At 36.4% G+C, this 72,089-nt stretch overlaps 3 protein-coding genes, 1 non-coding gene and 2 pseudogenes across 4 annotated transcripts; 3 read left to right on the top strand and 3 right to left on the bottom strand.

The window, feature by feature from the left end:
- Nucleotides 1–12,267: 12,267 nt before the first annotated feature.
- LOC120255640 lies at nucleotides 12,268–12,374 on the bottom strand. The gene has a single exon (XR_005535064.1). It is a non-coding gene; the product is annotated as a small nucleolar RNA R71 (small nucleolar RNA).
- Nucleotides 12,375–35,546: 23,172 nt separating this feature from the next.
- Nucleotides 35,547–37,670, top strand: LOC120255639 (DNA-directed RNA polymerase subunit beta-like). Its single transcript, XM_039263421.1, is given in 2 exon segments — nucleotides 35,547–35,555; nucleotides 35,706–37,670. Coding segments are annotated over 2 exon segments (1,974 nt in total).
- Nucleotides 37,671–44,527: 6,857 nt separating this feature from the next.
- On the top strand, nucleotides 44,528–46,558 carry LOC120255638 (annotated as a pseudogene).
- An 8-nt stretch (nucleotides 46,559–46,566) lies between these two features.
- LOC120255637 lies at nucleotides 46,567–50,595 on the bottom strand (annotated as a pseudogene).
- Nucleotides 50,596–53,179: 2,584 nt separating this feature from the next.
- LOC120255635 (ATP synthase subunit a, chloroplastic) lies at nucleotides 53,180–54,368 on the bottom strand. The gene has a single exon (XM_039263418.1). It carries the CDS (start codon nucleotides 54,308–54,310, stop codon nucleotides 53,567–53,569), a length of 744 nt encoding a protein of 247 aa, XP_039119352.1. The 5' UTR covers nucleotides 54,311–54,368; the 3' UTR covers nucleotides 53,180–53,566.
- Nucleotides 54,369–55,484: 1,116 nt separating this feature from the next.
- Nucleotides 55,485–56,923, top strand: LOC120255636. Its single transcript, XM_039263419.1, has 2 exons — nucleotides 55,485–56,257; nucleotides 56,347–56,923. The coding sequence occupies exons 1-2, from the start codon at nucleotides 55,485–55,487 to the stop codon at nucleotides 56,921–56,923; spliced, it is 1,350 nt and encodes a 449-aa protein (XP_039119353.1).
- Nucleotides 56,924–72,089: the final 15,166 nt, after the last annotated feature.

The raw sequence follows: 72,089 nt of genomic DNA, 5'->3' as shown, positions 1-72,089 counted from the left end.
ACAATAACTATAACATACCTTGAACACCAACCAATTCAGTTAACAACCATTCCACCAGAACCAGTCTTTCCAAGAACATCAGAGCCAATGTTCCACTCACCAAAGACACCAAAGCCATTCCACCTTAACCTCAGCCAGTAGCTCATCCCGGCAAACTGTGCAAGTGTTCCACAAAGCGAGCTAGGGCAAAATGCAATCCCTATGATATAAGTGCCCACAAGGAAACTATGTCGCATTCCCACCAGCCACGAACTCATCCATGCACACCATGTACAAAGCCTTATCACCAGCGCCAAATCCCTTTGGGATCACGATTACTGGTAGGAAAGCAACGGCGGAAGTCATCGCCATCGGCATGACAATGAACTCATGTGTACAGAAGTAAATACCAATGAAGTCAATCAACTCACCTCGAATTTCTCTATATCTGTCATGACCCAAACCCCGCTCGCTGGACCTGGTGCGAAGACAAACTGCCGCAGACCCACAGGGCGTAAACCCCATAAGCCTGCAAGGCCTCAAAACCTGATTCAGAGCAGATAACTTATAACAAACCAACTAAGTGACTAGGTTACAGACTCTACAGAGTACAAATTACGGGGATGCAAAAAGTCTAAAATACAAAATACAAGGACATAGGGACAGATAATGACAAGAATTCAAATTTTACAATAGGACAAGCAATATCTACAGACAGTTTTTCAAGATCCACACCGGTCTACCACTCGTGATCTGAAAAGGATTTAAAATAAATCCATGATCTTACTAGCCCATTAAGTAATCTATAAATTGGTTTAGAACAATAAAGTTTATAAATCTTTATATCAAATATTAAGAATAAATTCAAAGCTTAAACATAGTTTAAACAATACAAAATAAATACTTCAATGTTTTCAACCATTTTTATAGATAAGTAGAAACAATAATTTTTTTTATCTTGAACCACATGACATTCATTAACATGAAGTGTACCCAAAGTTATGTTGTGAAACATAGTTTACTATAGCATCACATAATGCTATCAAAAATTGCTAGTGATTCAAACTCCTACGTTACTATAGCCTTATTATTCGAAACACTTTTCAATTAAGACATCACTCTCATGGATGCAATAACAAGACTTCTTAGAATATTAGAATTATTAGTAAATAGGTAGCATCTTGAATGATCAAGTAATCAGTCATAACCTCATTCCAAAAAGATATATAAAAGATGAGCAATATGGCATTGCCTACTAATTAAGGAAAAGTCATGGTAATCTATGAAAATGAAATGATGGTACAAAGTTTGAATATGAAATAGAAGAGAATACCGTAAAAATATTGAATACTGATCATTAAATATAATTCCAAAAAAATTATAATGAGTTATCTGGTTTCTAGGATAGTATTTTTATAAGCTACTTTTCTCCTTCAAAACCATAGAGATATTTCATGGAGAAATTAACATTTGTGATTTATTATTAAATTATAACTGGAGAGTCTAATACTTAGAAATATGGTTACTCTTGTATTAATGTTTTATTTTATTTATGTTATATAGATTAAAAATTATATTTAGTTTAGATACTTAATTTATCGATTATTTATTTTGATAATTACTCTTAATAAAGTCATAGTAAAGTAAACAAATAGCTAAGTAAAAATATTTAATATTTTGTTAAAATTATTTTGGATTAGTTATTTAATAATCTTAGCATGGCATCTATTTCTAAATATTTCATGTAATGAAAAGTTTCATCTTCTGGTGTTAAAGAAGATTTGTGACTAGAAAATAATTTGCATAATTACACATATGCTATATTTCTGATGTGGAAAATAATGACTGGACACATGGTGTGATCTAAGTTACAAACAGGTGGCCTAATCTAGACTCTAAGTGATTAATCATCCGATATATGAGAATAAACCTTTATAGGCAATAAAGCTTGACCAATCATCTAAAAAAGGAAAATGAGCATCCAGAGGAAGTAAAGCTTGGTCAGCCATCTAATAGCGGAGGATGGATCTCAAAGGTAGCAAAGCTCAACTAGTTAAGCTAGAAAGAAATTGAAAAGGGTCATCATCATCAAGGTAAGGGAAAGTTGAATTCAAATTCTAATTGTATAGAACTTCAAACCTGATTTCTTTATTAATTTCCTCTTCCTTCTTCTTTAAGAGTGATATGCATAAGAGCATCCTTGGAAATGGTTAATAGGACATCAATTATGAGTGGTCAAAGGAAATTAGATCTTTCATGAAGAAAAGATGCATCATCATCATCATCATCATCATCATCATCATCATCATTGTCATCGTCATCATCATCATTGTCTCACTTCTATTTTATCTAACTCATTAACTAAGATCTATGCTAATAGAAAAATATGAACAGATTTTTGCATCAATAATTTTGGTGTCATTTATGAGAAAGCACAAATAAGAAGCTATAAGAATCATGGCAATGAGAAAATAGACAACCAACACTCCTCAGCCTAAGAAACACCCTTGAGTATAATAGAGATTTGAAAGTTGAAATATACCATCAAGGTCAACCCTTTTTACACTTATGAAGATTAAGCATAATGTATCTGGTTTTAGAAGAAAAAAATTGAGATCCTTACCTGAGCACTCATAATACAAAGTAATATGTATTCTAACCTTTATAAAGGATGAAGTCTTGTCAGGCCAAAAAAATATGTCAAACACTTAAATCAAAAAATAAAGAATGAGTAAAATAAGCCAAGTATAACTGAATTAAAAACTCTAGCACACAATATCATCTAGGTCTTGAATTGAAAACTTATTTATAAATCATCTCAAGAGAATCTCACTAAACATGAATAAATGTTTTGAACCATTCCTCCAGGCTGTTCCATTATTAATTATAGAATTCTTAGTGCTCAACTGTTAAGAGGATTTCAATCGCCATCAATTAAGTTGTACTACAGGGTTTCATACCTTGTCAACCATTGGGAGTCCACTAAGGTGTTATGCTTCTCTAAGGAGTATCATACTTGATAATATACCAAGTGTTCCTAATGAAGCTAAGAGGAAAGGTCCAATTATAGTTTTTAAGGTCTTCTTTTGTGATCTATATTTTCCTTTGAAGGGCGGAGTGAAATCTTCATCAACCATTTTATTAGTAGTAAAGAAGTAGAAAAAACCTTTACCATTTTGATTAATGTAAAGTAACAAGAAGACTAGAGCCTTTAAAGTTTCATATACTGCTTTAATCCTTAAAAACTTAAAGTCTCATATGTTAAGCAGGCCTTTGCTATAACTACATTAATTGGAGGACTTCTATGGTATTCTTTTAAATTGATCTTTCCCAGGAGATTGCCAAAGGATCTAGCTAGGCTTTTAACTTGAGCATAGTAATAAATAAAATGCCACAAGGATCTAAGGAGTAAGACTAGATAAACTGAAGCGACAGAAATTGAGAAAAGGAGGAAATATGATAAAAAAATCACAAGATAAGTTAAGAAAGTGAGAATTCATATTAATAAATGGGAAAAGAGAAAAATGCTAGTCTGATTTCAAAATTATGCTTCTTGGAAAATTAGCCGAGCAGAAATCTTCAAGTAGACTTAGGATCAGTGAATCTTGAAAAGACCTTCTCAGATGAGGATCATTGTAGCTTGGGTAAAATTTTGAAATAGTACCAATATCCCTATAAGAATAGGTATAACAAAGAGGATTTGATTCAAAGAGGATAACTATGTCAGTACTGTTAGATATTTTATGCCTAAAAACAAATCACTTACATGTTATGATTGATATCTTATGCTATTATAATTTTCTTTAACATCCATATATTTCTATTTTTGTATATGGTTACGAATAATTAAAGAAAAGGACTAACATGAATTTCTTTAATGATTGAGGGTTATAATGACGTCATGCCAATGAAGCTCAATTCATTGTAATTCAAATCTAAACCATTCCTCATAAATAAATTATAAAGTGTAGTTAATGATATCATTAATATTTACACATTCCATTCATGCTCATATAAGGAGATGAGTAGTCTCATAATTATGTCACTAATGTAAGACCATTGTACTAATTGAGAAGACTTAGTTTATGGATTGATCTATAGTTAGAATGGGCAATGAAATATTATATGCTTATCAATAATTCATTCTTATATCAAAAGATAGAAATGGATCTTAAACATGAGATCATCATGGATATCTTATAGGTACAAAATTATGTTTTAGTATATATGCAACCAAAATATGTAAAAGATCATGGAAATGTACTGCAGCTTAGCAAAGCATATACGGAAACAATGAGTGGCTAATAAGGATCTAACACCTATAGTTAGAGAGAACATCCCAATATATTTCCTTTCCTAAGACCAAGTTACCATAGTATTTAATACAGACTATAAATTAAATAATATTACCATTAGATTTGTTCTAGTTATAGGTTAGTAATTTTCAATAATCAAGCAATGACATATACCACAATGAAGAAAGGAAGAGGCACAATTACTTGGTAGTGTCGTTCAACACCATAAGCCTACATTTAAGGGACCAAGCCAAGAGAAGAAATCGACTAGAAGAGGCAAAAACTAGATTTAATTGTCATACGATGTATAAAAATACACCCTCTCACTCACTGATGATTAACACACAATCTCATCCTTGAATATCCTTAATCAACCTCCTGCTGGAATTGACTTCCTGTCAACATGACATCCCTCGACCAAGATCATAATCCTCACAAACAAAAAGCTCTCCCTATAGATTGACTGATATATACACATTTTCTTTTAGTTCTCTCTCTCTCTCTCTCTCTCTCTCTCTCTCTCTCTCACACATGCATCCTAAATCCTAAAGTCGAGTCTTATAAAGTCTTTCAAGGATACAAGCTTTTGAAACCTTCCTCTTCTGTCATGATTCTTGATACCTTCAAAATCTAACACCTTCTAAATATGCTGCCGCAACCAAGCTGTAACTTGCTCACCTATTGACGCTAACTAAGTTATAGATGTTAGGAAATATCACAAATTGTAGAAAAAAATCAGAAGCATGGAAGCAAAAATTAAAATTGTAGTATCAATTAATTGATTTGATGAACACCTTAATTTAATTAAAAAGGTATGGAAAGTTATCCCTTGGCATTCCAAACTCTCTCCTTTGATGTGCCAAATTTGTTTCTAGGATTGTCGTATATCTTTTAGGCTTGAACAAAGGTCTCGTAACTCTAGATTTGACGTTGGAATTTAGAAACATTCTCCTATTATTCTCCAAATAGTGGCTAGGGTTAGAGAGGAACTAATTGAAAGATCAAGGATTTTTCTCAAAAGAGGATGTAGTTAATACTTCTTTTTCTCTAGGGTTAGAGTGGAGTCATATTTATAAAATCTTCATAAAACATGATAAATATTATCCTATTATGAAGTCCATCAGAAATATGAAACTTCATAAATATGACAAACATTATTCGACTCCAACAAACGTCAATAAAAATTTAAACATAAGACAAAAACCCTAAGCCAATTTACAATTTCACTAATCCTATTATGTAAAATTATAAATTGATAATTTTACCCTTACAGTCAAAATGAGACTGATTTTTAATTCCTTTAAACGTGGCTCTCTAGGTTCGGTTTCATTGGCAATGGGAGGATACCAAAGGATGTGGATAACACCTAACAGGCCCCATGGCCCCACGTCATAGCCCAAATGAATACGAATGAATAGATCATAATGAACCTTTCCGATTATGATTACCATATGTGTGTATAAATCCTTCAATCTTGTATCTCAACTGAGTGAGAGCCATGGTAATCATCAAACTCACTAAATGATCATATGTAAATGACCATAGTTGAGTAAGATTATCAAACTACCCTTCGAGTCCCACTTGATTAGTTTGCCTGCCTTGGTCAAGGTCTTCTAATCTTACATACTCATTATTGCGTAGGATACTAACTCATTAACTTCCGATAGAATGAATTCCTTCTTGGTGATCACTGATAACTTCTACTTGCTCGAGATTCGTACACTTCGAGGTTGTCTCTACAAAAAGGGTAAACTGAGTCTAACGACTCTAGAAATAGACTAGACGTCACAAGCACATTATTATCATAATACCTTAGGTCTAAAGTTCACTTATATGATCATAACCCCTAATCCCCATCATTAATGATTAATGTGTAAAACCCATGTAATTAAATTATTGCCAGTCGTTTTCGAATACATCAATCCTATTAATGTATTTATAATATATACTTCCACTATCCCATAGTGTTCATCTAGCACTCTTTGTCAAAATATATGTCATACAAATCCTTATAAATCTTTAATGCCCAATTAAAGATTCTCCCACCTGTGAACTATTTAAGTGTATAAGTACTAAACCCTTTTAATGCTCTCCTCCTTGTTTCAAACTTGTTTGCAACATGCCAATTTTAGTTCTTCCCAATAATAACATTTTGAGAACATCTGATTCATGAAATCTAACATTACCATCAGGAACAGGATTATGAGCAATGTGATTCCCAAGTAAAATTGACAAGAATTCGTGTAAATTCTATTTGGTTAATAATGCAATAATGTAGTTGGAATGTGACATTATCATATTTGGTTAGTTGTGAATCTTATATTGTCAATTTGATTTTTACTAAGATAACCTTAATAGTTGCGAAATATATCAAAATCTATAAGATTTTGATATAAATATCTAAATTGTTTAATAATAAATATGTGTCATTATTAAGAAAAAGTAAATTTTACTTTAAAATAAATAATTTTTATTAATATTAATTAAATAAAACACAATTATTTTAAATAAATATATATTTTTTCTCCAACTTAATACTTGAAAAAATTTCAATATCAAATTTTTTTCTTATCTCCAAATAAATATTTTAATAAATATAATTTCATATAAAGATTTGTGAGGAAAGGACAAACAGTAAAATTTCTTATTTATTAATTTTTAAAAATTTGATATTTTTTGGATTATATGAGTTTTAATGAGTATAATGTGAAAAAATTTCTCATTCCACCAACCTGGAATATTAAATAACCATCCATTGAGTTGCCAATCATATTCCAAATAATATCACCCAAATCATCAAATTCCGAGAATGTAATATTCCAACTCTAAAAGCAACCAAACTAGGTAATCTTTCATTACCTTGCCCAGATTTTGTTGGTTGACAACGCAGTAATGTGGTTGGAAGATAACATTATCATCTTTGGTTAGCTGGAAATCATATATTATCAATTAACTTTTTACTAAGATGCCCTTAAATAATAGATGTCAAATAGATCAAAATTTTATAAGCTTTAATGTAAATATCAAAATTATTTAATAATCAATATGTGTTATTATTAAAAAAAGTAAATTTTAAAAACTTAAAATTTAAAATTTTTATTAATATTAATTAAGACAATCACAATTATTTTAAATAAGCATAATTATTTTCTCTAACTTAACAATTGAAAAGAATTTTTAACATCAAATGTTTTTCTTATCTCCAACAAAATATTTTTATAAATATATTTTCGTACAAAAGATATATGGGGAAAGAGAAAACATGGCATTTTTTTATTTTTAAATTTGAAAGAAATTGAAGTTTTCATGATTCTATGGGATTTAAAATTAATGATTGTGGAAAACTTCTACAATATCACTTACTGAGTTAATAATCACATTCCCGGTAATATCGCCAAAGTTATCATATTTAAGGAATGTAATATTTCCACTATAAGTAACTAAATTAGGTAATCTTATTAACTTATTCTTATTCTGGGAGTAATCTAATATTACCCTCAACAAAACACTACGGAAGCTTATATTATAACCATTCTCCACAAGCATCTCCACGGTTGCAATAGCTTTTGATTTGATTCCACATTAGTGTTAATCTTCTAGCTGGAAAAATTTACCACATGTCACAAATAATGCCAACTCAGCATAACATGTGTAAGCAACACTAATAATTACCAAATATATATAGAAAAACCAAATCATCATGAAAGGGAGAAGAGGAATGAACACAAAGGACAAGTGTGAAAGGAAACAAAGGAAAAGAGCATTATATATAAAGGAAGAAGAGAAAAATAAGGAAGATTCATTATCAACGTCTTGACAAATCAAAGAAAAAGAGAGAAAAAAAAATCGATGAAATAAGAAAAGAAAAAATGAAAAGGAAAGAAAGTGGATTGAAAGATAAGAAATAATAAAATGTAGAATCAAGAAAGGAAACAAAAATAAAAAGTGCTAAATTAGATAACAGAGAGGTTGGTAACATTGGAAGCTCATAAAGAGATTTGACGTTCAAGCAGAAGTTAATAGTTTTCTTGGGATAAGGATCTATTTTGGGAAAGAGGATAAAAACATATAAAATATGTTATAGATACACTTCTGATGTCTTGATACTCTAGATAATATCAAATCCCCAAATTTTTCATCACTTCAAACCTTGAACCCTTTGATGTCCCCTTTATCCTTAACTTTTGCCATGTTTCTTCATCCAAATTTCCAATCGCATATGGCATGTCTAGTCCATATGTGTCTTACCTCTAAAACTCTATTCAAACACCAAACAATCTATGTTAGTCCGTTGAAATTTGATTTAATTATCCAGTACCTCAATAAATTCCCAACAAAATAGTGGCATTAAACCGATCCATTAATTTTGAAAGTAACATGATATACCTATAAATAATATATTAATTTGAATCAAGTTATGAAATGGGCTTAATGCCTATATGATAATGAAATGGGATATAGGTCTAGTCTTTGGCGCTAAGAGGTGATACAACTCGAAAACAAGATTTATAATTCTTCAAAAATTCCGTAATGTTCTCTCTTTAATAATTAATTTTGGTTGCTCTCTCTTACCCCTCAACTGTATATGCACTACATCATCTTCTTCTTTCTTATATTTCTCTGATTAAATACCCATTTTTTTTCCTTTTATTCTTAGATGAAATCTTTTGACTATCATCATTAACACATCCAATCTTCAAGTACAGACTTTCTTCATATCTATTTCATGTCTTATGTGTTTGTAGTTAAGCTTTTATCAATAATTAAAATATTATCTTATCTTATTTTGTATGTTGATTTGATTTGTTATTTGGTCATTATTTTTATCTTACATCTAAATTTATCTATAGTAAATATTTACAAAATGGATTAAATAATATTAAGATTATATATATATATATATATAACATAGATGATCTCATTTATATTGTTGCTATAATTTAATAATTACAAAGCCATTGGTTCATGAATCTCCATTTAATATCTTTGTAAAAGGAACGTGTTATATAGTAAGTTTATAATCAATATTTAGTCTACAAGATCTATTTATTAAATTAATATATTAAAAATGTGCATACATATAGTTAGTAATAATTTTTTATTGATTGGAAAATAAGTTGTTAGGATTTTTTTTTTATCATCTAATTCACTTTGAAACATGTTATTTTGCGAGTTTTGTTTTTGTTATTGTTTCATTTTTTAGTTAACTTTTGAAGAATGCTACTGCTATTATAATTCGTATTTTGACTAACTTGACCAATTTCTGTCCAACATGATAATGCAAGTAGCATTTTGAAATGTTAATGGTATATATACTGGAAAAGAATAAGTAACATTTGTATTTGGTACTAAGGGTATGATTAGTAAATCATATTATTATAAATCTCCTTTCTTCCCCCTCCATAGACAAACAACCCTCTCATTTTCCATGCTAAAAATTGACCAAACAATAAAGATTAAACTCTTTCTTTCTTTTTTATTTCCTTTGTTCCACTCTTTCTCATGTATTACTATTTCTATTTTTGAATTGGTTAAATTCTAAATCAGATCCTAGTGATGCACCAAATTTTAAATTTGACCTTTGTGGTATAAAAATTTTAAATTAGGTCTTCTTGTTCTTCGAAATCAAATATAGACATTTGTGAAAAATCATATGATAAGTGCTTGTGTATAAGTAATACGAAGTATTATTTTCTTACATTGGGCATCAATTTTAATCATATTTTATAGCTTATTCTTGTGTATTTGTGTTCTTTTGTGCATGTAGGGTTGTGGAGACAAAGTTGGAAAAAAGGAAGCAAGAGTAGATCGTGAATGCATTTGTTGATGAAGTTTTTGGATTGAATAAACGTGAAAACACAAGTTGTGCTCAAAGATATGTGGGTGTGTGCGAACCTCCATGGTAGCCAAGTGAATACACAAGGTAGAGGGCCACAAAGGCAGTCACACTCATCTATCCTGACTTGTGCAAAACTAGCAGGAGCTTCGTTAATGTGGTTCTATTGAAGACGCGACGCGATCTACCGCATGGATGTGTACCCATTTATGTGGCCTTGATGAAAAGAGTAGATTCGGGGGCATTTTAATGAAATACTATAGCTGTTCACTGTAATAAATTACGGGCATAAATCACTGTAGTAGTTACTGTTCATAGTTCACAGAAAACTAATTCCTTGAAATCCATACGGCCGTGTGGATGCCCAATTCCAACCCCTATAAATACAGCGCTTTGAGGATTATAAAAAGATCTTTTTCACATCTTTTGCCCATCTTAGGAGGTGCTCACCGCTTGGGTTTGGAGAGGCCTTTGCTAGGTTTTTGGAGCAAATCTACGGCCTTTGACATCGAGTTCCTTTGGAAGAGGGCTATTGGGGGAGCTTTCGCCGGCATTGATTCGGCGAGATGTGCTCTAGTCTTGACAAGCGAACCTTTGGAGAAGATGAGGTGGCTCGACAAAACCATCGATACGGACTACAAGGGGTTTTATCTATGGATTGCATGCATTTACTTTCGATTTCATTGTTGATTGTGTATTGCTCCATGGAGAGCTAAATTCCTAATGGGTGCTTGGACTTGTAAACCAAATGATGGTTTTGTTTCATTGACTCTTATTATGCTTCTTTAATTGATGTTTTAATTGAGTTTCAACCTTCAATGCTTATTGATTTGATTTTCCCTTAGATTAACACTAGGGTTGAGAATCTATATTGGTAATCCTTGTGGATGGGTGACACTCCATTAGGATTAGACAAAGCAAGGTTGGAGAGCGTCGAGAGGGTAAGTCGAGAGGTAGTAGAACATCCCCTTTCGCTTCCGATGTGATTTATCTTACCTCCACATTCCAAGAGTTCTTTGCAGTCACAATAGAGTGAAGTGCTAAGAGACAAACTCCACTGTGCTTAGTTGCGAGAGCAACAGAGTGAAGTGTTAAAGTAATCCTTAGTGCTCGGCTTAATCGTTACTAGGGGTCTTTCCCATGGACCAAAGGGTTAGATCTATACTAGGCAGTAAGGTTTATCACTTGGAATCTCTAGAGCTTCAAGCAACCTTACAGAGTGTGAGGCGTCGAGAGTATCCCTTTCCGCCGGGGCATAGTATAGGGTTAGTCATGGTTGACCTTAGGTTTGGCACTATGTGTCTTTGGATTTCTACAACTCATTTAATATCAGTTAGGAGGCATAATAATTAGTCTTGAGCAAAGTCCGAGTACCCCATCTTTCCATTGATTACTTCTCCTTACTCCTATTGCTTTCTTTTCACTTTTCTTTATTTTTATTTGTAATGATATTGTTCAATCGAATCATAACTTGGCTTTCACTATAGTTAAATAGCAATACTTGTGTTTCTAAGCACTATTCCCTATGGATATGACTACCCACTCACTGGGGTACTTTAGTACTTCGACAACCCGTGCACTTGCGGTACACACATGCAAGGGGTGTGTCAAGATTTTATCACCGTTGCTGGGGAGTAGGCATTTTTGAAGCATTTGCACTTTACTATTTTAGCCATTCATCACTTTGTCTATTTCACACTTTCTTATTCTTCCATTGTTCTGATTTGTTTTTCTTTCTTTGATTGTAGCTCCAGGTTATGACCTGAGGCAACCCTTCGACATTGGTTTAAGGTAATCTAGACATTGGAAGGATAAGTCATAGACGGGGAAAAGAACCTGTACAAGAACAGATAAATCAAGCTGAGATAGAAGTTGAAGGGTTTGATAACATGGCAGAACAACATGAGCAACAGAGGACACTCTCAGATTATACAAGACCCACAGTTCTTGGCATGTAGTCTAGTATTGTGCGGCCACCAGTTACAGCTCAAGAGTAATGGAGTCACGGAGGATGCCATCAAGTTGAAAGCCTTCCCATTTTCCTTGAAAGGCAAAGTGAAGCCACGGCTACATTCATTACCTAGAGCATCGATCACTACTTGCGAGGAGATGGTAGAAGCTTTTCTTGCCTGATATTTCCCTCCTCGAAAATCTGCGAAGCTCAGGAATGAAATATCCTCTTTTGTGCAAATGGAATTGGAGTCCCTTTTTAAGACATGGGATAGGTTCAATGATCTCCTGTGGAAATGTCCTCAACATGTGTTCCCCGAATGTACAAGCATGAAGACTTTGAAGAAATCCTAAGTATGGAAAACCTCATGGGAAATTTCACAGCCGTGAAGTCAATCACAAGGAATTTTGATTGCCGCAGTACTGTATCAGTTTCACTGCAGTAACTTATTGATTTTTTAGCCCATTTGCTTATCAGCTATAGTGCCTGTATGCTAACCGTGAGCCATCTCGAGATCACCTTTTTAAGGGGGTTAAGGCATCATTTGAGGGGACGTTTTGGCCACCATTCTTCACCATCATCATCTAGGGCTTCAAGGTGGCCGGAGAGGTGATGAGTGCTTGTGTGTTAAGAATGCGAAGTATTCTTTCCTTATAATAAGCATTACTTTTATCATGTTTGAGCGTTAATATATGTGTATGTGTCCTTTTGTGCATGTAGGATTATGAAGCTATGTTTTGAGAAAATAAGCCAAAAGTAGATCGTGAATGCACTATTTGGTGAAATCTTGGAAGGAACAAACGAGAAGACACAAGTGAGGCTCTAAGATACGAGAATGTGTGCCAACCTCCATGTATTCAAGCCATTACATTGAGTTGGAGGGCACGAAGGCAGTCACATTTGTGTATCCTGACTTGTTCATTGATAGCAAGATCTTCACCAACGATGCTTTTAATTGAAGAAGAGTTGCGATCTACGGTATAAACATGTTGCCGTTTATATTGTCTCGATGAAAAGTGTGGAATTGGGAGTGTTTCAGCGGAGTACTGTAGCAAATCAATGAAGCAAGACACTGTAGCAGTTACTGTTCACAGCTGGCCGAAAATCAGATTTCCAGAGAATCTACACTGCCATGTGGAAATTATCCACGGCCATATGAAAATTTCACAAGCCGATGTCAAAAATCTACAAGGGTGTGTGGATGCCCAATTCCAGCCCTATTTATGCCGCGATTCAGCCTGATTTTGGGAATCTTCTTTCCCCCTTCTCTCTAACTTTTCTCCATCTTTTGAGAGGCCTTCGGCTAGGGTTTTTAGAGGCTTTTGGCATGTCTTTGGAGTAGTTCTCCGGATTCGACATCGCGTGTCACTTGGAAGAAGGTTATTGGGGGAGCTTTCGTCTGCACCAATCCGGCGAGGTGTGCCCTAGGCCGGACAAGGGGACCTTTGGAGAAGATGAGGCTACTTCATAAGACCATCGACACGAAGGGGTTTTCCTATGGATTGCTTATTTTACTTTTGATTTTATTGTCGATTGTATTGTACTCCCCTAGTGGGTACTTGGATTTTGTAAACCCTAGAATGTTATTGTTTCTTTGACTTTCCATTATGTTTTCCTTAATTGATGCTTTTATTTGAGTTCCAATCTTGAATGCTTGTTGAATGATTTCACCCTTAGAGTGAAACTAGGGTTGAGAGTCAATATTGGTAATATTTGTGGATGGGTGACATGCCATGAGAGTTAGACAAAGCTATCTTGGAGAGGGTTGAGAGTGTAAGTCGAGAGGTAGCAGAGCGTCCCATTTCCCTCCGATGTGATTTATCCTACCTCCATTTCCTAGAGTTCTTTGCGGTTACAATAGAGTGAAGTGCTAAGGGATAAACTCCGTTGGGGCTTAGCTACACGAGCAACAGGGTGAAGCGTTGAAGTAACCTTAGTATATGGGGCTTAATTGTAATTAGGGGTCTTTCGCCTGGACCAAAGGATTAGATCTACACATAGGAATAGGGTTTATCACTTGGAATCCCTAGAACTCCATGCAACTTTGTGCAGTGTGAGGTGTTAATACTGACCGATTTCTCCACCGGGACACAGTACAGGGTTAGTCACGGTTGACCTTAGGTTTGGGACCGTGTGCTTTAGCATTTCCATGACTCATTGAGCATTAATTAGCAAGTATAATCATAGGTCTTGCACTTGAAGCATAATTCTTAGCGGGTAGCATTGTCCAAGTACCCCATTTCTATCGATTGCCTCACCTCTCACTTACTTGTGCCTCTCATTCTTGTTCCTTTTTTCTGTTTACATCACATCTTATGAACAGAATCATTATTCAACTTCACTTGGTTAAGTAGCAATTTAGGTATTTTTATTCCCTACTCTCTGTGGATATGATACCCCACTCACTTGGGATTTATTACTTTGACAAACACGTGCACTTGCGGGTCACAAGCAAGGGGCGTTGTCAAGTTCTTATTTCTTGGTAGTTCTTATGCAACCTCAAGCAGGGATGAACACACCATTTTCAAGCCTCCTTAGGTAAGAAAGAAGTACGTCAAGCTAATGACGTTAAACAAGCGCTTCTTGGGAGGCAACCCAAGCTGTTGAACTCTTTACATTCATGTTTTTGTATTCTTTTAATGCTTAGAGTTCTCATTTACAAGTTCTTTGAGTGTTTGTAGTTTATGTTCTGTAGTTGATGTCCATGTTTTAGTCACTTTGTTCTTCATTTCTACTTAACTTTGCATTCATGTTGTTGTGAATGCCTTGAGTTGTTTGATGCTAAGATGCCATGAAGATTAAATCTTGAGTGTTTATGTGTTTAACTTGGCCTTGTTTTCACTATTTTCAAGGTCTTGAGGAGGCTATATTGAAGGAAAATCGGTTGGAGAATGTTTCTGAGCCATCAAAATACCACACAAGTGAAGAAAATGTGGCTCACGGGCTAGCTCACGCCCACAAGCAAGCCCGTGAGCCATATCGAGACTCTTGCCTTGTTGGCTTGCGTGCGCAAGCCTTGCCCACAAGGCAAACTAAGACTCTTACCGGGCATGCTTGCGGGTGCAAGCATGCAAGCAAGGGCATGCGATGGGGACTTTAAATCAGCCCCTCACCCTCTTCTTTACTTATTTTGTGAAGGAATTTCGAGATTTAAACACTCGTTTGACCGATTTAAGCTTTTGAATCACCCCATATACTCTAAGATTAAGGTATGTCTCTCATCACTCAGACCTTGGGCTTTTAAGGGATTTTTGGTGTTGATTCTTTGGGATTTTTGCTCTCTTTGGATTCCAAAACATTTGTGGAATGAAATAAAGTGGTTGTAAATTTGGTTTGCTCCATTTACAAGCGAGGTTCTTGCAAAATTGTTTCGGATTTACTGTAGCACTGAGCAATTTTCATTTGTTTTCATTCCATTGAGTTCTAATTTTTGTGAAACTTGGTTAATTGATCTTCCCTTGATCTTGTATGTATGAGAGTGAAGAAAATGGCTTATGAAAGAGCTAGGAGGGATGGTTCTCTTCCTCCCAACAAGTCAAAGTTTATGAACGAGACCGATAAGACAAGGTTCGCCAAAAGAGTTCGGCACCATTCGGAGAATACATTGGGATGTACTGAAGAGCTTGAAATTGGATGGCACTATCTTGGAGCTCATCTCCCATGACGGGTGGGACAAGTTACTCCCCATTGAAGAACCCACCTATAAGGAATTAACACGAAACATTTTGAGCACCATCGAGGTTGCGAAGCATCGTCCATTCACTCACCAGCCAAGTTCCATCTCTTCGTGCATTTGGGAAGAAGCACCGGGTTACGCGAGATCACTTGGGTGTATTTTTGGGACTCTTCAAGGAAGCTTACACGCTCACACCTGGATTCAAAGACCTAACATAAGACTCTCCTTACCCGGTAACAAATGACAAGTATTGGTTCTCCATTGCTACCAACTCAAGGACAAGGACTTTTGGCTCACATCACATGGACATTGCTCTGTTTTCTGTTTTTTCTATTTATATTTCTATATTTTGATTTGCTTTTTGTGTTGTTAGTTGTTTGTTGTGTTTGTATTGTTGGGTGTGTGAATAAATGCCTCGAGATGATGTTCTTTTCTACCTTGCATGGTGGAATTAGGACATCAAGCACACTTTCTTTCTCCATCATCTACTGGAATCATTGGTGGCCACCCCGATCTCATGGACTTCAAGACTTATGCATTGAGACTCGGGGAAGTTCACGAAACCCTTCTTGCTATATCTTTATTGTCTATATTTCTGTTGCATTCTATTGACCTAGGCACATTGAGGGCAATGTGCATCTTTAAGTGGGGAGTAAATTTTTGTGAACTTTGGAAAATTTTACAATTGCATGCATGAATCACCTATGATATCTATGTTTTCATTGTTAAGGACTTCCTAGATTGGTAGAATGATAGTTGTGAGTGGTAATTTTTTGTGCTTAAATGTAGTTCTATTTCATTTCTAGTGCTCCTATATACATGTTCATGAGCACTTCTACTTTGTACACTCCAACCAACCCATCATTATGATTTTGGCATTAATTTGTTAAATTCTATCTTCAATGCACTTTTAAGAGCTTTCGGGTTCCTTTATTGTTTTTAATAGCTTACAGTGAACTATTGTAGCAAGTCTATACCAGGGACATGAGATACAGTATATATGTGAAAAAAAGAAGAAAAAAATGATGGAAAAGGAAAAAAAATGAGTCTATGACAGTATTCCTCTGCTAGTACAGCATGAATGCGTCCTTGTAGAATGTATTCGAATACGTTGGGTGGCTCTTGTGCCTAATCAGCATGTGCATCCTTCAGAAAGATTGTAAAAAAATTTTGTGTAGTCTATGTTAGTCAGACTCACAGAAAAAAAAGAAAAAAAAAGTGTTTATGTTTGTATATATGTGTGAAAGAAATAAAATATCTCTCTTGTTCCCTTGAAGCTTGCTGCGTAGTTACCTAAAAGTTAGAGTTTTATCTAGGAACCAAAGGACTTTTAGTTGATCATTGAGGGTGTCTTTAGCGTTTTAATGCCATTTTCATTGTGTATGGGGTGAATGGCATCCTGGGGTAATCCCGGGTGTGGAGGTCAAGGTGGGAGTTAGCACACACTCATAGGGAATATGACCCTTGTGTCATACACAAGGTATTACTTGACGACCCGTGCGCTTGCGGGACCCTCATCAGTAGCCAGACTTCATGAGATTGATGTAGTTACATCATTAGTGGCAGAGGTTGAGTCATTGAGCAAGAAGTTAGATACTCTACTTCTCCTATATGGGCGGCAGTGATGAGTTGCATTGGGTGTGGGGAAGGACATGCTCCATCTGATTACCTGATTGCTACTAGTGTACAACTTCAGTGGAATAAGTGGATTTTGTAGGCAATGCAACGAGAGGTCAAGGAAATCCATATAGAAACACCTACAATCTGGGATGGAGGAGCCATCCAAAACTTCTTTGAGTAATCAAGGGTAATAGCAGAAGACTATGACACCACCATGTTTCCAACAACAACAACAAGCCCCGAACATGGAGAATACAGTTTCATGGCTGGAGAACCGGATGACTGGTTTAGACAAGGCTTTGACCAAGTTCATTCAATCATCGCATATGAGATTTCAATCTGTTGAAGCCACACTTCGTAACCACACCACATCGTTGCATAACTTGGAGAACCAAATGGGACAAATTGTGAAGTCACTTTTGGAGAAACCTCAAGGCAGTTTGCCTAGCAACACGAAGACAAATCCAAGAGAGCATGTGAAGGTGATCACTTTGAGAAATGGTCATGAAGTTGAGAGTAGGCTCCCTAATGAGAAGGTAATGGTTGAGTCACCTGAGGTCATGGAGGTTGAGGAGAGAACTAAAGAGAATGAGGTGGCACCCCCACCTTACACGCCACGAATCCCGTATCCTTCAAGGTTGAAGAATGACCAAAATGATGAGCAATACAAGAAGTTCTTTGGTCTATTCAAGTAGTTGCACATCAACATCCCATTTGTGGAGGTGTTGTCCTAAATGCCTCGCTATGCAAAGTTTCTCAAAGACCTCTTGACTAAAAAGAGGAATTTAGAGGAGTGTGCATCTGTGATATTAGATGTTTCATGCTCTGCGGTGTTACAAAAGAATAAGATAGAAAGTGCATGGGTTTGTCGAAGTAATAAATTCCAGGTGAGTGGCTTATCGTATCCAGAGGGAATAGTGAATAGAAACACAAAGATTGCTACTTAATTAAGTGAAGATGAAACAGTAATGGTGTGGATAAAATCACTGTGAATGAGACTGAAGAAAATAAGAAAGGGAGGCACGATAAAATGAGAGAAAAGGCAGTCGATAGAAAGTGGGGCACTCAGACATTGCTCCCCCAGGGTTATTGCTTCAAGTGAAAGACCAACTATTACATCTCCTAACTGATGCTTAATGTGTCCTGAAAATCATAAAATACACGGTTCCAAACCTAAGGTTAACCGTTACAAACTCTACACTATGTCTCGGGGGAGAAATCGCTCAGTCTCAACACCTCACACTGTGCAAAGTTACAAGAAGTTCTAGGGATTCCAAGTGATAAATCCTATTCATATATGTAGATCTAACCCTTTGGTCCTGGTAAAAGACCCCTAGTCACGATTAAGCCCCAGATACTAAGGATTGCTTCAACGCTTCACTCTGTTTCTCACGCAACTAAGCCCCAGCGGAGTTCCTCTCTTAGCACTTCACTATATTGTGACCACCAAGAACTCTAGGAAATGGAGGTAGGATAAATCACACCAGAGGGGAAAGGGGACACTCCACTACCTCTCGACTCACCCTCTCCACCCTCTCCAATCTTGCTTTGTCTAACTCTCATGGTGTGTCACTCACTCACAAGGATTACCAATGTAGACTCTCAACCCTAGTGTCACTCTAAGGGGGAAATCAATCAACAAGCATTCAAGATTTTAACTCAATTAAAGACATCAATTAAGAAAAACATAATAAAATGTCAATGAAACAATAGCATCCTAGGGTTTACAAGTTCAAGTACCAAGTATGAGGTTTAACTCTCCATAGAGCAAGATACAATCAATAATGAAATCGAAAGTTAAAACATGTAATCCATAAGAAAAACACCCTCGGTATTTGTGTCGATGGTCTTGTGGAGTAGTCTCATCCTCTCCAAAGGTCTCCTTGTCAAGTCTAGGACCTTGCCGGATCGGTGCTGAAGAAAGCTCCCCCAATAACTATCTTCCAAGAGAAAAGCGGTGTGGAAGCCGTTAAACCACTCCAAAAGCCTTCGCAATGCCCCTCTAAACCTTAGCTGCAAGCCTCTCAAAAAATGGAGAAAAGATGGAAAGAAAGATTATGAAATCGGGCTGAATCGCGGCTTTATATAGGGTTGAAATCAGGAATCGACACGGGTGTGTGGAATTTCCACACGTCGGTGTGAATCAGCTGAACATGGTTTTTCAGCGGCTTGTGAATAGTAACTGCTACAATAAATTTTCGTTGAATTACTGCAGTCTCCTGCTACAGTACCCCCGCCAAAATACTCCCAAATCCACACTTTTAATCGAAGCAACACAAACAGGCGCATGTCTTTGTTGTAGATCGTGTTGCATCTTTAAGTAAAAGCACATTTGACGGGACTCTTGCTAGTCTTGCACAAGTCGGAACACCTGAGTGTGACTGCCTTTGTACCCCTTCAATTTACATATTACATCAAACATAGTGGAGGTTAGCATACACTCATATGTCTTTGAGCACAACTTTCATCTTTTCATGTGTCCACTTGACAAGATCCCCTTGCGTATATCCCGCAAGTGCACGGGTTTGTCGAAGTAATAATCCCGGATGAGCGGGTATCGAATCCACAGGGAGTAGGGATTAAAAACACTTAATCCGCTTCTTAGCTATGTGAAAGATCAGTAGTGATAAGTGTGACAATGATTCAATTCTCAAAGTAAAAAACAATAAGTAAGAGAGCACGAGTGAAAGAGGAGGTAAGGCAATCGATAAAGATGGGGTACTCGGATAATGCTCCGCCTAGGACAATTGTTCCAAGTGCAAGAACCCTCTATTATGCTTCCTAATCAATGCAATGGTGAGTCGTGGAAATCCTTGAATACATAGTCCCAAATCTAAGGTCAACTATGCCTAACTCTATACATGTCCCGGAGGAGAGATTAGATAACCTCTCAACCTCGCACTTTCGAATAGAGTTGCAATGAGCTCTAGGGATTCCAAGTGATAAATCTCTTCCTAATTATAGACCTAACCCTTTGGTCCGGTGGAAGGTCCCTAACCACGATTAAGCCCTAGATACTAAGATCACCTCAACGCTTCACTCCGTTGCACGCGCAACTAAGCCCCCAGCGGAGGGTCATCCCTTAGACCATTCACTCTATTATGGCCGCAAAGGACTCGAGGAACGGAGGTAGAATCTATCACGCCGAGGGGAAAGGGGACGCTCCCTGCACCTCTCGACTCATCCCTCTCAACCCTCTCCAACCTAGCTTTTGTCTAACGCTCGTGGTGTGTCACTCACTCACAAGGTTACCAACAAGAACTCTCAACCCTAGTGTCACTCTAGGGTAAATGTTTATACAAACAAGCATTCAAGGTTGGAACTCACAACAAACATCAATTAATTGAAAGCATAATAAAGAGATTCAATGAAACAAATACATCCTAGGGTTCACAAATACCCACGTACCCACTAGGGGTTTAGCTCTCCATGGAGCTAAGTACAATCAAAGAAATAGAATGTAATAGCAATGAATCCATAGAGAAACCCCCTCGATAGTCGTGTCGATGGTCTTGTGGAAAGTCCTCTACTCGTCGTCCAAGGATTCCCTTGTCCGGTATAGGATACGCCTCGACGGAAGCTCCCCTACCAACCTTCTTTCCTAAGGAATGATGATGTCGGAGCCGTAGAACCTCTCCAAAACCTTAGCCAATACCTCTCAAAACCCTAGCCGAAACCTTCTCTCAGGTTGGGGAAAAGATGGAGAAAAGAATGCTGAAATCGGGGCTGAATCGGCTTTAAATAGGGCTGGAATCGAGCATCCACACGGTCCTGTGGATTTTTCACACGCCCCTGTGGAATTTCCACACGAGCGTGGGTAATTTCTACACGCTCGTGTGGATTCTCTGGAATTGTGATTTTTCGGCCGGCTGTGAACAGTGTTGCTACAGTACTTTTCCTACATTGCTCTGCTATAGTACCTAGCCTAAAATACTTCCCAAATCCATACTTTCATCGAGGTGACGCAAACGGGCACACATTCACGTCATGGATCGCTTTGCTTCTTTAATGACGGACAAGTTGGTGGAGATCTTGTTCTATGTGCATAAGTCGGAATGCTTGAGTGTGACTGCCCTTGTGCCCCTCCAAATGGTTGTGCTAACTCAAATATGAGGAGGTTGGCACACACTCTAGCATCTCACACCCGACCTATATCTTCGCTTTTGAACCTTAGCAAGATTTCCTCCAAAATCGGTGCATTATGATCCACATTGGTTTCTTTCCTTCATACTCGGCCTCACAACCCTACCTGCACGAAAGTAACATAAAAACACACATATTAGTGTAAAAACCCGAGAAAAGTAATGCTCAACATAAGGAAAGAATGCTTCGCATTCATATCACACAAACACTTATCACCACTTCAAGATTCTATCAACATAATGCATTTGCAATCTACTTTGGCTAATTTTTCTCTAATTAGCTCCACAACCCTATATGCACAAAAGAACACAAAAATTTAAGTATTAGTGATAAAACCTGATTAAAGTAATTCTCATGGTAAGAAAAGAATACTTCGTATTCTTAGTACACAAGCACTTATCAAACTCCCCCACACTTAAGCTTTTGTTTGTCCTCAAGCAAAAATAAAACATTGAAGCATAGAAGAAGGAAATATTGAAAGTGATTACCCTTAGGTTCACCAAAGCATGCAAGGGAAACATTCTACAGGTTTCAACACTAAATACAAAAAATCATTTCTCTAGCTAAAAGCTCGAATCAAAAAGGACAATAAACCTGAAATCGTGTAAGTGTGTGTAAACTCACTCACGTCGACCTAACTTATACTGCTCAAAGTTCTAGGTATAAAGGGACTTATTTATCTACAAAACAATACAAAATAAAGAGATGGTAGTAGTTTCACACATCCTCTAAGGTAGCCCTTTCCAAAGAGGCCGCTAATGTGGCTTTCACACTTTTGAGGTGGTAGCTCTTTCTACTAGGGTAGTAACTTTCACTCATCCAATGAGATAGATCTTTCTCTAATTACGGCATAACTAGTATCTGACTTATCAAAGTAGCTTCATACTTCGTAGGTGGTAGCTCTTTCCACTCCAAATGCACAACTAAAACAAGTAGGTTTTTTTTCAACAAAATTAACACAAGAAAACAACACTAACTAGTCCATTAAATATCGAACTTGAGTTTCCAAAAGGGTCTAATGAGCAAGTAGTGCAACAATTGTCATTTGAACAAAAATTCATAGAAATTCAATTAAAAACTAGAGCACAAGAACATTCAATGTTAAAAATTCCCCTGAACTTAAGAATACAATCATTGCAACTAAGATGAACCGCAATTGGCTACATGAGCATGTATTTCAGTCAAAACTTATATAATGAACATGTGTAATGTGAACTCCAAACTTGACACACCCCTTGCGTGTGACCCGTAAGTGCACGGGTTTGTCAAAGTAATAAATCCCAGGTGAGTGGGTTATCGTATCCAGAGGGAATAGTGAATAGAAACACAAACGATTGCTACTTAACTAAGTGAAGATGAAACAGTAATAGTGTGGATGAAATCAATGTGAATGAGACTAAAGAAAATAAGAAAAAGAGGCACGATAAAATGAGAGGAAAGGCAGTCGATAGAAATTGGGCACTCGGACATTACTCCCCCTAGGGTTATTGTTTCAAGTGCAAGAACAACTATTATATCTCCTAACTGATGCTTAATGAGTCATGGAAATCCTAAAATACACGGTCCCAAACATAAGGTCAACTGTGACTAACTCTACACTATGTCCTGGCGGAGAAATCGCTCAGTCTCAACACCTCACACTATGCAAAGTTACAAGAAGTTATAGAGATTCCAAGTGATAAATCCTATTCCTATATATAGATCTAACCCTTTGGTCCAGGTGGAAGACCCCTAGTCATGATTAAGCCCAAGATACTAAGGATTACTTCAACGCTTCACTCTGTTGCTCACGCAACTAAGCCACAGTGGAGTTCCTCTCTTAGAACGTCACTCTATTGTAACCACCAAGAACTCTAGGAAATGGAGGTAGGATAAATCACACCGGAGGCGAAAGGGTACGCTCCACTACCTCTTGACTCACCCTCTCGACCCTCTCCAATCTTGCTTTGTCTAACTCTCTTGGTGTGTCACTCACTCACAAGAATTACCAATGTAGACTCTCAACCCTAGTGTTACTCTAAGGGAGAAATCAATCAACAAGCATTCAAGATTGGAACTCAATTAAAGACATTAATTAAGGAAAACATAATAAAATGCCAATAAAACAATAGCATCCTATGGTGTACAAGTCCAAGTACCCACTTGGGGGTTTAGCTCTCCATGCAGCAAGATACAATCAATAATGAAATCGAAAGTAAAAACATGTAATCCATAAGAAAAACCCCCTCGGAATTCATGTCAATGGTCTTGTAGCATAGCCTCGTCCTCTCCAAAGCTCACATTGTCAAGCCTAGGGCACACCTCGTCAGATCAATGCCGACCAAAGCTCCCCCGATAACTATCTCCTAAGAGAAACGCGGTGTCAAAGCCGTAGAACCACTCCAAAAGCCTTGCCAAAGCCCTCTGAACCCTTACCACAAGGCTCTTAAAAGATGGAAATAAAGATTCTGAAATCGGGCTGAATCGCGGCTTTATATACGGCTGGAATTGGGAATCCACACAGGCTTGTGGAATTTCCACATGTCCGTGTGAATCTGCAGAATTTGGTTTTTCAGTGGCCTATGAATAGTAACTACTACAGTAAATTGCTGTAGTATTTTACTGCAGTAACCTGCTATAGTACTCCACTAAAATACAACTGAATCCACACTTTTCATCGAGGTAACACAAGCGGGCACACATCTATGCTGTAGATCGTGTTGTATCTTCAAGTAACAGCACATTTGACGAGACTCTTGCTAGCCTTACACAAGTCGGAACACATGAATGTGACTACCTTTGTGCCCCTCCAATTTACATATTCTATCAAACATAATGGAGGTTGGCACACACACTCATATGTCTTCGAGCACAACTTGTGTCTTCTTGTGTGTCCAATTCAAGATTCCAATAACATAATGCATTTACAATCCACTTTGGCTCCTTTCTTCTCTAATTAGCTCCATAACCCTATATGCGCAAAAGAACACAAAAACATAAGTATTAGTGATAAAACCTGATAAAAGTAATGCTCATCGTAAGAAAAGAATACTTCATATTCTTAGTACACAAGCACTTATCAGCGGTATTACAAAAGAATATACCGAACAAGAAGAAAGACCCCAGTAGCTTAATCATTCCTTGCAACATTGGTAACTTGGGTGAAGAAAAGGCATTGGTAGATTCAGGGGCTAGCATCAATGTCATGCCTTATACATTCTTTCAGAAGGTAGGCTTAGGAGAGCCTAGACCAACTCGGATGACACTTTAATTGGTCGATCGATCAGTGAGACATCCGAGGGGCATCATTAAAGATGTACTTGTGAAAGTTGACATATATATATTTCTTGTGAACTTTGTGGTGTTATATGTTGATGAGGATGCTGAGGTTCAATTGATACTTGGGAGGTCATTCTTGCGCACTTCCAAAGCTCTCATTGACATGGACAGTAGGGAGTTAACATTAAGAGTTGGAGATGACAAGTTGACATATTGCCTCACCGAAGCCATGCGACATTCTCTTGATTTTGATGATACTTTATACTTTCTTGACACCACTGATAAGTTCTTATGTGTTAAGAATGTAAAGTATTCTTTCCTTATGATGAGCATTACTTTTATAAGATTTTAGTGCTAATACATGTGTCTTTGTGTTCTTTTGCGCATGTAGGGTTGTGAAGCTAAGTATGAAGGAAAGAAGCCAAAGTAGATCGTGAATGCACTATTTGGTGAAAACTTGGAAGGAACAAACGCAAAGACACAAGTTCGGATCAAAGATATGTGAATGTGTGCCAACCTCCATGTATTCAAGCAATAATAATGATTTGGAGGGGCACGAAGGCAGCTATGTTTGCGTATCCCAACTTGTGCAATGATAGAAAGATCTTCACCAATGAGCCATTTATTGAAGAAGCGACGCTATCTACGGCATGAACGTGTGCCAGTTTATTTTACCTTGATGAAAAGTGGATTCGGGAGTGTGTGTTTGCGGGCACTGTAGCAAGTACTGTATCAATTCATTGTAGCAGTTACTGTTCATAGTCGGCCAAAAATCATAATTCCAGAGAATCCACACGGGCGTGTGGAACTTTCACAAGGGCATGTGGAACATCCACAGGCCCGTGTGGATACCTGATTCCAGCCTTATTTAAGTCCTGATTCAGCCCGATTTTGGGGATCTTCTTTCATCCTTTTTTCCATCTTTTTTCCAACTTTTGGGAGGCCGGCGGCTAGGGTTTAGAGAGGCTTTGCCAAGGCTGTTGGAGTGGTTCTATGGCTTCAACACCGCGTTTCTCTTGGAAGATAGTTATTGGGGGAGTGCTTGAGTTTTGGAGAATTTGTAACATTGAATGTTATCATGCTCTAGTTTTACTTGAATTTCTAGTAATTTTTGCTTGATTAACACTTGTTGCACTACTCATTTATTAAACCTTGTGAAAACTCAAGTTTGACGTTTAAGGGACTATTTTAGTTTGTTTTAATTTATTAAAAAAAGAAAAAAAGAAAAAAATATATATGAATGGAAAAAGAAAAAAATTAGTTGTTTGTTTTGTGGTGCATTGGGGGTGGAAAGAGCTAACACCTATGAAGTATGAAGCTACTCTCATAAGTTGGATACTAGTTATGCCCTAATGAGAGAAAGAGCTATCTCATGATATTATTGAAAGCTACCACCCCTGTAGAAAGAGCTACCACCTCGAAAGTGTGAAAGCCACCTTGGCGGCCGCCTAGGAAAGGGATACGTTAGAGGATGTGTGAAGCTACTACCTCCTCTTTTCTTTTTGTATATAAATAAGTCCCTCTTAATTAGAGCTTTGAGGAGTACACGCTGGGTTGACTTGAGAGTGAGTTTACACACAATACACGATATCGGGTTTTTGTCTTTTTTTATTCAAATTTTTAGCTAGAGCATTGATTTCTCTTATATGGTGTTAGAATTTTTCATTACATGTAGAATGCCTCTTTTGCATGCTTTTAGTGAACCTAAGGCTAAGCACTTTCAATTTTCCTTCTTAGATGGGTTAGTGTTTTATTTTTGCTTGAGGACAAGCAAAAGCTTAAGTGTGGGGGAGTTTGATAAGTGCTTGTGAATAAGTAATATGATCTATTCTTTTCTTACATTGAGCATCACTTTTATCAGATTTTATCACTTATTCGTGTGTATTTGTGTTCTTTTGTACATGTAGGGTTGTGGAGACAAAGTTGGAAGAAAGAAAGCAAAAGTAGATCGTAGATGCATTTGTTGATGAACTTCTTGGATTGAACAAGCGTGAAGACACAAGTTGTGCTCAAAGATATGTGGTTGTGAGGCAACCTCCATGGTAGCCAAGTGAATACACAAGGTGGAGGGCCACAAAGGCCGTCACACTCATCTATCCCGACTTGTGCAACACTAGCAGGAGCTTTGTCATTGTGGTTCCATTGAAGACACGACGCGATCTACTTCATGGATGTGTGCCCATTCATGTGGTCTCGATGAAAAGAGTGGATTCGGGAGCATTTTGGCAAAATAACGTAGCAATTTACGGTAGCAAATCACTATAGTAAAATCTGAATACACAAGGTGGAGGACACAAAAGCAATCACACTCATCTATCCCGACTTATGGAACACTAGCAAGAGCTTCGTCAATGTGGTTCCATTGAAGACACGACACGATCTACCATATGGATGTGTGCCATTCATGTGGCCTCAATGAAAAGAGTGGATTCGGGAGCATTTTGGTGAAATGCTGTAGCAGATTAGTGCAGCAAAAATACTGTAGCATTTACTGTTCATAGCTCGCAGAAAACGAATTCCTAGAAATCCACATGCCCGTGTGGATACCCGATTCCTGCCCTTATAACTACCACGCTTTGAGGATTATTAAAGGATCTTTTCCCATATTTTGCCCATATTTGGAGGTGCTATCAGCTAGGGTTTGGAGAGGCATTTGCTAGGTTTTTGGAGTGGTTCTACGGCCTTTGACATTGAGTTCCTTTGGAAGAGGACTATTGGGGGAGCTTTTGTTAGCATCGATTCGGCGAGGTGTGTCCTAGGCTTGACAAGGGAACCTTTGGAGAAGACGAGGAGGCTCCACAAGACCATCGATACGGACTACAAGGGGGTTTTATCTATGGATTGCATGCATTTACTTTAGATTTCATTATTGATTGTGTATTCCTCCATGGAGAGCTAAACCCCAAGTGGGTGCTTGGACTTGTAAACCCTAGTATGTTTTTGTTTCATTGACTCTTATTATGTTTCTTTAATTGGTTTTTTAACTGAGTTCTAACCTTTAATGCTTGTTGATTTAATTTTCCCTTAGAGTGACACTAGGGTTGAGAATCTATATTGGTAATCCTTGTGGATGGGTGATACGCCATTAGGATTAGACAAAGCAAGGTTTGAGAGGGTCGAGAGGGTGAGTCAAGAGGTAGCAGAACATCCCCTTTTCCTTCCGATGTGATTTATCCTACCTCTATGTTCCAAGAGTTCTTTGCGGTCATGATAGAGTGAAGTGCTAAGAGACAAATTCCACTGGGGCTTAGTTGCGAGAGCAACAGAGTGAAGTGTTGAAGTAATCCTTAGTGCTGGGGCTTAATTATGGCTAGGGGTCTGTCACCTGGCCCAAAGGGTTAGATCTATACTAGGGAATAGGGTTTATCACTTGAAATCCCTAAAGCTTCAAACAACCTTACACTGTGTGAGGTGTCGAGAGTATCCCTTTCTGCCGTGGGGTAGTGTAGGGTTAGTCACAGTTGACCTTAGGTTTGGGACCGTGTGTCTTTGGATCTCCACGACTCATTAAATATCAGTTAGGAGGCATAATAATTAGTCTTGCACTTGAAGCAATAGTCCCAGGGTGAGCAATGTCCGGTTGCCCCATCTTTCCATCGATTACCTCTCCTTACTCCTATTGCTTTTTTTTCACTTTTCTTTATTTTTATTTGCATTGATATTTTTCACTCGAATCACAACTTAGCTTTCACTATAGTTAAATAGCAATACTTGTGTTTCTGAGCACTATTCCCTGTGGAAAAGACTACCCACTCACTAGGGTACTTTATTACTTCGACAACCAGTATACTTGCGCTGCACACATGCAAGGGATGTGTCACCATAACTCAAATCGAAGCCTAGTGATCATTTAAATTGAAAATATGATACACACTATGTGAAGCATATGTGCTAGTAAGTGCATTAGTCGTACAAGTAATAAAATGTGCTCTAATAGAAAAATCGATCCCACAAGGATAATGAATACCAACTACTAACTTTTCTTCTATTATCTACACTCAAGAATTATGTTATCAAGATTTAAAAAAATGAATTAAAGAATGCAAACACAATTAGTATGCTCAATACAATCAGTGGTGGAATCAGGATTTAATAGTAGGTGGAGCTAATCCCAAATGGGAAAAGAAATTACATCTAAAAAACAATTGTTTGTAATGTAAAATAGTAAGATAATATAACTTTTGATTATACCAACCACATTTTGAATACGTACTTTTCCAAAAAAAGGCATAAAATAACTATCTATGCATGTTTGAAAACAGTTGCATTCACCAAGTTTGCATTTTTGGAAAATGTTGTAGAATCACTTCATTATCAATAGTTGTAAAAACCACCTGCTCGGTATAGTAACCATGCTATCATTCATCCCCTCATTGCCAAAAATGATAAGTGTCTACATACACTATAATTCATTGATATATTTTATACACTTCCATGTATTTTTTGCAACACCGATGTTGCTTATGCCTTTTTTGTATTAATTTTATTTCAAGATATCAAAAGATCATTTAGGGCTCATAGTAGTATTTTTTTGAAGTGTTTTGGAGGACAAATCATTCATATTTGAAGCTCACATATGTACCTAAACATCGGGTGAGAAGGAGGTGAAATTCAGAGATAGAGCATTGTAGTAGTATTGTGGCAGTGAAATGTATGGCTCATGTGCAGCCACACATATTGGGTAGAGGTGTGCGGATCTCCTATAGCTTCACAATAGCTGTAAACCCCCTAAGCATGCCCAGTTTATGATTTTGAGCACCAATTGAAATCCTGTGTGGGCTTCATGTGACTGCATGCTTGCCCACACACTTGGGAAATAACAAAAGGTAAAATTAGGGTTTTTGGAATAAAGCTTATCAGCCACATATCTCCAAATACACTTGGGGCACAATACCTTTGGGCAAGGCTGATTCATGTGAGAATCGAGTGGAGAAAAAGGTGAAACTTTAGGGTAACATCAAAGAGCTCGACAGCGCGGATCTTCTGAGGTCTCGTCACTACCATTAGTTAGTGGAATAGGGAGTTTGCAATGAATTTTTACATTGTTGATTTGTATATCTTGCTTTCTCCCTTTTGATGTAAAAGCTAAACTCCAAAGTCCACTAGGCTCTAGTGAACCTTGAGAGGAAACTTGTATCGATGATACTTTAATTTTTAATTGATTAGTGCCATGTTTTACTTTCGTCTCAATCTATTATATTCATGTTCAACTTACAATGGAAGGATTCCATAGGTTTTGATTGTTAAATGATGTTTATATTCATGCTCAATTGATTAGGTCACACATAAATTGAAGAGGGATTTAATGTATCAGCACGCCAAAGTCTCTAGGTGTCAGTTGCTCCCCATAGTCATTAGGGTTTAGCTATAGCCTAGAGAGCATTAGGACATCCCTAACCAATAATCCTTGCACCCAATGACATCATAAGGGTATCTTCCAGATGGAGGAACCTATATGGGATTAGGGCTACACTACCAAAGTTCTGGGGTAGTCAAACTTAGAGTCTAGCAGACTAAAGCCTAAGCCAATATCATGTTTTAATTCCCAAATTCACCCACAATTGTTCTTCTACCAAGGGGATCCTTGCTCGAGGCTTTCCCTCTCATTGGTATTTGCTATCTTTATTTGTTTATGTGGTGTCTTTTAGCTTGTTTCTTTATTTTCTTATTTTACAACTGAACAATCATAACTATTTGGTAGATTAGATAGTGTAGTCAAAGAGGAAGTAATGGTAGCTCTTAGGACCTCAGGGAATACAACCCTCTCATGCTCGAGGGAGAGGATTATTAGTTGATGATCTGTGCACTTCTAGCCAGTGATCGATGTGCTTATTTTCTAACGACACATCCCACGATCATTAGAAAACATCCGCTCAACACTAGCTGTTGCAACTTGTATAACCAATGCAAACTCAATAAGGAAATAAATGAGTGGAAAAATAACACATTTACCTAATTTTCATGTGCTGCATATCATAAATGAAAATGACAAGTTGATCCTCAAGTATCATGCATTCAGTTATAGTAAAGTCTTCAAGATAAAATTTTGTAATACGAAGTAGCTTATGGATGTTGAATTTGGAGAGAATGAGTCCCTTGGATCAATTCATGACATGAGAAGAAATAACTCTGTGCTACCTTCTGGGAATAGGTTTTGCATTTTTTGTGTAATCATATCAATAACCTGACATTGCAGCAATAATAAAATCACAAATATTAGTAAAATAATAAATTAATGAAATTTACAAAAACATAATAATTATAGAAAATACTAACGTCGCAAAACATTTCGACACGATAATGGTGAAAATAAGTAATGACCCCCCTCCCCCTAATCTATAAGGACCATGGATTAGTATATTATCTTCCATATTAGACACCAGTATTGAGTGCTCCTTACAAAAAGGGCTAAATTTTTTTTCAAAATATGCCTCTCATCCTGTCTTCCTAAAGTCTTGAAGCCGAGCCCTCACAACTTCAATCAAATGCATAGTATGAATAATTTTTTTTATCTTTTTATTGTAAGGCAAGTGATAACTTATTTGTTATCCCCAACAAACACTTCCTCAAATACATCACAAACATAAATTGATGATTCTCCATTTTTTAATCAAACTTGCCACTATACCTCTATTATCATTAGAAGGACAATCATCATGCACATTTTGGAGTACCTCTAACACTAAACTCCACATTAAAATTAGCTGGACAATGGTAGTGTAATGAGATCCCAAACGAGTATCCCTTGGTCTTGCTTAGTTGGATTCTTTTTTTTCCTTTGCTAGTGGCTATCTCTACATTCTCTAATTGCTTAACCAAGCTACCATGTTGATGTCGCCAAAGTAGATCTCTCCTTTTGCATGATCCTTGGACACATTAACAATCATAGAAACATATTGAAATAAATCACTCATAATTTAATTGTCTTTAGCAACTGCAATAATCAATAATTGAAGCTGATGACCAATATGATGGATATGCATTGCCTATGGATTTCCTCTTAGGATAGGTACCTTCAAACCATTAAATTTACTTTGTACATGTGAAGCCCCATCATATCCTTGTCCCCTCAACCTTGAAAGAGATAACCCTTATTTTGAAAATAGACAATTAATGGTATTCTTTAATGAAATGGCTAAGGTATCCGGCACATGAACCATAGCAAGGAATTGATCTATCACATATCAATTCTTATTCACATACCACAGAACAACTCCCATTTTGCTATTTTATTGACACATCTCTGGCCTCATCAATCATAAGGAAAAAATAGTTATGTCCAATATCATCAATAATGCAACACGTAATCTCTGCTGCACAAGAATTTGCTAACTCTTTTTTCATCTTTAGGGAAGTCATTTGATTGTTTCCAGGAGAATTTTGACCCACTACCCTAAAAACCTTATCATTTTGTAGGCTATACTACTCTAGCAACTCAAATTGCCCTTGTTCAATGATCTAGAGGACCCATCATGTACATGGAAATGCAAATCTTGCTTCAGTTGAAAATGTGTCACATCCAAAACAGTCATTAAACGAGTAAGGTATTCAACCTCCATCTAATGTGAATGTGTAGCTAATTGGTGTGACACGGTTTGCATTTGATTTTCAAAACTCTACTATCATACTCTTGCATCATTATCCACACTGTTCACAATATCAACATGCTCTATGAATTTTTCTAAAACATTTTTTCAATTATTGAACCCTATTTTAGTGAATGCATGATTGAGTCAGCAAGTGCACGGGTCGTCAAGTAATACTCTGTGCGTGACACAGGGGTCGCATTCCCTAGGGTCCCAAGAGCTGCTATTACTTCCCCCTAGACGACACTATCTAGTCTACCAAATATAGGACTAAAATAAGATAAGGAAAATAACAAGGAGAAAACTATAAACACATGGACTAAGGCTCACAACATAAACATACTAAGGAAGCAGGTAACAATGAAAGTGCGAGGTCCCCGGGCGAGGATCTCCTCGGGACTACTAAAGCTAGATGGATGTTAGAATTACAAAGGCAGCGGTGGTTGGACCAAGAGACATCCAAAAATAGATCACCCTGATAGTCACGGCGGTAATCCCTAATCCAATAAGAGTATTGGCTTGGAATCTCTTCCGACCATATTCTCCTATGATCGCATTACAAGTAGGGAGATCTCAAATTAAGGCCGAAACTCAACCTAGGTACAACCCTAATATTTGGAGGGGTATGAAATACCCAATGGTCATGGTGTATTCATACATGTATCCCTTCCAAGCAAGGTGTGTCGAGTACAAGGGCGATGGTCTCGCACCAAATACAACCTAGAAGTTGGATCACAGAGTTCTCATGCAAAACAACACATCAAAAAACACCAAGCAAGGATCACAAACCACACAAATACCATAAATGTAAATCAAGCATCCAAAGAAGCAAGTTTGTCCCAAGGTTCACCGGATGCCCGGTGACCTTGCGAGTCTAGTTCATCATCAACAAAGGAGCAAGTGTAGGAGATAAGAGATACAAAGAAAGGCTCATAACAAACTCCCCTACGATGAAAACTAGAAGGTGGTGATGAGAACTCGTTGGATCCGCGCCGGCGAGCTCCTAGATCGTTTTCCTTGAGTGTAACCTTTTTCTCCCTTCGATTTGCCCCTCAGATCTGTCTTCTTCCGCAGCCTTGAAGCTCTAGAAAATGATCGTGGAGAGTGGTGGCCAAAAGTCCCCCAAATGATGCCCTAATAAAGCTTTTGTATGCCCAGATCCCAATGGGTAAACGGGTCAGTATACCAGCCGTATGCCGACCCCTCGGGATATCCAGTTTTCTGCTGAGAAGCCCGTGATGAGCTACAGTAACTGCTACAGTGGAACTACTACGGTACTGTTCTACAGTAATCCCCGGCTCGGAAATGACGTTTTGATGCCGAATTCATCCCCAATCGCGTCGCCAAGTCCCCAGGGCTTCTACTAGGCCTGAAATGTAAAAATAACCCAATTTAGACCAAAAAGGGCATCGATTCAACAAATACTGTAAAGAATAATACAAAACAAATACATGCGAAATATGTACTTTTAGACGTTTATCAATGCATCTTTTCTTATTTAATTGCCTTTGCTTGGTGTGAAAAGATAACACCAAAACCAAATTGTTGCATCTTTGGTCACATTGTACTCCAACCATGGATTTTTAAATTAAGCATCCATAATCTTTTTTGTGGAAAGTTGTGGCCATTTGATTGACTTGGGCCTTTAGTTAAATATTCCCTTCTAACTTAGTCTCTAATCCCAACATAATAGTCTTTAATCAGCTTTCGTAATCCTGGATCACTAACAATATCATTCAAATTGAGATTCATATGAGTGTTTTTCTCACTTGATTTATAGCCCAATGGTGCTTTTGAAGAATTTGATGACACTTCACTTTGTGGTCATTTAATTAAAAATTTATCCATGGACACTTGGCTATAAAAGTGTATAATGCTATCCAAAGACCAAAGTAAACATTTATTAATATAGGATTTAGATAATGTGATAATTGAAAATATAGAATGGAATTTTGTGCACCATAACTTATCTAAAAGGTTCTTTAGTCATTCAAATAATAGAAAATGACAATCATCAGATTATTTCAAAAAACTTTCAACTAATTTCCAAATCAATCATACTTAAGATTTTAGCATCAATTCATACACAATATTTCACTTTTAATCTAACTTAATATAATTATCTACCATAAAATAGAATAGACAACTCTCTAATGTATGAATGACTGATATTTCATCAATCATATAGCTAACAATTCAACAAATTGAAAGTACTTAATAAAAATGATACACTAGTTTGTGTCCACATTTGTATGTAGTTGGTACTCATTCATTTAGGAAGGGCTTCTTGATTCTCAAACTTTGAGCTCAAAGACCCATTAATATAATTACCTAATCATGTAATCAATTAAAACTCAATGCTAATGAGGAAATCTTATGATTCTATAATTTTGTATTACAAAATTTTCATTCATTCATTCATTGCTGATGTATAATGTATGTACAAATTTTAGCCAGTATTAGATTTTGACCTATACATTTTCATTAAATAAATTAATGAAGTTGAATGATATTGCTAGTATTGTGTTAACTATTATCACACATCACTAGAGCTCTAGGAATTTCTATGGTTTTTGGAGAAAAAGTAAACCACAAAACTTGAGTATATTTTAATATGCCCTTAATTAAGTTTTAGGTGTTGTAGATTAGGAGTATAAGACATATTAGATCTGTCTTGTGTAAATGGGCATGGTTTCCTCAAAGCCAAATCTGCAAGGGAGGTGGTTGTCAAGTTTGATGCTAGTATCTTGCCCTACTTCTCTTTTAAGACTTTAAGTAATCAAGTTTAATTGGATGATTGTATTTGATAAGTGTATAATTTAAGATAATTTTATACTATTTTATGTACTTAATTGGCATGTATTAGGGCGTTTCTTTGGATGACAACACTGAACATGGTGTAAAATGTGATTTTAGGTGATGTGCAGTGCATAATGAGGGAAGGGAATTAAAAGAAGCAACATTGAGCCAAAACAAAGAAGATAGAGCTCTATCAACATCAAGAACAAGGGGACATGCCACATAGAATACCTTACGACACCTTTATAGCCACGCTTATGTCCTCAAGCCTTATCCAGAGAACCTTGTGAGCATACTTATGATCATAAGTTGCCAGACAGAGGGACTTAGGGTAGGACTTAAGCCCGTAAGCCGGACCATAAGGCCCATCCAGAGGAGTTTATTGGGAGCACATACACCCGTAATGAAAACCGTAAGTGCCATTCAGAGAAGTTTATGGTCTAGCACTTATGGCTATAAGTTGGACCATAACGTCAAGACTGAAAACCTTAAGGATAGACCTTATTAGCGTAAGATGCTTATAAGGCATGTGATCCATCATCTCCACCTCCTTATGTCCTAGTTCTTAGTGGATCTATTACAGGAACAATTAGGATTCACTCCTATTCATTTAGAAAATGGAGGAACTATATGTGGGACAATCAGGCATAAATTGATACTGAATCCTTAAAATTTGGTAACTTCAACTTCATTAACAACCACTTATGAATCGTTTTTTGGCCTACACCCTTTATCTCAAGTTTTGGATCGGACTAATCCATTGACCCAAATTGCTCATGGGCGTAGGTTGAGTTATTTGGGTCCTGGGGGGTTGACAGGGCGAACTGCTAGTTTTCGGATACGAGATATCCACCCTAGTCACTATGGACGTATTTGCCCAATTGATACGTCTGAAGGAATCAATGTTGGACTTATTGGATCTTTAGCTATTCATGTAAGGATTGGTCATTGGGGATCTATAGAGAGTCCCTTTTATGAAATATCTGAGAGATCAAAAAAGGCACAGATGATTTATTTATCGCCAAGTAGAGACGAATATTATATGGTAGCAGCAGGAAATTCTTTGGCCTTGAACCGGGGTATTCAAGAAGAACAGGTTGTGCCAGCTCGATACCGTCAAGAATTCCTAACTATTGCATGGGAACAGATTCATCTTAGAAGCATCTTTCCCTTCCAATATTTTTCTATTGGAGCTTCTCTGATTCCTTTTATTGAGCATAATGATGCAAATCGAGCTTTAATGAGTTCTAATATGCAACGCCAAGCAGTTCCGCTTTCTCGATCGGAAAAGTGTATTGTTGGAACTGGACTGGAACGTCAAACGGCTCTAGATTCTGGGGTTTCAGCTATAGCCGAACGGGAGGGAAAGATCATTTATACTGATACTCACAAGATCATTTTCTCAAGTAATGGAGACACTATGAGCATTCCATTAGTTATGTATCAACGTTCTAACAAAAATACATGTATGCATCAAAAACCTCAGGTTCCGAGGGGTAAATGCATTAAAAAGGGACAAATTTTAGCAGACGGTGCGACTACAGTTGGTGGGGAACTCGCTTTAGGAAAAAACGTATTAGTAGCTCATATGCCATGGGAAGGTTACAATTCTGAAGACGCAGTACTAATTAGTGAACGTTTAGTATATGAAGATATTTATACTTCTTTTTACATTCGGAAATATGAAATTCAGACTCATGTGACAAGCCAAGGTCCTGAAAGAATCACTAAGGAAATACCACATTTAGAGGATCGCTTACTCCGCAATTTAGACAGAAATGGAATTGTGATGCTTGGATCTTGGATAGAAACAGGTGATATTTTAGTAGGTAAATTAACGCCTCAGACAGCGACCGAATCGTCGTATGCTCCGGAAGATAGATTATTACGAGCCATACTCGGCATTCAGGTATCCACTGCAAAAGAAACTTCTCTAAAATTATCTATAGGTGGAAGGGGCCGAGTTATTGATGTGAGATGGATTCAGAAAAGGGGTGGTTCCATTTATAATCCAGAGATGATTCGTGTATATATTTCACAAAAACGTGAAATCAGAGTAGGTGATAAAGTAGCCGGAAGACATGGGAATAAAGGTATCATTTCCAAAATTTTGCCTAGGCAAGATATGCCCTATTTGCAAGATGGAACACCTGTTGATATGGTCTTCAACCCATTAGGAGTACCCTCACGAATGAATGTAGGACAGATATTTGAATGCTCACTCGGGTTAGCGGGGGATCTGCTAAAAAGACATTATAGAATAGCACCTTTTGATGAGAGATATGAGCAAGAGGCTTCGAGAAAACTAGTGTTTTCTGAATTATATTCAGCCAGTAAGCAAACAAAAAATCCATGGGTATTTGAACCCGAGTATCCGGGAAAAAGCAGAATATTTGATGGAAGAACAGGGGATCCTTTTGAACAACCTGTTCAAATAGGAAAACACTATATCTTGAAATTAATATATCAAGTTGATGATAAAATCCATGGGCATTCCTGTGGGCATTACGCACTTGTAACACAATAGCCACTTAAAGGAAGGGCCAAGCAAAGGGGATAATGAGGGATTAAGTGTTGCTTATATTTTACAAGAGATTCTTATTTATAAATCTGACCATATTAGAGCTCAACAAGAGGTACTTAGTGCTATAATTATTGGAGGAACAGTACCCAACCCTGAAGATACTCCAAAATCTTTTCGATTGCTCAGTTCAAAACTGATAAGTGCTATATTATACATTATATCTATCATATTTAGTACTTAACTGGTCCATAAGAGTGTGTTTTTACTGATAAATGGTACTTAGTCGTTTCATTATTTCTCTTAGGACAAAGGAAGCACAACAAAAACCAAAGAAAAGAAATCAGGAGTAAAACGGTACCAAAAGAAACAAACCAAGAAATACACGGGCAAGGTACATGGCCGTATACTAGCCCATGTGAACTTTGGCAGAAGAGGAGCTAGAGAAACACACAAAAACCGTGCACATGCCCATGTACTCTCTAATTATCCTCCTACCGAGAAGAACACAACCTTGTAGATGAAGAACAGAATGGTGTATATTCAGAAGGTTTCAGAGTATGTTCTAGACAAGAACATAGGTAGAAGTAAAGAACATGGCTGTGCAACTCAAGAGATAAAGTGAAGATTCATCCTTAGAGATACATGACTAGATGAAGCGATACACGGCCATGCATAACCATAAGTGTACCTCTGTGATGAGGGCTTTTAAGGCATCCTGAGAGTTACACGGGTAAGATACACACCCGTGTACTTTCCCGTGTACCGATCGGATTCCTAGAAATATAAATAGAAGTTTTTAAGGGTTTTGGGGATCCAATATTTGACCTAATTTCAAGGGAAAGAGCTGAGGACTATTGGCTAGAGTTTGAAGGAGCTTCCAAGGTATCATGAAGGAGGTTGAAGGAGACACCAAAATGATGATCCATTGGTGACGATATCGGCTCACATCTACTCCAACATTGAAGACATTGAGAGGGGGTTTTCTTTTCATGGATATAGTTCTAGAGATTGATTTCCATTTTGTAGAGATGAACATTGGCCCCATGGAAGACTAATTTCCTTGGGTTTCTAGATTGATGTAGCTTAGGAATACTTTTACTTTGATATTGCTTTTTAATATAGATTGTCTTCAACTTTTCAAATTCACCTATGTTTATCATTGTTGGTTTTGCGTATCGAGAGAGGAACTCCCTTTATATTTTCACATTACGTATTAAGAGATCCATGTGAGGAGATCAAACATAGATGAATAGGTATCACTGATGTGCGCTAGAGATAGTTAGGGCATCAAGTATCTTTCGATTAGAATTATGGTAGTTTATCTCAAATTCTTTACATAGAATTCCAAAACCTCTATGTAATTGTGTGAAGGTAAGTTTAGGAGAGAACCGTTTCTACCGTAACATGAGATAAGGCACTAAGGAGTCTTGAGAGAGCACTTAGTATAATTTTGAATTCCTTTGATTTGATTAAGCTAAAAGTTTATCTATATTGAATTGCAATTACATCATTTACTAATTTCCCATGTGAAGTCATATACGGGGACCATTTTCACCCATTACTTCTAGTTCTTAGCACCTTTGATTTTGTCTTTTACTTCTTTTATTGCTCTTGTCTTTGGAAATTGACTTTGTATTTGATTAGTAGTTAGCTAATGAAGATAGAGATAGTACTAGTACTATCTAGTCCCTGTGGATTCGACCTTGCTTTTATTCCATGGCATTACTTCATTTGACATGTACACTTGCATGCGTTTCACACTTAATCAAGAACTATGATCATTGGCTCTGGAACTAAATCTTTTTCTGATATCTGAAAATAATTTCTATATTAATAGGAAGGAAGCTTGATCTAAATGGTACATTATTTCTATTCTATAATTGACCAAAGTAAACATTAATGACTTCAAATTGGACCAATTTCTCCTCAACAAAAAAGGGCTTAGGCTACCAAAATACTAGCTAATGGAGATATAATTTGTGAGGTGACAAAACAGTATACTTTTCATTACAAAACCAATAAACTAGGAAAAGATGGATTGTTTTGTGAAAGAATCGCAAGACCTATAAAAAGTGGAATTTTTTCTTATGGAAATTATCAAGTAATTAGGGTTGAAAAAGAAGACCAAAGTTTTGTGACTAATGTAGGGTGGAGTTTGTTGATTCTCTCATACAAAGATATCAAATGTGATACATCAAACTTACATGCCCGATGACTCATGTGTGGTATTCGAAATGTCTTCCTAGTTATATCATGAATCTTTTAGATAAACCCCTTAAGGAATTGGAACACCTAGTATACTTTGATGTGTGATTCGATCAAAATTTTCATTTTATAGATTCAAAAACTATCATCCTATTCAATCTTATTATTGTGATTTTCCCATTCTGACATGTGTCTTGAAAAGACTAAAATGAAGTTCAGAATGTTGGATGTATTCAATACTTCCAAAAAAACAACTAAAGGGAAATTGATCTATGGTCAATTCCCGTAACAGATAAAGAGGAATTACTAGTTATACCTCGTGAAAACAAAATACTTTCTTCATGGAATTAACTATTCTATTTCTTTGAGATAGTGACTCTGTTGAAGCAAGTAAATATGGCATGGTTACAAGAGTTTATATATCCCATATGTGGTTCAAAGGATATTGTGGTATAAGTATGACCATCGTGGTAAGTAGATATCTAAAGATTGAACAGGATGATATATAGACAAGTAAATCCTATATGAGTCACAAAGTAGTCTTATACTTTAAGGGATTCCGCATGTGAGGGAAAGTAGACTAAATAATTTCACATTTTCCTTGTTTGTCATAAATTAAGTAATTTAGCAACTCAAAGTCAAAAGAAGAATGAATTAATGAAAAGTTAGTCCTCTCTGTCAAATTGAGTTAGGAGTAGCCTTTGCAGGGTCTTATTGAACTTTAAAAGAACCTCTCTTCCTTTATTTGGTATAACTACTTAAGTCAGATGAGAGGAAAGCTTCACTTTCAATTTTTAAAGGGGGGAACCTAATTTTATAGGAACCTATCTTGATTTTTCTTTTGCTGGGCCCCTATCAGAAAACAACCTTTCTTATGATTACAAGGTTCATTTGAGTATGAAATCCAATTCTAAGACTACAACATCCCACTTTTTTACTACTCAAAGCTTAGTGACATTTGAAATCAAGAAATCTTGATAGGTAAAATTGTCAATTTGAATTAGCCAATTTGAATTTGCAAACTATTCTAAATAATTCATCGGTAGAATTGATAAGTCCTTGTGTAATAGTAATACAAAGTATTCTTTTCTTACATAGAGCATTACTTTTCTCAGGTTTTATTGCTTATGCATCTGTATTTGTATTCTTTTGCGCTTGTAGAGTTGTGGAGACAATTATGAAAGAAAGAAACCAAAAGTAGATCGTGGATGCAATTTGTTGATGAAATCTTGGAGTGAACAAACGTAAAGACAGAAGTTGTGCTCAAAGACATGTGAGTGTGTGCCAAGCTCCGTTGTGCTCGAGTGAACATGCAAATTGGAGGGGCACAAAGGCAGTCATGCTAATGTGTTCTGACTTGTGCAACACTAGTAAGATCTTCGTCAATTATGATTTTATTGAAGATGCAACCCAATCTACTGCATGGATGTGTGCCCATTCATGTGGCATCGATGAAAAGTGTGGTTTTGGGAGCATTCTGGTGAAGTACTGTAGTGGTTTATTGTACTAAAACACTGTATCCCACTGTAGTGGTTACTGTTCACAGCGCGCTAAAAATTCAATTCCTAGAGATTCACACTGGCGTGTGGAAATTCCACATGCCCGTGTGGATGCCCGATTCCAGCCCTATTTAAATCTTGATTTGAGGTGTTTTGAAGAATTTTTTTCCCATCTTTTCCCCAACTTTAGAGGCGCTCACGGCTAGGGTTTGGGAAGGCTTTGGCAAGGTTTTTGGAGTGGTTCTACGGCCTTCAATACCGTGTTCCTTCGGAAGATAGTTATTGGGGGAGCTTTCATCTGCATCGATTCGGCGAGGTGTGCCCTAGGCTTGGCGAGGGAACCTTTGGAGAAGACGAGGCTACTCTACAAAATCATCGATACGGACTACAAGGAGGTTTTACTTATGGATTGCATGTTTTTACTTTCGATTTCATTATTGATTGTATCTTGCTCCATGGAGAGCTAAACACCTAGTGGGTGCTTGGACTTGTAAACCCTAGGATGATTTTGTTTCATTGACCTTTCATTATGTTTTCTTTAATTGACGTTCTAATTGATTTCCAATCTTTAATGCTTGTTGAAGTGATTCTTCCTTAGAGTGACACTAGGTTTGAGAATCCATCTTGGTAATCCTTGTAAATTAGTGACACACCATGAGGGTTAGACAAGGCTAGATTGGAGAGGGTTGAGAGGATGAGTCTAGAGGTAGCGGAATGTCACCTTTCCCTTCCAGTGTGATTTATCCTACCTCCGTGTTCCAAGAGTTCTTTGTGGTCACTATAGAGTGAAGTGCTAAGAGAAGAACTTTGCTGGGGCTTAGTTGCACAAGCAACAGAGTGAAGTGTTAAAGTAATCCTTAGTGTTGGGGCTTAATTGTGACTTGGGATCTTTCTCCTGGACCAAAGGGTTAGATCTAGATTAGGGAATAGGGTTTATTACTTAGAGTCCCTAGAGCTTCTTGCAACCCCACACAGTGTGAGGCGTCGAGAGCATTCACTTCCACTGGGGCATAGTGTAGGGTTAGTCACAATTGACCTTAGGTTTGGGACAGTTTGTTGAAGGATTTTCATGACTCATTAAACATCAGTTAGGAGATATAATGATCAGTCTTGCACTTGAAGCAATAGTCCTAGGGTGAGCAATATCCGAGTGCCCCACTTTCTATCTATTGCCTCTCATATCATTTTATTGCGTCTCCTTCTTATTCTTTTTATTTCTATTTGCATTGATATTGTTCACACCACTTTGAATCGTCTTCACCATAGTTAAATAACAATTCTTGTGTTTCTGATCACTATTCCATGTGGATACGACTACCCACTCACCAGGGTATTTTATTACTTCGACATCCCATGCACTTGAGGTACACACTCGCAAGTGGTGTGTCAAGAATGGAAGGAATTAAAAAATGAGGAGGTGAATGAAATTTTAAATGAATGGAAAGATAGAAAAATTAGAAGAAGAAAGGATTTTTTGGTTAAATGGATGGAATTAGCTAAATATTTTATTAGAACAAATGTAGAACCAAAACGGATGGTTTTGTGCCTATTACCAATTCTTTCTTTCTAGTTGAGACCAATCATTCATATAGTTGGAGGTACACTAATGAGTTTAGATATTAATGAACTCTATATAAGAGTTATCTATTTGAATAATACTTTTACTGATTTATTGGCAACAAGTAGATCTATTCTAGGTTAATTAGTAATATGTTAGGAGATATTGTTACAATAAGCCATGGATGCACTTCTTGATAATGGGATCCTTGGGCAACACATGAAAGATGGTTATAAGAAAGTTTTCAGGTCATTTCATATGTAATTGAAGGGGAAGAGGGAAAATTTAGTAAGACTCTCCTTGGCAAATAGGTTGATTGTTTGAGGCCTTCTATTATAGTTGTGGATCCTTTACTTTCATTACATTAATGTTGATTACCTCGCGAAAATAGCAATAGAGCTTTTCTAAACATTTCTAATTCATGGTCTAATTAAACAACACGTCGCTTCTAACATAGCAATTGCAAAAAGTAAAATTTAGGAAAAGAAATTGATTGTATCAGAAATACTTCCAGAAGTTCTGCGGTAGCATCCTATATCATTGAATATAGCACTTGCACTACATAGATTGGTAATACATACATTCCAATTCATTTTATTAGAGTAACATGCTATTTGTTAACATCCATTAATTTGGGGAGGGTTCAACGCAAATTTGATGGGGATCAAATGGATGTTTATCTACCTTTATCTTTGGAAGATCAAGCGGAGAGTCATTTACTTATGTTTTCACATATGAATCTCTTATCTCCAGCTATTGGGGATCCCATTTTTGTACCAACACAAGATATGTTTATTGGGCTCTATGTATTAATGATCTGGAATCATAAAGGTATTTGTACAAATAGGTTGCAGAAATTCGCAAGATTAAATAGTTACACTAACAAGTATAACTATTTGAAAATGAAAGTGACATATTGTTGCAATTCCTATGATGCACTTGGAGCTTATCAGCAAAAATGAATCAACTTAGATGGTTTTTGTGGCTCCGATATTTACTAGATCAACGTGTCATTGGATAAAGTGAAGTTCCCAACAAAATTCAATATGAATCCTTGGGTACTTATCATGAGATTTATAGGCCCTATCTAATTGTAAGAAGTAATAAAAAAATTCGTTGGATATACATTCAAACCACCATTGGTAATATTTCTTTTTATCAAGAAATAGAAGAAGCCTATTCATACATTATTTAAACTAATAAAATAAATTCGATTACGAAATATCCTTGCTTTGGGAATTCGAGAATTTTGATTAAAAAAAATCAACAACGACTAGAATGTCCATGTAAATCAAGATTAGGGGAAAGAAGTTTTCGAATTATTGACTTGGCCCATTGTTGAATCCTATTAAGAATAATATGGGGGTATTTATGATAGAACAGGCTAATATGGCATTTTACAATAAAGTGATAGATGGAACTGATATGAAAAGACCTATTAGCAGATTAATAGATCATTTCATAATGTGATATACATCACATATCCTCGATCAATCAAAGATTTTGGGTTTCCAGCAAGCCACTGCGAAGTCTATTTCATTGGGGATTGATGATATTTTAATAATACCTTCTAAGGAATGGTTAGTCCAAGACATTGAATGCCAACTTTTTTATTTTGGAAAACCACTAATGTTGAGATTGGACATGTTAATCGATTCATAACTTTTCAATTACGCCCAATATATATTCAAGCCCCTTTTAAATGTAGAAGTACATGCTGGATTTGTTAATTATGTTATGGTCGAAGTCCCACTCATGGTGACCTGGTTGAATTGGGAGAAGCCGTAGGTATTATTGCGAGTCAATCAATTGGGGAACCGGGGACTCAACTAACATTAAGAACTTTTCATACTGGTGGTGTATTTACAGGCGGTACTGCCGAACATGTACGAGCTCCTTCCAGTGGAAAAATAAAATTCAATGAGGATTTGGTTCATCGCACACGTACCCGTCATGGACATCCTGCTTTTTTATGCTCTATAGACTTGTATGTAACTCTTGAGGGTCGGGATATTATACATAATCTGAATATTCCGCCAAAAGGTTTGATTTTAGTTCAAAATGGTCAATATGTGGAATCAGAACAATTGATTGCCGAGATTCGTGCCGGAGCATTCACTTTAAATTTTAAAGAGAGGGTCCGAAAGCATATTTATTCTGAATCAGAGGGAGAAATGCACTGGAGTATCAATGTATACCATGCACCCGAATACCCATATGGTAATATTCATTTATTACCAAAAACAAGTCATTTATGGATATTAGCAGGAACGTCACGTAGATCCAGTATAGTGTCTTTTTCGCTCCACAAGGATCAAGATCAAATGAATGTTCATTCTTTTTCTGTCGAAGAAAAATATATCTATATCTTTGACCTTTCAATGACTAATCATCGAGTAAAACATAAATTGTTGGATACTTCTGATAAAAAAAATAGAGAAATTCTTGAATATCCAATATCTGATCGAATCATATCCAATGGTCATTGGGATTTCATATCTCCTTCTATTCTTCAAGAGAATTTGGATTTCTTGGCGAAAAGGCGAAGAAATAGATTCATCATCCCATTACAATATGATCAAGAACGAGAGAAAGAACTAATACCCTGTTTTGATATTTCTATTGAAATACCTATAAATGGTATTTTACGTGGAAATAGTATTCTTGCTTATTTCGATGATCCAGTATATAGAAGAAACAGTTCAGGAATTACTAAATATGGGACCGTAGAGGTAGATTCAATTGTAAAAAAGGAAGATTTGATTGAGTATCGAGGAACAAAAGAATTTAACCAAATACAAATAAAAGTAGATCGCTTTTTTTTCATTCCCGAAGAGGTGCATATCTTACCTGGATCTTCGTCCATAATGGTCCGGAACAATAGTCTCATTGGAGTACATACACGACTCACTTTAAATACAAGAAGCAAAATAGGCGGATTAGTCCGAGTAGAGAGAAAAAAAAAAAGTATTGAACTGAAAATCTTTTCTGGAAATATCCATTTCCCTGGAGAGACAGATAAGATATCCAGGTACAGCGGCATCTTGATACCACCGGGAACAGGGAAGAAAAATTTTAATGAATCAAAAAAGAATTGAAAAATTGGATTATCACACCCACCAAGAAAAAATATTTTGTTTCAGTTTGACATGTAGTCACATATGAAATAAATAATTGATTGCATAAATTTAGCAACACTTTTTCCTCAGGACCTCTTACAAGAAAAAGATAATGTCCAACTTAGGGTTGTCAATTATATCTATATGGAAATAGCAAGTCAATTTCTGAGATTTATCATGAAAGTAGTTAATTAGTTTCGACTAGCTTAGTATTGAATTAAAACCAAGAAAAAAATTGATTCCACAGAAGAGGTTTAGAGTTCCTTTATTTAGGTAAGAACAAATGATCTAATTCGTGATTTCATAAGAAATGATTAAATCAGGCCCACTATTTTTTATGCCATGAAAAGGAATGATACGGGGATTTTGGGATTGATTCCCAATAATGGATTAAATAGCACCGATATCAACCCTTTATTTTCTAAGTTGAAGATTCAATCACTTACCAAAGACCAAGAAACTATCGGCATGGATAACTTGTTGAATTGAAATAAAGAATGCCAATCTTTCATAATTTTTCTGGCTACTTATTTCATGGCTTTCGTTTGAGCTGCAAATCTCTCTCTGGAAACAAAGATACCCACATTAATACCATGTCATATTCCAGCATTGAATAAATTAGCGGATAAAAATATTTGTTTACCCATAATGGAAATTACATGTGTAATACCCTGAACCTGTGGATAACTGTTAAAAAATATATTCATGGTATTACTACAGTTGCAGTAAGATTTTTCTACAGAGTAATCTTGTTGAGAACCCCCAAGTGGAAAGAATAAGGACCTAAATGTGAAAGTTTATAAAAGATTTTGGGTTAAAGAGTAATAGAAAAAGGATTGATATGAAATGTTTATAGAAACTAAGGACTGAAAGGTAAGATGGAAGGGATCTTTTTTAAATACTGTGTTATAATTTAGGGACTGTTGGATAGTTTACAAAAGATCTTTTGGTAATATTATTTCATTATTCAGGGACCATTGGTGAACTTTTCAGGAATCTTTTTGTAAGAGATTTTATTTTTAGGGACTAAAAATGAATTTCGGCTGAAAACATAAGTTAGAGAAAAATCTAGAGATTGATGGTTTGTTCATCTACTTCTCCTTCATCCTGCTATAATAACTCCGAGAGAAAAAAATCAATGAAGAAATGAGAAGAAAAATGGGAGATTTGAGGTGGAGGATTGGAGATCACCGGAGGAAGCTTGCCGGAGAGATGACCTTGCTTTGTAAGAGTTTTTCTTCGCGTATTTTTCATGAATGAATGTATGTATGCATGTATATATGTGTATTTGGTCGATTTGATAAAGAAAAATGATGGATTTGAGTAGAAAAACATGTTTAATTATTGTAGATGATGAGTGTTTGAAATTGTTTTGAGAAACCCCTGTAAACATGATAAAATTGCTTGAAATGGAGGAAGAGATTTTCGGTTTTACTGTAGCATTACTGTAACACCGAGATTAGGATTTAGCTTGGTTAATTAAGTTGATGATGATGATGATTAAGATGTTAATGATGATGGTTGGATTGGAATTAGTTGGGTTTAGCCAAATTGATTTGATTGGATCAAACCAAGTTGGAATTGAATTGATTGAGATGGGTTTAATTTGGTTGAGTGGGCTTGATCAAATCAAGTGAAGAGAATTTGTTTTGATTTAGTCAAGTTCATTAAATGGATTGGAGTTGAGTTTGGATGAAAATTGGAGTGGTTGGGTTCAATTGAATTGATTTTAGTCTAAGTTTGATCAAATCAAGTTGAGTGTGGTTGGACTTGAATTGTTTGGTTAAATTGAGTGGGTTAAGACTGATTTGGGCTTGGTTTGGATGTTGGGCTAAGGATTTGGGCTAAACCAATTCAAGGAAAATTTGGGTTCGGTTGAACCAAGATGGTTCTACAGATTTTGTACAAAAATTGGAGTTCGTTCAAGGCTGGTTGGCTAGATTGAGGTTGGTTCAGTGAAATTGAGTTTGGTTCAGTGAATTTGAGCTTGGTTCAGTAGAATTGAGGTTGGTTCAGAATGGTCTAGCCTAAATTGGGTTTATTTAAATGCAATTGGAGACCGGTTTAATTATCCAAGGTCGTGTTTTAACTGATTGGAGTGAGTGGGCCCAATTAGACAGTCGGTTATTGATTTTATATATTTTCTTTTGGGTTCAATTATGTTTTTAGTTGTCGTATTTATGTATTTTATTCTGTTATCATGTTAGGTGTTAATTAGGCTTGGGAGGGAGTTCTAGGTCTAGCAAGAAACCCAAGGGAAACCAGGTGAGTTGATAGTGGCTATTATTTAAATTATTGGACAATTATTATTATTTTGGAAATAATTATTTAATTATTATTATTATTTTGAAATAATTATTTAATGACTAGTATTTTGGAAATGATGGTTTAATTATTTTATTTTATTATGTTTAATTGCGTATACTGTTGAAATATACTTATATTTATTATTATTTATTTGCCGTTGATGTGTCATGACGTTCGTATTGATATACATGATTTTGTATAATTATACATATTTTTAAATAGTAAAAATACATGTATATATGATTTAATTATTTAGTTCATGTGTTTATTTTTTATGGTTACATATGCTTTGATTTTGAGTGATTTGTGAAACCATGTGAGCATATTAAAATGTTTTATTGGCATTGTTTGTGGAGTTGGTTTTCATTCCCTGTATAGGAATGGTATCATGGATATGGACTTTAGTGGTTTATGCATTGTTATACTTTTGGCATTGGCTTTGTGGAAAATAATGTTTATTTCCGAGATGTGAACGCTTGTCATGGATAAGGATCCTGTGATATGATTTATACCGATTGTATTATTGCTATATCTATATGATGGTTTGGATGATGACGGCAGGCTAAGGCCCGACTACTACAGTAGTGGGTTCCCACGGGTCAGCCTTTAGAGGTGGCGTGGTGGACCTTAGTGTTGTTTTGTCCAGATCAGGTGAGAGCGTAGAGCCCTGATTGGATGATACATCGGGATCCTGGGGTCACCACACGGGACCGGTGGGCCAACGTCAAGGTTATGAAGACCTTGGCGGCTCCCAACCTAGTCGTGACGACGGCTAAGTCGGGGAGAGTTTTCGGGCTATGGATTTGAGGACGGTTTTTATATTACTTGTTATTTTGAATTGTGATGAGGGGGCGACGCCCAGCTGTTACTCTTAGGAGGGCAGTCTCTCACAATAATTTGCATTTTTGGAAAAATTGATTTAATGTTGATTTGTGATGAAATTAAGTTTCAAAAGCTCTTTAAAGTTGTATTTTACCAATATTTTGGTCTTTATGTAAGTTTTGAAATAATTTGTTAAAATTGATCTTTATATGCTTTATGTACACTACATTTACTTATTTAAAATTATTGAGCCACTATCGACCAACTGAACGTGCTATAGTTGCAGGAGCAGGACCCTAGTAGATCACTGTTCGACTATAGAGCTAGTCAGGGTTGAGTCCAAGATTGAAGTGAGTCACATACCTTTCTTTCTATTTGTTATTGTCGTGATCTTGTAGTGGTTGTACCCGCAAATTTGAGTAATTATATTTGTTGTATTTATTTATTTGAATCCTGTAGTTGGTGTAAAGTTGTAAATTGTGATTTGTAAGTCTAATTTGGTTCCTGAGAGGTGTCAGGTTTCCAGTTAAAATGGATTTTTAACTGATGGGTGCCACATTTACCTCGGTAGAACGGGTGGGTGTGACAACATTAGTCGAAATATAAGCTGAAATGTCTCCAGATTGAGTCTCAACTATTAGTGAAGCGGTCATACTTCCTTCACCTAAACGAGAACTTGATTTAGTAGCTCTTTCCAAAAGGCATGAATGCAAATAATAGACATCCCCCATATAAGCTTCACAATTGGGTTCTTCCTAATAAAAGAGACATTTGATGATAACCTTCTACTTTTTTGGAAGGATCATCATAAATTATCAAAGTATAAGGTACAAGACAGTGCATAAAATATTCAGCTAAATGCAGTCCTATATAAGGTACAAGATATTTTAAAAATAGTGGGTGAATCTGTTTTTTTGGCTACCACAATAGTGTATTCCATTGCCCTCACTCTTGGAAGGTAGTTACTATCTGAGCCACCAAAGAGGCTTTTTGATAAATAGCTAAATAAACACATGTTCCATTTTGTGCCCTTTGATTGAGAATTGTATAAGTGGATACTGCTATTTTGTCGTTCTACCCATCTCTAATAATTAAATCTCATTGACCACGTCCTATAGGGATCATAGAATCAATGTCAATAGGCCCTTTTTGAAAAGGCTCATATGCAAATCATCTTGAAATAGTTTTTGTAATTTTCTAATCGTTATATCTAAGAGTATCCATTAATTCGATACTCATTTGCTTCTCTTTCCACTTTGACTAAGCAATCTCGGGCTCTTTTGAGTTGTTTAATGCTCTTTTTATGCAATTCTTCCAAATTTTGAATAGTACTCAAGATCCTTTGTTTTCCGATTATGTAGTAAATTATTTAATGAAAGTAGATTATTTTACTATTATATTAATTTTACAATTTCCATGATCTCTTCCCGAACCAAACATGAATCTTTCAATTCATTTGGCTCTCACGCTCAATTATTTATTTTATGGGCATTGCCATATAATGTAATGAGCCTGCCCCACCTTTTCTGCTCGTATTCATCGAAACTCACACAAGACCAGAATAGAATATTATAGTAAAAAGACTCTTCCGAAGAGACAAAAAAATTTATAATTTCAGCAAAGTTGTTTCTTTTATTTGATTTCTTCTTTATTTAATTTCAAATACAAATAAAAAAATATATAAAAATATATAATAATCAAATAGATATTTATAGAATATCTAAAATAAAATATTGAATTTAATTAGTTAACTTTAACTATTTTATTTATTATAATTATTTATTATTTTCATTATTATTTATTATTTTAATATTTTTTTTAATTAAATATTAAAAATAAAAATTCCTTTATAATTTTTCCCTTTCTTCAAATCCAAAAAAATTCTTCTTTTTTTATACATAGGTCGTCGATTTGGCATTGGATAAAAAGAGGTAAGGTGCCCCTTTTTTTTAGTCAATTTTTACTAGGAACTAGTAAATGGTTCAAATCGTTTTATCGATATGAGTGTCTTATATCGGATAAATAACTAATTATTCTATTCATTTTTAAGTCATTTCGACCTATACTAACATAGTGGTAGAAAGAATACCCATGTTATGCTTGGACTTCAAACAGTTTAGCTTTAACCATCTTAATGGTCTCACATTATTGGTTGATAGAGAATCAAAGTTGATTTACCAATGAGTCACGAAATGCTATGGTTCTTACATATATATGATTATTGAATTTCATTTATTCAGAAGTAATTCGTCTAGATCGTACATCTTTCTTTCCTATTTTTTATCCTATTTCCTATTAATAAATAAAGTAACAGAAAGAAAGTACCCTTGTTTGGATCCAGCCTATTCTTGAAATAAACAACTCGCACACACTCCCTTTCAAGAAAAAAAAACAAATCAATATACCAAGCACTATACTCAGATTTATTGGATTGGTTGCTAAAATATCTCTAATAAATATGATACTTTCAAGGAATAGATAGTGCCCCACCAAGTATACAAAAGAATTGGTTACATTTTTCATATGCTCTCTTCATTCATTCCATAGTTATCAGACCCGGCCCGGGCATTGACCCGGTCAAGGTTCTGGGTCACAGGTCAATTGGTTCAACCATCGGGTCATTTGGGTCAATACTGGGTTAATAAAAATATTTTAAAATATTATTTTTAAAATTATAAATTAGTTTTTAATTATATAATGATATATCATAATAATATCCATGAACTATTAGGTATCAAATAAATAATTTGATGGGAAAAAATACAAAACAATTGTTAATGTTTGATTTGGAAGCAGTAGAAAAGGGGGAAAAAGCTCAAACTTCACATAATACCAACACAAAACAATACGTCAAAGTTCAAGCATCAACTAATTCATAATAGAAGTTTAAATTCATCATCAAAGTATTAAACTAAACTCAATCCAATATATAGCCAAAGTTCAAAATTGAAATTACAAATAAAACTGGGTCAATCGGTCTAACCGCCGGGTCAACTGGTCCGACCGCCGGGTCAATCGGTTTGACCGCCGGGTCAAAGCGGGTCAAGGCGGGTCAGAACGGGTTGATTGCATAACCGGTCTAATTAAAGACCCGGACCGGTTGAAGCATCGGGCCACCGAGTCAACCGGTTGGACCGCCGGGCCGGTATGGGTCTGTTAACTATGATTCATTCATTCAGATTGGACTGACAAAGTACCTGAATTCTTTTTTATCACCTCTCTTGTCACTTTCTAATAGGTTTCTTTCTTTTGTGTTTTTTAATTAATTTTTGTTTAAGTTTGCAATAAGATATTATTAGATTAGGTTTTATGTTTCATGTCAATTATAAAATATGTCCTTTATTGAAATTGAATTAAGATTGAAATGCTTATAAAAAAAAATAAAAAAAGGTATGTAAGATACTTTTTTACATTTCTTGGGTTACAATAAACAAAAGGATTTGCAAATATAAGTGCCAATGCCACGACCAGCCCGTAAATTGTTAAAGCTTCCATAAAAGCTAGACTAAGCAATAAAGTACCTCGTATTTTACCCTCTGCTTCTGGTTGCCTCGCAAAACCTTCTATGCCTTAGATGTAGCAAAAATAAGTGGATTCATTGGTAAGTTCCTCTCACTAAGAAAAAAAGAGAAATGTTTAATGATACAATCAACCAATGGATTATTATTTAATATTTTATCACTAAGACTCAAAAGGTGGAGAAGTAACTCAAGATTCTAAATTAAAATACAAATTTTATTTAATCAATTGAATTGTTGGAACTACTTCGATATCTTGTGTGTTTTTTTCACCCACAATGGGTTTTTTTGTAAATCGATGTGCACACAACTCTAGTTATTGCATTTCTTTCGAACATTCTTTCCAAAATTCTTTGTTCTTTACAGTATTCCATTCCCAAATTTGTCTATTTTCTTTTCATTCAATCCATGCATAGTCACAGACAAAAAAGAAGAAAATAGTATAGAAATCCATCTACATATACATATAGTTGACTATAAATTGTAAATAAAATAGATTTTAGATAGGAATAATCTATAGGGATAATCCTATATAACTAATGAATATCTAATATCACATATACATTTGTTTCCTCCATAACGTGTACTATCCTGTCCGCATTTCATATTGAATGGTATTCTAGAATCATTTTTGAAAGATACACATGGACTGGACTTATAGACATTACATATATCTAATTTGACCTCCCTAAGTCATCCTTTTTTAGATTCCGTAATATAGTCCATCTTTCCTCGTACGATTGATTTTAGACCAAATATACTATGATATATATTTGTATCAGTATCTATTATGTTCCCCAACCGATTGGATTCTCTTGAGCCATGCATGAATTGGAATCAGTTTAAAAGAAAAAACGATTTTGAAGACTAGTTAATGATGACCTTCCATGGATTCGCCTATATAAGCCGCAGCCAAAGTTGCAAAAATAAGAGCTTGAATACCACTTGTAAATAAGCCAAGAAACATAACGGGTATAGGAACTAATGAAGGTACTAAAGAAACAAGAACAACAACTACTAATTCATCAGCCAATATATTCCCGAAAAGTCGAAAACTAAGAGATAAGGGTTTTGTGAAATCTTCTAGGATATTTATTGGTAAAAGAATTGGAGTTGGTTGAATGTATTTTTTGAAATAACCCAATCCTTTTTTGGTAAGACCTGCATAAAAATATGCTACTGACGTGGGTAAAGCTAAAGCAACAGTAGTATTTATATCATTCGTGGGCGCAGCTAACTCCCCGTGAGGTAACTGTATGATTTTCCAAGGTAAAAGAGCACCTGACCAGTTAGAAACAAAAATAAATAGGAACATAGTTCCAATAAAGGGAACCCAAGGACCATATTCTTCTCCAATTTGGGCTTTGCTCAAATCTCGAATAAATTCAAGGACATATTCGAAGAAATTCTGACCACCGCTCGGAATGGTTTGTGGATTCCGAACAGCTATGATGACTGAACCTAATAAGATAGCAATTACGACCCAAGAAGTGATAAGTACTTGGGCATGTATTTGTAAAGCCCCTATTTGCCAATATAAATGTTGGCCTACTTCTACACCCGATATATCATATAATCCTTTGAGTGTTTTAATGGAACACGGTATAACATTCATATTGTCCTCTGATAGAAATCGAACTTCAAAAAAAGAATTATTTTGATTCAACCATCTCTTTATGAACTCACCTACTTTAATGATAAATCGATCATTTCCAAGTAATCACATACGATCTATATCCAAAGTACTTTTGTTTATTTATCTCTTTTAAAAAGTTCAAGAATAGTAAATCACTACAAGAAAAAATGCTATTTGCGACACATATATTTGCTGACACAAATTGCAACCATTTGTGACAAAAAAACAAAAATGTTGCAAATTTAACCAAATTACGTCACAAAAAAATGACCATGCAAAAATGTCGCCAATTTTGTCGCAAAAGTTTTGTACCTACCATGTAATGGTTTGCGACACAGGTTGCGACACCGGTTGCAACACATTATTTGCAATGATCTATTGGCGTCGCAAATGTTATCGCAAATGTTGGCACTTAACATGCAATTGGTTTGCGACATAGATTGCGACACATTATTTGCAACGATTTTTTGGCATCGCAAACCGTAGTCGCAAACTTTGTCGCACATGAAATTGGTTTTGCGACACGACTATGACACATCGATTTGCAACGATAAATTATTGTCGCAAAAATGTGTCGCAAATTTTAATAATAAAAAAATATTTCTCCCATTCAAAAAAAGGTAAGTTTTTGGTTTATGGGAAAATGCAAGAGAAGTCCTCCAAGCCCTTAACCTCTACTCTTCTTCATTTTTCTTCACAAGTTTTTTTAGATTTCTTGAGGTATTAGAGCCTCCAAAAACCTTATTCTTGGTGATTTAAGTTGGTATGTCTCTCTCTCTCTCTCTCTCTCTCTCTCTCTCTCTCTCCTCCCCTTTCTCTTTTGAATTTGCTTTTAGGGTTTCATTTAGTGTTTATAGTAAATTTGTGATGATTATAGTTATGAATGTTCTATTAATCGACTTATGTTATATATTATTGTTTCAAATTAGTGATGATTATAGTATTACTGTTTTAGTTTGGATCATTTGTCGATTTTACAAGAGTTGGAAAAACTGGGCTGAAGTTTATGACGGTTTTTTTGCAATATTTTTACGACATGACTGCTTTTTGTGTCGTAGAATTCAGCAAAAATGTGTCACAAAAATTTTTCTCACTCAGCATATTACCCTACTTAGTTATATTTGAAAAAAATATTTTTTTGATTTCAGGAACAATGTCTTTAAGAGAATCAAGGAAATGGATGTATAACAAGAATTTGCCCGGTTATGGTGCCCTAAATGATGAATTTATTGCGGGTGTAACTGAATTCATTAAATATGCAAGTTCACAACCTGAGCAAATGGATGGGTCGTTAATAAGGTGCCCATGTAAGAAGTGTGATAATTTGAAATTTTTTAGCCCGGATGAAGTGATGCTTTACCTTTGTCGCAAAGGATTCACAGCCAATTATTTCAACTGGGCATGTCATGGAGAGAAAATGTGGCATGAAGAAGAACAATTTGTGGTTAATCAATTGCCACAACAAACTAATTGGTGGGATCAAGGATTTAGAAATTTTGAAGACACAGGTTGTAGCTTTGCTGCACATTCGGACTTTGATGATGATGCTAGTAATTATTGTCATGAAAATCCATCTGTACTGCATGATGAAGCTGGCCCAAGTATACAAGAACCACGTGAAGATGCAAAACCATATGTTGATGAGGTAGTTCGTAGTCCTCAATGTGATGATACAACAGATTTGTGTGACAGTTTCATTGGTTTGCTAAAAGATGTTGATAAACCTCTATATGATGGATGTGAAACTTATACGCAGTTATCTCTGGTTGCTAAAATGCTAAGCATGAAGTTTGAATACAACCAATCTGAGAATCACTTTAATGAGAATGCTACAGTGTTTAAGAACTCACTGCCTCGTGAAAACACATTGCCTGAGGATATTTTTATGGTTATAAAAGGTTACTACGTGACTTGGGTCTGCTTGTGGTAAAAATTGATGCTTGTAGAGATGGATGCATGTTGTTTTGGAAAAGTGATGAACATGAGCAATTTTGTAAGTTTTGTAAGTTGCCAAGGTATAAGCAAAGGGAAGGGACACTTAATAACCCTATGCATAAAAGGGTTGCATATGCTATATTGAGGTACTTGCCATTAACTCCAAGGTTGCATAGGTTATATGCTTCAAAGGTAACGACACCGCATATGACATTTCATGCTACTCATGAAACAAATCAAGGGGTCATGTGTCATCCTTCTGATGCAGAGGCATGGAAACATTTTGATAGAACTCATCCCCTATTTGCTTCAGAACCTCGTAACATTCGGTTAGGCCTTTGTGCTGATGGGTTTTCCCCTCACAGTCAATATGGGCAAGCTTATTCATGTTGGCTAGTCATTACTACACCTTACAATCTTCCTCCAGGGATGTGCATGAAGAACCCTTATATGTTTTTATCTTTAATCTGTCCGGGGCCTAAAAATCCGAAGAAGAATATAGATGTCTTTTTACAGCCCTTGATTGAGGAGTTGAAGCATTTGTGGGAGGTTGGTGTTGAAACTTATGATATCAACTTAGGTAAAAATTTTAACATGAGAGCTGCACTTTTGTGGACCATTAATGATTTTCCTTCTTATGGAATGCTTTCTGGATAGAGTACCTCTGGTTTGCTTGGGTGCCTGATATGCATGGAGAAGTCTAAAGCTTTCTATCTACATCATGGTAAAAAAGTCAGCTACTTCGATTGTCACAGGTAATTTTTACCAATGAATCATTCATATAGAAGGGATAAGTCATCTTTCATTCGAGGTAGAGCAGAAATGAGTTGTCCACCTCCAAGATTGACAGGAGATGAGATTTGGAACCGTGTGTCACAATATAAAACTGTCAATGAGGATCCTCGAGGTAAGACCCCTCACTATGGCAACAATCACAAATGGAATAAAAAAAGTATTTTTTGGGAATTACCATATTGGAGGGCTAACATGATTCGACACAATCTTGATGTTATGCACATTGAAAAAAATGTGTTTGATAATATCATGGACACAATATTTGATGTACCTGGAAAAACTAAGGATAATTTGAATGCACGGAAAGATCTTCATATTCTCTGTGATCGTCCTGAACTTGATGTTCCTATTGACAATACAGTGCCTCGTAAGCCAAAGGCAAAGTACACATTGACAAGAAATGAAAAAGTTAAGATTTGCAGTTGGGTGAGGGCTTTAAGGTTTCCCGATGGCTATGCATCAAATCTTGGTAGATGTGTTGACATTAATGAATGTCGGTTGAAAAATATGAAGAGTCACGATTGTCACATGTTCATGCAAAGGCTCATTCCGATTGCATATAGAGAAATATTACCTGATTTCATATGGTCTACATTAACTGAAGTGACTTTGCTCTTTCAGATCATATGCTCTACACTGCTTGATTTGCAAAAGCTTGAGGAATTGTAGAAAATTGTGGCTATATTGTTATGCAACTTGGAAAAAAAATTTCCTCCAATGTTCTTTGATTCCATGGAACATCTACTTATTCACTTGACATATGAAGCAATAATTGGGGGCCCTATTCAATATAGATGGATGTATCCTTTTGGAAGGTAATATTTTTCTCATATTTTCTAGAGTTAATGTATGTGTTTATGTTATCAATTTAATTATTCAAGCTCATAGATTAATTCGAATTATATATATAAACATATATTAGGTTCCTTCATGGTCTAAAGAAAAAGTGAAGAATAAAGCTCATGTGGAAGGTTCGATATGTGAAGCTTACATTGTTGAAGAGATGTCATTCTTTGCAAACCATTTCTTTGAAAAAGATGTTCCACCTTACAAGAGAATGAGAGTTGGAAGAAATGAAGAGGGTGTCGATAAGAACATTCTACCTTGCTCTATCTTCAACTATCCAATTCGAGGTCAAGGCCGAATGACGTGAAAAGATGGCTATCTCAAGAAGAGTTACATGCAGACACATACATACATATTACAAAATTGTGAAGAAGCTCAACCAATTTACCAGTATGTTTAGTGTCATACGTGATTTTATGAGTTCAAATGAATATGCATGTTAATTAAATATCATAACTAATACTGTTTTTTTTTATTTTTGTAGGATGTTTGTCACACACCTTCAACACTTAGATGCCACACTCATTGAAAAAAATGGTTGATCTACATTTTTACCGAATGGTTTATTGGTTATGTGAGTTTCTTAGATATTTTTTTCTTATTGCATACTTCCTTATTCAATAACGAAATATATTGATATTCTTAACTTTGACTAATTTTTGGTAGTATCACTTTAGGGTTCAAAAACCCGGATAATCAAGTTACTCGATCAATTGTTGCTCGACTCTTGCATGGGGTCCAGCTGGTCAAGTCAAAAACTTGGTCAGGTTGCTTTTATAAATGGTTATAACTTCCACACTCTTGGACATGGTGAAAAATAAGTCAACTATGAATAGTGGTGTATGCGTCCAAAGTTTTAGTGGTGATTTTTATGGCTTATTGGAAGAAATAATTCAGTTTGGAGTTTCCAAGTAGCACACCAAAAATTTGTTGTCCTCTTCAAGTGTCGATGGTTTGATCCAATACATGGAAAGAAGGTTCACCGCAAGTATGGTATGGTCGACATTAATAGAAAGCGTTTTTTTACACAAAGTATGACCCCTTTATCTTAGCACAACAGAGCGATTCAAGTGTATTATTCTGAATATCCAAGTTTGAAACGAGATAAAAGCTGATTGGATGGTCGTATGCAAAAACAAAAAGCAAGAAGAACAATTGAGGCACAATGGCAAGAAAGGGATATCCCACCCTACCAAATGGATGAAGTTGAAGTTAGACATGATGTTACTACATTTGATGTTCTTCCATCATTACATAATAATTTGAATGGTATTGATCTCTTTGTTGACCTATCCGATGTTGTAGACCTAACATCTCAAAGTAGTCAGCCAATTCTTACAACTATGATGGAAGAAGAAAAAAATGAAAACAGATGAAGAAGAAGACAAAAAAATGAAGAAGAAGAAGAAGAAGAAGATGTGGAGGATGAGGAAAAATGACAATGAAGATGAATTATTATTTTAGACCCTAATATGTAAGTTACATTATTTATGAATTTAGTTTATCGTTTTTGTCTTGTATTAACAAATGCATTATATTCTATAACTTATTTTTGGTGGACTGATTTATAGTTTGCCAATGTATATTTCTTGCCTAACTTGCATTTGATATGACTTCTTGTTTTTTCTTTTCTTGCAAGGGTAGATGATGGGTGCAAGAACTCTCTAATTTCTTGTACATGGCAATGATGATTGTAAGAATTCTATGACAATGCATCGAGGCATGCTTTTATGGTATGACCTCGAATCAACGGGTGTACTAGCGGAGCAATGGAAGGGGCAATAGTTCCCTTAACTTTGCAGCCAGCAAGCATCTCGTTTTGTTTTAGGAGTACCAACATTTATTAACATATAATTGCCAATGAAAATGCAATACTTTTGTGATTCTTATCACACGAGCCATGTCAACACTTTTTGCCGCACGATGCAATGGTTTCGGAGTCAAAAAACTGTTAATTTTATTGAAAAGACGCAGAAGCCTGATGGTTCATGGTTTGGAGTTTTTTCTTTCTTTAATCTTCTTTGTTTTATCTTGGGCACTTTTACCTGTTTTATTTTATTTTATTTTTACTTTGATTGAGGAAAGGTTTTTATTTGGGAATCACCCATTTTTCTTAAACCTGAACAGGTATACACAAATCTTGAGGGTAACCAACCACATGCAGTCAACACTGGATGGGCCATGTTAACTCTTATTGAAGCTGGACAGGTTTGTTTTATTGAACTTGTAACCCATTTAATCTTTTGGTCTACGATAAATATTTTTAAATTATTTATGAATGATTAAAATATTTCACCGTTGTTCTCTATCCAAACACTAGTTTAAATAAAATCACTCCCATCACTGAAATTAGGAGCTAATTATGTGAAAATGAATAATGGGGTCTATTTGTGTTGTCTTTGTGTGAGATATTAAATGGGAAAGGGGGCATTCTCAGTTGCAATTAGAAAACTCCAAATAATGGATTAATTTAGTGATAATTAAGCAAAACAAGAAGGTGGAGATGGTGGAATGCACAAGATAGCATTTTATAATAAATTATAGATCTTCTATTTATTTATTTATTGTATTCTCCTTTCTGTTGCCAATGCATTCAATCTCTTTCCACTTTTCCACCTTCCAGTTTGCCATCAGTAATATTTTATTTTATGACTAGTTGAACTTGCTTTGGTGACAGGTTGTTTTCATGCTCTCACTCTCACACTAAGTAGGGACCAAGGAGTGAATTTTTTTTTTAATTAAGATTGTTAATTTTTTTAAAAAATGGATGCACACTGATTCATGAAAATAAATTATCATTGGAACTTGGAAGGACTCAATGGATTGGTTTTAGTTTATATATATGTAGGTTTAAGACTAGTTAAAATCCAAAAGGGTAGCTATGATGCATATCTTTAAATATTCATGCAGTTTCTACTTTTATTTTTTTTAATAAACTAGTTGTTTATCTTATTTATTTATTTATTTATTTATTTTAAAGATAATAAATCAACCACTCTCTCTCTTCATCCAATCCATTCTACCATCCATCACTTCCCTTGAAACCCTAGCTGAGAAGAGCCGTCCTTTTTCCATCAATCCATTTCTTCTCTTGAAACCCTATCTGAGAAGAGCATCCCATTTTCCTAGCAATGAAACCCTATCTGAAAAGATCAAGGTGAGCTACGACGATGAGGGTTTCCATGGCGTTTGTACGAGGCCACGGTTGCTCGCCTCCTGAACGGAAGCCTCCGCTTGTCGATCATATACACCTCGCTTCTCCGACACCGACCCACACTGCTCCAAGGGTTTGAACCTTAGCATTCGAGTCCCGGAGAATCGCTGAGCTTCTCGACACTGTTGCACAGGCCGCTTCCGCCCGTGGCCGCGAGCTGGACCTGGAGCTATGGATTGCGCGTCGATAGCGCTCCCTTTTTGTGGATTTCTCTCGCAGCTGGCCCAGGGTCGATCTTACGCTGTCTTTGAGCACGATTTTTTCTTTTTCTTTTTTGGTTATGCTGATTTTGGGGATTTTTTGTTCTCTTTTTCAGTGCAGGAAAGAACTGAGTGATTTATCACGATAACAAAAAAGTTTGAACGACTTCAAATCTTTCAATACAATAATTCCTTTTTCTTAACAAAGCAACAATTTGATGCATAAGAGTTTTGAGTTAGTTAATTTGCATGCCTATTAAATTATGGTTCTAGGACTAGTAGTTCCAGTGATTGGCTTCACTCTCTCAAATTGTTTCTTATTATTAAGAAAAGGTAACAAAGATGAACAACGAGCTTGTTTTATAGCAATAGTAATTAATCACTGTTGTTTCAAGGTCAATCTATTGACAAATCTAGATAATAATTTTCCCTATTCACAAATAAAATGACTAATTGAACTCATGTTTCTATAATTGATTGAATCCTCCAACCCAATTGGCGGCAAACGGCTATGAAACATCGCTTGGATTTACGAAAAGGTTGCTTGGATTTATCAATGTGTTATTTGTTTATTCCTTATCTCAAAAATTCTATTCTTTACTCTTTTTAGATCCGACCAGATAGCATTGGATTATATATGTTATTATAGTGTTGTATATATGTTAAGTTCTTCCTTTCCTCTCTCCTGCTCCTTGGAAAGATCGTACACATGTTCCTTTCGGTCTATTTCTTTATTTCTCCATGAATTGTATGTGTACAAAAATAGTGACGATATTTTATTAATTCTAATTGATTAGGTGTATTATGTCGACTATTTTGAGTAATATATCTTGCCCAACAATTCTTTATTGATAGAATTTCATAGACAATTGGTGCATTCCAGAATAACTCCAAGTCTGATATCCCTACCCTTGACCATGAACCTTCTTTGGATTTTGGATTGACTTAAATTCTTCTATTTTTGATATGAACCAAATATGAAGAAATGAATAAAAAAATCAATAGAAGTTACTAACTAGAAATTCAATTTCTAAAGATTTGGTTGTAAATAAATTAATATTAATTGAGTAATAATTAAGTAATACAATTGCTTTCGAACCAGCATCCTACTATCCTAATCTCAGTATTTCATTTAAGTATCTTTTTTCTCTCTTATAATTTTGTTATAATTTTATGGAGCATGAAAATTCCTGCACGCGCGTGGAAATTTCTGCAGCCCATCTTGCCGCGTGGAAAATCCACAGGCGGCGTGAGGGCATGTGACAAACGCGATCTAAGGCCTACAAAAAGCCGTTTTGCCCTATTCTTTTCGCATCTTTTGTGCGGCTCTTGAGGGGTGAGACGGCTAGGGGTTTGGAGAGGAGGTCTTTTGCGGCTTTGGAGGTGCTTCGTCACCAACTTTGATCGATTCCTCCTCCATTATAGCATCAAGGAAGCCACCGGTGAACCTAGCTTCGGAGTGGGTCCTTCAAGACGTTGAAGCTCTCCATCAAAGCCATCAGTTCATATATAAGGGGGTTTATTTCTATGGTTTTTAATGTACTTTCATTCATTGATGGTGTGTTTTTGTATGTTGCTCCATGGAGGGCTAAAAACCCTAGAGGGTATTTGGGCTTGTGAACCCTAGGATTCTCATGTTTTTGTGGATTTGCTTTTGTGTTTCTATTTAATCCGAGTTTGATTAAGTTTCATTCTTTATTGTTTAATGCTTGCTTGCCTTATTGATCTTATGGTTATTTGGTTTGCATGATTTGTTGCCTTGGTGGGAGAGAGATCTCCATTAGGGTTAGAACCTCAAGATTGAAGAGGGTTGAGAGGGTGAGTCATGAGATAGTGAAGTGTCCCCTTTCCCCTCCGATTGGTGTATTCTATCTTCATTCCCTAAGCTCTATGCAACCATATTTGGTGGGAGGCGTGAGATTGCTCGATTTCTCCGCCGGGACCTTGTAGGGGGTTAGGATCCTTCACGGGGAATTAGGGTTGGATCAATCTTTAGGGAATTGGATACAGCTTTGGGAATCCCTAGAGTGCTTTTGCGGTCATATGTGGTGTGAGGTGTTGAGATTGAGCGATTTCTCCACGGGACCTCGTAGGGGGACTAGTATCGGTGATCTAGAGATAGACCCGATTATGTTTGGATTTCCACGACTTAACTTACTCATCATAGAAACACTTTGCTTATCCGTTACCTAATACCGAATCCTAGGGGAGCATTGCTCGAATACCCCACTTTTATCGATTGAGATTCTCCTTCCATTTTAACCTTGCATATTCGTCTCCGGTGTTCATCTCTTCACATTAGATCACCACACTATCCCATTATCATTAGGCTAGATAGCAGAGAAGAAGTTAGTACTAGTAGCCTTGTTCCCTGTGGATTCGACTACCCGACTCACCGGGTATTTATTACTGACACCCGTGCACTTGCGGTACACACGCATATTCGGACGTGTCGATAGCATACTCATTTTAAGTACAAAATGTCACAAGTCCAATTCCTGTCATCCCTACTATATGTATATGTATGCAAGGTGTATTGGAGTATGAAAAATTTTTTTCTATACAGTCGTATATCCTATCATAAGAAAGCGCTCTTAGTTCAGTTCGGTAGAACGGCGGTCTCTAAACCCAATGTCATAGGTTCAAATCCTACAGAGCATGATTTTGTTTATCTTATGTCGAATCACAATGTGTAAAGTAAGTTAATTCTTAAAAATTTGAATTACAATTTGAATTTGACTTCTTCTTTGCAATAGGTCTTCCTTTTCTGATCCATGCAACACATGTAATGTCTTTTTTGTCGGTACGCCTTGCAATTTGCACTTGAACTCCTTTTGTATTCATTTGTTCAGTTAATTTAGTAGCCTTTTCATTGCCTTTCAAAGCAAAACTTTAATTTTTTAATTATAAAGCTATATATTATGCAAGAATATTTGCTTGTTCATAAGGTTTTTCAACTCTTGTGATAGCAATCTTGAGTCTGCGATTCGAAAAATGAAACTCTTTTTGCACATTTATCTGTAATTCTTCAATTCCTCGTGTTCGTCCTTCTATTAACAAATTCGGGAATCCAATGTGGATTATGACCTGAATCAAATCAATTCTTTTTTTTATTCTTATACGTGCAATTCCTTCGAAACCTGAGGATATTCTCCTATTTTTTTGTATATAGTTCTTGATACTATTTCGTATTTTTTCATCTTCCTGTAGACCCATGGAAAAATTTCTTGGTTGTGCGAACCAAAAGGAATGATGACTTTGAGTTGTACCAAGTCTGAAACCGAGTGGATTTATTTTTTGTCCCATATTTTTTTCTATTATCTTTCCATCCATATTTTTTTCTAAATAGAAATCTAAATCTTAGATCTTAGATTCATTTAAAAACGACTTAGATTTATCCTTCAATACAATTGTTATATGACAAGTAGGTTTTTTTATAGGATAACTACGCCCTTGAGCTCTAGGTCTTAACTTTTTCACAATAGTACCGCCATTGACTTCGGCCTTACTAATGAATAAATCAGCTTTGTTCAAACCTATGAAAAAAGGAACGGCTTGAATAGAATCCATTAATATAACTGAAAATATTGTTAAAATACTTCTACGTGAAGGTTTTACTAAAAACGTTTGAAAACATCAGGAAAATTATAGGTTTTTCTTGATTTCAACGCTAAGACATTGAAGGACTAGTAAAAGAGTATATAGAACTATTTTAAATTGTATTAACCAACCTCGTCTACAAATCTATTCCAACTATCAATTATTTTTTAATATTTTAAGTGGAATAAGGATTGTAATTCTTTCTACCTCTCAAGGTATAATAATAGATCTAGAAGCTTGACAAAAAATAATTAGTGGAGAAATATTGTGTTATATATGGTGATCCTCCTCTGAAATCCTAATTTGAGCTCTAAATTCCACTTGAAAATAAGGGCTATCTATTTGACATGCACCAAGCGTTTGATTCGAGACTAAATCAACTTGAATCAAGGATGGTGGACTATTCTTGGTGGTGTTGTGGAAGATCATTGGAGCATCATTGAAGCCATTAAGGTGTGTTCTTGGTGGCATTTGTGGAAGATCGGTGGGAGATTCACAACACTCCAAGGTGGCGAGCAAAGAAGGGGGTTTTCAATGTTTTCATTTACTTTTCCCACATTGATTAGATTTTATGAGTGTTATCCTTTAATTGAGAACTAACTTGTTGGTGTTTGGGCATGGATGAAACCTAGAGTTTACATTTTTAATTAACATTTGTAGTTGACTTTGGAGCTTTTACATTAGCTGATTGATTGCAATTTATTGACCTTGAGTTCAATTATGTGTTATAATTGATTTTAATTATATTGTAGTGAAAGCCCAGAATTCATGATTAATGTACTTTTTGTGATGAATCTAAAGATCCACCTAATATAGACATATCGCAATTGAAGGGGGTTACGAGTCTGCATAAAAATAGGGTACTTTGGACTTGAGATTTTTTCCTCCATTATCCTCTCAAGTGAGTTGATATATGATTCTGAGTGCATTACAATTATAGAGAGCAAGTATTAGGAAGATATTCCATGCTAGATTTGTATGGGATTAGGGTCAATAGCCTCGAGAGAGAGATTGACTATTCAATGAATCCTTGCTATCTCTAGATAGAATTCATTGAGCGTAATGCAGTCTTAGGGTAGTCTATATCAGCAGCATATGGGATTAATTATTGATTACCTTGGAAAAGGGGCAATATGAATTAGGAAATCTCTCGCTCAACTAAATTGTAAGACCTTGTACAAACTTGTCCAAGACTTAACAACCCCTTGAGAAAGCCTATGCCCAAACACCCTTCTTTCATGTTTGTTTTGTCGTATTTCTACTTGTGTTATCTAATTCTTAGTTTTAACTCTAGATTCACAACCCACATGTTTATTTAGGTTAATTGACGGCACTAGAATTAGTAATAGTGTTCTCTAGTTCCTCGTGGATCAACAACCCTGCTTCATAGCACTCTATACTACTTGATCGGCACGTGCACTTGTCTAGAATAGGTGGCTTTAATCCCTCTCAAGTTTTTTATACGATTGCAGGGGAACTTATAGATATTAGGAACATTTATTTTATTACATTAAATTAGCCATTTCCTTTTTTTTTTCTTTGCGCTTTTTACTTTCTTCTTTTATTCATTCGGGCTTGTGTTTTCTTGTTCATTTTCAGTGCATACCAAAGAGTAAGTCATCAAGGATTATGGAAAACAATGTCAATGTCAAACTACTGATTGGAACAAGACTACAGATGCCATTATTGAGACAAGGTCATTGATAGTAAGAGTTGATGAAGAACATTTTGGTGCCATGGCAGAGTGGGAAGATTATGAGAGGACTTTATTTGATTATGCTAAGCCAATATTGAACGAATTTTAGTCAGGTATCATCAGACAACCTGCAGTAGCCAAGAACTTTATGTCGAAGCTTGCCTTTATTTAGATGGTACAACAATTGGTTCAATTTCGTGTGCTACCAGATGAAGACATAAACTAAGCACTTCTTGGGAGGAACCCCAAGAATTTTTCATATTTTTATCATAATTTTATTTGTTAGTTTATAGTTATTTGTTTTCATGTGTTTGTTTCATATGTGCCACATTTTCTTTCTTGAGTAGGAAGCATGTGTGAAGTTCATAGTACTCATTGTATACTTTCCATGCTATATCTTGTATTTGGAGATTCGTGTAGGAATAAGGGGAACACTTTCATTTATCAAGGCTTCTTATGGGCTACTCAAGCTTGTAAACTAAGCCGTGATACCTCGATAGAATAGGTTATGAGCAACATTACGCTCATAACCCACCCCACAAGGTGAAATTATAGAGCCTTGCAAGTGCATTTATGGTCCACAAGTCCTAGAGGAACAAATTGTTGAGGTACTTTTATGGGTGGCTAATGTATATAAGATGGTAGTCAGGATTATCCAGAGAGCATTATGGGTAGACTAAAAAATCCTTACGGCCTATAACTTTCAGTATGAACTTCAATGGGGACTTTATAGGCTAATTTTATGCAAGTAAGGCCACCATAAAGGCTATCCTTAGAGCCTTACATCCCGCTTCATTGTGTCCCTTACCACATGTAACCTAGTGCTTGTAACCTAGGGCATCTTAACGGGCACCTATGCAGGTAAGGATGATTGTAAGAGGGTAACCAAAGAGCCTTACAAACCATTATCCAAGACCTCGTGATCGTAACCTAGGTTGCAAAAGAGATGGAACCCTTACAAGGGACTTAATGCCGTAAGCACCCCATATGAAGCAGATATAGAATCTTACAGTCATTGCTTAAGATTGTAAGACGCTCATAAGAAGCTAGGGTTTAAGGCACTGCTAGTAGCCTTTCGGCATTTAAATTTATTTTTCTCCCTCATTTCTCATTGCCAATGATCCATTCCACTCCCATTTTCTTTCCCTTATCCTCAATTCTCAATTCTTTATGGAATAACTTGTGTTGAATGCGGTGAAATGATTTAGAATATGTTTTAGGGTGTCATAAAATTAGTTTTGAATGCATGACTGTAGAATTATTTTGCTCCGTTTAGGAAGAGAACCTAGGCTGATCAAACGGCTAGATAGAGTGAGGAACGTGTACAAGAGATGTCCTTACAGCATGAGCTCCAGACTTAGAGCCATAAGGTTTGCTGTAAAAACATAATCCCCTAGGCTTACAGCCGTCGGTCACCTTGCTTGCAAACCATAAGCGGTACTATTTCAAAAAAATATGTATTTTGTTAAACTGAATTTCCATATTTCTCTTCTACAGGATGACCTGTGAAAGGAGGACCACAACTGGCCGATCTAAGAGGAAAAGGACTGAGGCTACTACCTCTAGGACTAGAGATCATGGGTTTCTCCACACCACCTACAGTGCCATCTGCATCTACTTTTTTTGCCCCATGCGTTCGAGAGCGATGCACCCACTTGACAATGAAGCGGTTTGGCTAGTCCCGCATTGTGGACTAGCAAGTTCTCGCACAGTTGGCGCTAGAGGATGAGGTGTGAGGGATGATACAATCTGGTGGATGAAGCCACTTCTTTTCTATTGAGGAGTTGACTTACACGGTGCTACCTTGGAGGTTCTCAACACATTTGAGTTAGATCAAAACCTAATGGGATTTGATTAGTTTGGGGATATATGATTCCAACTCTTTAGCTAGCCTCCAAGTTAGAGCTTTAAGAATTTTGATCTACTTGTTATACGACATTGACTTCACAGTATAAGTAGTTACTTATCGACTTCCTACCAGGGTCACTATAGCCGGAGTTTGGCTTTGTGTTAGTAGGGGGCAAACCTATGAGGCAGGTCTAAACAAGGCCTCGTGTTTGCTCTGACAAATCCATAGGTATGTACATGCAATCATGAGCGACCCTTTTGTAGGACAAGCAAACAGTGCAGGAGTGGTGTAGTGGCAGGAGCTTCTTTTCTTGCATAGTATGATTGAGTGTCGTCTCATCCAATTGGGTTATGTGCTAGCAGATGTCATTGGACACCAATGGCAGCACACCTACCTCTGTGCCATCTTTGTTGGCCCATACATCACACGATTCATCGGGGAGATGGTTCTAGTAGACAAACTCAAGTGGCAGGAGGCCGTTGGTAGTACATTAACACTTGGGTCGATATCCAATGCTTTATAGGGATGACTTTGCACAAAGGTTCCCACTATATCATCTCCCCAACACCACCAATCAGCCAGCCTATCGAGGTGAGGATGGCTCACAAGATGAGTCAAATGACAATGACTCATCATTGTGGTCACCCACCACATTACCTACAAACCATGGAGGGTCATATTGAGGCGCTGTGAGCTGAGCAACATGAGTATAGTATGGACTAGTAGATGCTTATGGCGTCCTAAGCACAAATCGAGGCCAACCTTGGTTGTGCTCTGGATCTTTTGGTTAGCCTTGTTTTGTCTCCAATAACATCAACTCCACCACCAACTCCTCACTTCCCGACTGACTCTATGCCACCATCCGACACTGTTAAGCCTTTGTTTCTTATTTTTTTGTCATTTCCATTTGTACTTTTTATTTTTATCTTTATTGTATTCATCTTTCGTACCAAGGTATTTCATTTTTGAACTATTTGTGGATTTTTACTTTATTTTTCTGTTATTTTATTTTATTGAGTGATAACACACTTTTTTTGTTTCACAGGATAAGTGAGCACAACCCCAACCCTTCCAAATTAAAGTGGATATTCACTCAGTCTTTTTTGCCCTTGACTGTATCCCTACCACTTGATGCAATATGAATGCACCATGGGCAGTTCATGAGCTTTGTCAATTTCATTTTAACCAGGGAAGTACTCATCTTCCTCCTACCTCCCATATATTTTACGTTGTTCACCCATTTATGCTGTCTTACACACATTAAGTACAATGTATGATTTTAAGTGTGGGGGAGGGGTTTAGGATTATGTAATTCTTTTACATGCCAATTGACAACGCCCCTTGCGTATATCCCGCAAGTGCACAGGTTTGTCGAAGTAATAAATCTCAGATGAGTAGGTATCGTATCCACGTAGAGTAGGGAATAAAAATACTTGAATTGTTTCTTAACTAAGCGAAAAGTGAATGATAGTTGTGTAACAAGATGTAATGTAAACAAAAGTAAAAGAGACAAGAGAGAAAGTACAAGTAATGGGGAGGTAAGGCAATCGATATAAATGGGGTACCCGGATATTTTTTCACCTAGGACAATCGTTTCAAGTGCGAAAACCCTCTAATATGCTTTCTAACTAATGCATTAATCAGTCGTGGAGATCCTTCAATACATGATCCCAAATCTAAGGTCAACCATGCCTAACTCTATACATGTCTCGAAGGAAAAATTGAACAATCTCTCAACCTCGCACTCTTATAGAATCGCAATGAGTTCTAGGGATTCCAAGTGATAAATCCTCTTCCTAGATGTAGACCTAACCCTTTGGTCCAGGTGAAAGGTCCATAGTCACAATTAAGCCCTAGGTGCTAAAATCACTTCAACACTTCATTCCGTTGCCTCTGCAACTAAGCCCCAGTGGAAAGTCATCCCTTAGCCCATTCACTCTACTATGACCGCAAAGAACTTAAGGAAATGGAGGTAGGATAAATCACACCGGAGGAGAAAGGGGACGCTCCGCTACCTCTTGACTCACCCTCTTAACCCTCTCAAATCTAGGTTTGCCTAACTCTCGTGGTGTGTCACTCACTCACAAGGGTTGCCTAAAAGAACTCTCAACCCTAGTGTCACTCTAAGAGAGTATTCAAACAATCAAGCATACAAGATTGGAACTCAATTAACACATCAATTATTGAAATCAATATAACAAGGTTTAATGAAACAAATACATCCTAGGGTTCACAAATCCAAGTACCCACTAGGGGGTTTAGCTCTCCATGGAGCTAGTTACAATCAATGAAATTGAATGTAAAAACAAGTAATCCATAGAAAACCCCTCGGTAGTTGTGACGATGGTCTTATGGAGAAGCCTCTACTCGTCCAAGGGTCCCTTTGTCCAGCCTAGGATACATCTCGCCGGATCGGTGCCGACGAAAGCTCTCCCACTAACCTTCTACCAAATAGAGCGCGATCTTGGAGCCTTAGAACCTTTCCAAATCCCTGGCCAATACCTCTCCAAACCCTAGCTGCCGTCCTCTCTCAAGTTGGGGAAAAGATGGAGAAAGAATATTGAAATCGGGGCTTAAATCGGCCTTAAATAGGGCTGGAATCAGGCATCCACAAGCCCGTGTAGATTCTCCACACGGCCCGATTTCGCCACACGGCCCGTGTGGAATTTCCACACGGGCGTGGATAATATCCACACGCCCGTGTGGATTCTCTGGAATTCTCTTTTTCGGCCGGTTGTGAACAGCACCTGCTCCAATAGATTGCTACAGTGTTTGATACACTGCCCTGCTACAATATCGGCCTGAAACACTCCCGAATCCATGTTTTCATTGAGGTTATGTAAACAGGCACACATTCACGTCGTAGGTCGCTTTACTTCTTAAATAACGGTTTCATCGGTGAAGATCTTGCTATTAATGCACAAGCCGGGATACTCGAATGTGACTGCCTTTCTGCCCCTCTAAATCATTGTGCTAACTTGAATACATGGAGGTTGGCACACAATCTCGCATCTTGAGCCCGACTTATGTCTTCATGTTTGATCCTTCTCAAGATTTCGTCCAAATTGTGTATTCACGATCTACATTAGCTTTTTTCTCTAACATTCGGCTTCACAACCCTATATACATGAAAGTAACACAAATGCACACATATTAGTGCTAAAATCTGATAAAAGTAATGCTTATCATAAAGAAAGAACACTTCGCATTCTTATCACACAAGCACTTATCAAACTCCCCAACACTTAAGCTTTTGCTTGTCCTCAAGCAAAAATTAAAACATTAAGGCATAGATGAAGGAAATATTGGAAGTGATTGGCATTAGGTTTACCAAAGCATACAAAGATAGCATTTTGCAAGTAAGGGAAGTTTCAACCTTAAATACGACAAATCAATGCTCTAGCTAAAAACTTGAATAAAAAAGGATAACAAACCCGAAATCGTGTAAGTGTGTGTAAACTCGCTGAAGTCAACCCAAAGTATACTCCACAAAGTTCTAAGTAAAAGGGACTTATTTATCTACAAAAAGTAATGAAAATTTGAAAAGATGGTAGTAGCTTTACACATCCTCTAAGGTAGCCCTTTCCAAAGCGGCCGCTAAGGTAGTTTTCACACTTTTGAGG

Source organism: Dioscorea cayenensis, unplaced genomic scaffold, assembly GCF_009730915.1.
Source record: "Dioscorea cayenensis subsp. rotundata cultivar TDr96_F1 unplaced genomic scaffold, TDr96_F1_v2_PseudoChromosome.rev07_lg8_w22 25.fasta BLBR01001116.1, whole genome shotgun sequence".
Classification (NCBI taxonomy): domain Eukaryota; kingdom Viridiplantae; phylum Streptophyta; class Magnoliopsida; order Dioscoreales; family Dioscoreaceae; genus Dioscorea; species Dioscorea cayenensis.
Note: the sequence above shows the minus strand (reverse complement) of the source record. Positions and strands in the feature narration are given on the sequence as shown.

Excerpts from the sequence above, each read along its gene's own strand:
- LOC120255635 (XM_039263418.1), bottom strand. The coding sequence starts at position 54,310 with ATGAATGTTATACCGTGTTCCATTAAAACACTCAAAGGATTATATGAT.
- LOC120255636 (XM_039263419.1), top strand. The coding sequence starts at position 55,485 with ATGTCTTTAAGAGAATCAAGGAAATGGATGTATAACAAGAATTTGCCC. Across the intron at positions 56,258-56,346 it reads GTGACTTGGGTCTGCTTGTG|GTATAAGCAAAGGGAAGGGA; the intron begins GTAAAAATTGAT and ends TAAGTTGCCAAG.